This window comes from Mustela nivalis (genome assembly GCF_964662115.1).
Source record: "Mustela nivalis genome assembly, contig: HAP1_SCAFFOLD_122, whole genome shotgun sequence".
Lineage (NCBI taxonomy): Eukaryota > Metazoa > Chordata > Mammalia > Carnivora > Mustelidae > Mustela > Mustela nivalis.
The window spans coordinates 77,034-149,122 of record NW_028136497.1 but is presented as its reverse complement, the minus strand read 5'-3'; positions in this window follow the sequence as shown (position 1 = coordinate 149,122).

Sequence of the window (72,089 nt, the reverse complement as noted above, 5' to 3'; positions counted from 1 at the left end):
TTAAAATATTCTTTTTTTTTTTTTAAAGATTTTCTGTATTTATTTGACAGAGAGAGAAATCACAAGTAGGCGGAGAGTCAGGCAGAGAGAGATAGAAAAGCAGGCTCCTGCTGAGCAAAGAGCCCGATGCGGGGCTCAATCCCAGGACACTGAGATCATGGCCCGAGCCGAAGGCAGAGGCTTAATCCACTGAGCCACCCAGGCGCCCCTGATTAAAATATTCTTCATCATTAGCACCTACTGCTCTCCTCTCTTGGTGGTCTCTCCGGAAGGGGTCTTCTCTAGCTCTTCTAGCAGGAGATGGGCAGTTCCCAAATACCCCTGTTGCCAGACTAACCTTACCTATCCTGCAGGGTCAGGTAGGCCTGGCCCTTTATCTGTTGTTCTCCTCTGAGGGGTTAGTTTTTCATAGATACCGTGCTTTGCTTTTGTCAGGATTTACCCTGGATTATCAAAACCCTTTTCTTCTGCCAGTGAAGCCTAAGAAACTGTCCTAATGAGAAACCAGGAATTCAAACAGATCATATTTATCCTGAATGTTCTGTCCAAAATGAAAAATTCATTTCTGAGGTGCCTCAAGATCTCTGAGAAGGGAAGTTTCACCAACTCTGTCATGTAGGGGCATCAATTCCGATTCTGTGTCAATTTTACTACTTTCCCAGCTAGTAATTCTCTACCTCAGAAAGCCCACTGTCAACCGTTTTCTCTTTCAAAGGCAGTTGCTCTTAGAGTCTGCACATGGCACTTGGAGCCTGCTGGTCGTTGGCTACTGCCCTCTGTACCTTGGGTCTAACAGCTGCAAGGCTTCAAGATGAGCACGTCTCTTGTTCTAGGACTTAATATAGTTTGGGGCACATGGTAAGCAATAATCACTTCTTTAGTTGATCCAAGTGTTGGATCTTTCTTAATTATTCTACTACCACAATTTACTTGTTCTAAGATTTGCCCCCCCCCCATTTTAATATCTCTTAAGGTGGCACTCACCTTGCACTTGATGACATATCCTACTTTAACTGACAGCATTTCTCTTTCTTAGTCGAACATAAACTATAGTGCATCTTACACTTGATGAAAGCTAGGATGCAATGAAATACTCTATTATGGTTACGATTCTGATATTTGAAATCCTCCGGTAGCTCCCTGTGCCCCCACAGTGTAGTACCTCACCTCCTCGCCATAGTATACAAACCTTCTCACCCCCAGTGTTAACCCCGGGGCTCAGCCTCCATCCCCAGGTGATGCTGCCAGATCAGCTGTCGGTTGTCATGAACTTGCTGTAGTTTCCCGAATGCACTGTGCTGCCTCCTGGCACTCTGAAACTTGACACACTCATCCTCATTCTTCGCTTTGCCCTTGTCTATCACCTCCCTTGAAAATCTGTTCCTAAGTGGCTTTTCCCAGCTCCCACCTACCCTTGGCAGTCTATTATCTCCCTGTGGTAAAGCCTGTCACACTGCACCATGGACATGCCCGTTGTCCCCCTGAGAAGAGAAAAGGGACCATGAGGGCCCCCAGCATTTGCAGCTCTAGTGCAGAGCCCCATGCCTGGCTTGCAGGAAATGCCAGATCATGAAGACAAACGGAGATCATCCTCTGGCTAAACCAGCTCTTCTTTGCCTATCGCAGGATCTGGATCAATAAAGAGCAGCCAGTTATTATTGCTGTTTTTCTAGGGATTTTTACCCCATATATTTCCCAGGTCTCTACTCTTTTTGTGGCTTTTTAATTCAGGCTTCAACCACTTCCTAGTCAGATCAGGTGAAATCATTTTCCTTCCCATACCCTCGATGTATTTCACATCTAGTAATTCTTTATTTAAAGATCTTATTTACCCATTTGACAGACAGATCACAAGTAGGTAGAGAGGGAGGCAGAGAGAGAGGGGGGAAGCAGGCTCCCCGCTGAGCAGAGAGCCCGATGTGGGGCTCCATCCCAGGACCCTGAAATCATGACCTGAGCCGAAGGCAGAGGCCTAAACCACTGAGCCACCCAGGAGCCCCCATATCTGGTAATTTTTAACCAACTTGGATTTGCTGCATCAAATAGTTCCTTCTTCTTCAAATATAAATATATAAATAAAGTGATCAAGTCACTCGCATGTCTTAGGAGAATGTCATACCTTTAGTAGCAAACTTGAAATCTTGGCCATTGGTTTTGATTTTTGTTTTGGTTAGATTTGGTTCGGTTTTTGTCATTTTAAAAATCCCTCCAGCCCTTGGCTCTGTTTGACCCGATTGCTTTCAGCTGTTTCTGCAACAAAATTGTCCCGGCAGCGAAAACTCTCATTGTTTACAGTGGCGCCCCCTTCTGAACACTTTGTTAATAAAAAGCTTTTTTTTGTTTGTTTGTTTTTGTTTTTCGGCTACGGAAAATGTGGAACAACCATGAGGTATTTCAAAGAGGTGAACCACAGATAAATTTCTCTAAGGGTGGGTGAAGGTTATTCAAAAAGGAACTTGACAAGGCTTTTAAAGATATCGACAATCATTATAACATAACGTGACTGATTCTTACCATGCAATTAACTGGGGAAACACTTGTTGGCTTCCACGAAAGACTAACATAGTTGAGATTGTTCTAGCGGCCTTCTAGTACAGGGTCTCATGAGGCATGGATTCTAGCCACTGGCTGTGCAAGGCATGAGGCCTGTTAGTGATTCTATTTTTTCCTCTGCCGAATGGGTCTTTCTACATTCCAGGTCCTTTCTACCCCAATAAATAATGCGGCGATTCTCTCAGTGAGTTGTACTATTGGTTTAAACAGCCAACTGTCTCTTTAAAGGACTTTTGTTTAAATTCCTTTAAAGAAAAGTCCTTTCAAAAAAATCTTTTTTTTATTTTTTATTTTTAAATCCCATATGTTTACTCTGATCATGGAACTTTGTCATTTTGACCTTCTCTGCTGATAAAATATTCTTCATCATCAGCACCTACTGCTCTCCTCTCCTGGTGGTCTCTCCGGAAGGGGTCTTCTCTAGCTCTTCTAGCAGGAGATGGGCACTTCCCCTCTACCCCTGTTTCCAGACCAGCCTTACCTATCCTGCAGGGTCAGGTCGGCCTGGCCTGTTATCTGTTGTTCTCTTCTGAGTGGTTAGTTTTCAAAGATACCTTGCTTTGCTTTTGTCAGGACTTATCCTGGATTATCAAAACCCTTTTCTTGTGCCAGTGAAGCTTAAGAAACAGTCCGGATGAGAGAACCAGGAACTCGAACAGATCATATTTATCCTGAATGTTCTGTCCAAAATGAAAAATACATTTCTGAGGAGCCTCAAGATCTCTGAGAAGGGAAGTTTCACCAACTCTGTCATGTAGGGGCATCAATTCCGATTCTATGTCAATTTTACTACTTTCCCAGCTAGTAATTCTCTACCTCAGAAAGCCCACTCTCAACCGTTTCCTCTCTCAAAGGCAGTTGCTCTTAGAGTCTGCACATGGCACTTGGGGCCTGCTGGTCGTTGGCTACAGTCCACTGTACCTTGGGTCTAACAGCTGCGGGGCATCAAGATGAGCACGTCTATTGTTCTAGGACTTAATATAGTTTGGGGCACATGGTAAGCAATAATCACTTCTTTAGTTGATCCAAGTGTTGGACCTTTCTGATTTATTCTACTACCACAATTTACTTCTTCTAAGATTTGTCCCCTACCCCCATTTTAATATCTCTTAAGGTGGCACTCACCTTGCACTTGATGACATATCCTAGTTTAACTGACAGCATTTCTCTTTCTTAGTCGAACATAAACTATAGTGCATCTTACACTTGATGAAAGCTAGGATGCATTAAATACTCTATTATGGTTATGATCCTAATCCAATCCATTACTCTAACACTGACTACTACATAACCCTGTCGTTGATACTAATGTGGACTTTAAACCAATACCTGATCCTGACCGTAAACCTGACCCTGGCTCTAGACTTCACCTGACCTTGACTAAGGCAAACACCAGAAACCTAACCCTAAACCTAAAAGTGACCCTGACCCTGACCCTAACACTAACCCTGACACTGAATGTGAGCCTGACTCTAACTCTAACCCTAAACCTAACCCTCCCTGACACTAACACGGACCCTGACCCGAAACCTAACGCTGAACCTAACCCTAAAACTAACCCCTAACATTATCCCTGACTATGACCCTAACCCGGTCTAACCCTAACCCTCAACCTACCTCTTCCCTAACCCTAACCACACTTTAACAATAATCCCGAACCTCTCCCTGACCATGATCATAACCCTAACTCTGAAATTTGCCTTTGTCAGATCTTAAACTTAAACCTGACCCTGGCCTTGACCTTAACTCTGACCCTAACCCAGACTGTAATCCTAACTCTGACGCAAACCGTGATGCTGAACAGAATCGTAACCCTAAAGCTAACCCTGATCCTGAACCTACTCATAAAACAGAACCTAAACATAAAGCTGACCTTACCATAACCATGAACCTAACCCTGACCCTGACCCTACCGTGACACTAAACCTGTCCTAAACCTAACCCTGAACTGACATGACTTTGCCCCCAAACAAAAACTTGAACCTGACCCTAAATCTGACCATCATCCTGAACCTGACACTAAACCTAATAGTCACCCTAACACTGACCCTGACCCTGACTCTGACCGAAACCCTAACCCTGACCCTACTGTGAGCCTGACCCTAAACCTAACCATGAACCTAACCCTAACCCTGACCCCTACCCTAAGCCTCGCTAACCCTGACCCCAACGAGGTCTAAACCTAAACCTGACCCTAAGTCTTTCTTCTCCCTAACCCTAACACTAACCTGGTCTAAACCCAGCTCTGTTCCCTCCAGTGGGGACAGCAGCTGCACCCAGGCCTCCCAAGTGCTGGGGGAAGGCTGTATGGGGGTCACTGGATGGGCACTGCATTGAGTGGAGTGTGAGCCTTGAGCAGCTTGGGGACCAGCGGCTCAGGGAGCTCTGGTGGAGCAGAAAGTTTGGTAAGGAGCCCCCAGGCAGTGGTGACCTCACTTTCCTGACAACAGAGCCCAACAGAATTGGAACCCACGTATCCAGGCACCCCATAAAGAGAAAACCCTCCTGTTCAGCTCATTTCTAGAAACATCCTAAAGGAAGCGACATGTTCTTCTGCTGTACTGAAGCCGAAAGGATGCAGGGAGAAGAGAGCTCGCCGCTTGACACGTCCCCTCCCTGGCAGGTCATATCAGGTTTCACCAATGCCTCAGGCCCTTTGGCTAATAAAATCAAAAGGTGACACCAGGGGGCTCAGAGTCAGAGAGTCCCACACCTTCTGATCCACTGGTGTAGCCCTAGGTCTCTTCGCAGTCTCTCTCTCACTGTGTGTGTGTGTGTGTTTGTGTGTGTGTGTGTGTGTGCGCCTCTGAGTGTCTGTGTCTTTGTGTGTATAGAGGACCTGGCCATGCCATCATGGGTGGAGATGACCCAAGCAGGATCAGGCTGATGAGGGTTTAGATGTCTGGTGGGCAAGTCATGTTCACACCCCGTTTAAGGCTGGTTAAGTGGGATCGGGTGTAGGGTCTACACCCTTCTGCCCAGGGATTATCCTGAGACCTTGAAGAGATGGGTCCATAGCCAGGAGCGGGGCTAACCCCAACAGTAACCACTAACCCTGACCCTGACACTGACTGTGAGCCTACGCCAAACCCTAACCCAAGCCCTGACCCTGACCCTGTATGTGATCCTGACCTGAACCCTAAACCTAAACCTAAGCCTGACACTCACCCTGATGTGGACCCTGAACTAAACTTAAATCTGACCTTACCGTAACCATGACTCAAACCTAATCATGACACAGACCCTGACCCTAATCCTAACCCTGACGCTGACCTAACCCTGACACTAACCCTAACATAGACCGTGACTGTGAGCCTGACCCTTGCCTAAACCTAAAGGTAACTCTAACCATGACCCTAATACGGACCCGGAACCTAAACCTAACGCTGACCCTGACCCTAACACTAACCCCTACCCTAAACCAAACCCTAACACTGACCTTACGCTGTCTAACCCTAACCCTACCATAACCCTACTTCTAACTCTAACCCTAACCCCAATCCCAAACCCTACCGCCAAAACCTAACTGTGACACTGAACCGAACATTGACCCTAAAACAAAGCCTGACGCTAAACCTGACCCTGTCCCTGACCTTCACCTGACCCAGACCCTGACCCTAATCCTAACCATGACACTAACACTGACCACTACATAATCCTGTCCCTGACCGGAATGTGGACTTTAAACCAATACCTATACCTGACCCTAAACCTGACACTGGCGCTAAACTTCACCCTGACCCTGACCCAGACCATGACCATAAACCTAACCCTGACCCTTACAGTGACCCTGACCCTGACCTGAACAACAAACTGACCCTGACTGTGAGCCTGACCCTAACACTAACCCTAAATGTAATCCTGACCCTGACACTAACACGGGCCTTCCCCAGAATCCTATCGCTGAACCCAACCCTAACACTAACCACTAACCCTACCACAGACCCTGATCCTAACAAGCTCTAACCCTAAACGTCAACCAAACGCTAACCCTAACACTAACCCTAACTTTAACAATAACCCTGACCCTATACCTGATTATGATCATAACCCTAACCCTGAACTTTGCCTATACCAGACCCTGACACTATACGTGACCCTGGCCCTGAGCCTAAACCTAACCATGACCCTAACACTGACCACTACATAACCCTGTCGCTGACCCGAATGTGGACTTTAAACCAATACCTGATCCTGACCGTAACCCTGACACTGGCCCAAGATTTCACCCTGACCCTGACCCAGACCATGACCATAAATCTAACCCTGACCCTAACAGTGACCCGTCCCTGACCTGAACACTGAACCTGACCCTGACTGTGAGCCTGACCCTAACTCTAACCCTAAACGTAACCCTGACCCTGACACTAACACGGGCCCTAACCCGAAACCTAACGCTGAACCTAACCCTAAAACTAACCCCTAACATTATCACTGACCCTGACCCTAACCCGGTCTAAACCTAACCTTCAACCTACCTCTAACCCTACCCCTAACCCCACTTTAACAATAATCCTGACCCTCTCCCTGAACCTGATCATAACCCTAACTCTGAACTTTGCCTATGTCAGCCCTTAACCTTAAACCTGACCCTGGCTTTGACCTTAACACTGACCCTAACCCTGACTGTAAACCTAACTCTCACCCAATCCATGATCCTGACAGAATCATAACACTAAAGCTAACCCTGATCCTGAACCTACACATAAAACAGAACCTAAACTTAAAGCTGACCTTACCATAACCATGAACCTAACCCTGAACCTGAACCTAACCCTGACACTAAACCTGTCCCAAACCTAACACTGACCCTGACATGAACCTTGCCCCCAAACCTAAACTTGAACCTGACCCTAAATCTGACCATGACCCTGAACCTGAACCTAAACCTAACCGTCACTAACACTGACCCTGACCCTGACTCTGACCATAACCTTAACCGTGACCCTACTGTGAGTCTGACCCTAAACCTAACCATGAACCTAACCCTAACCCTGACCCCTACCCTAAGCCTTACGCTAACCCTGACCCCAATGACGTCTAACCCTAACCCTGATCCTAAGTCTTTCTTAACCCTAAACCTAACACTAACCTAGTCTATACCCAGCTCTGTTCTCTCCAGCGAGGACAACAGCTGCACCCAGGTTCCCAGGAGCTTGGGGGAGGCTGTATGGGGGTCACTGGATTGGCACTGCATTAAGTGGAGGGTGAGCCTTGAGCAGCTTGGGGACCGGTGGAACAGGGAGCTCTGGTGAAGCAGAAAGTTTGGTAAGGAGCCCCCAGGCAGTGTTGAACTCACTTACCTGACGACAGAACCCAACGGAATAGGAACCTTTGTATCCAGGCACGCCATTACAGAGAAAACCCCCCATCCAAGCTCATTTCTAGGCACATCCTAAAGGAAGCGACATGTTCTTCTGCTGTACTGAAGCCGGGAGGATGCAGGGAGAAGAGAGCTCGCCTGCCAGACACGTCCCCTCCATGGCAGGTCATATCAGGTTTCCCCAACGCCCAAGGCCCTTTGGCTAAAAAAATCAAAAGGTGACACCAGGGGGCTCAGAGACAGAGAGTCCCACACCTTCTGATCCACGGGTGTAGCCCTAGGTCTCTTCCCCGTTTCTACACCCTTCTGCACAGGGTTTATCCTGAGACCCTGAACGGATGGGTCCATGACCCAGGAGCGGGGATAACCCTAACAGTAACCACTAATCCTGACCCTGACACTGACTGTGAGCCTGCCCCAAACCCTAACCCAAACCTTGACCCTGACCCTGACCCTATCTGTGATCCTGACCGGAACCCTAAACCTAAACCTAAGCCTGACACTGACCCTGATGTGGACCCTGAACCTAAACCTAACATTGATATTACTGTAACCAAGACTCATAACTAACCATGACCCTGACCATGACCCTAATCCTAACCCTGACGCGGACATAACCCTGACCCTAACCCTACCCATGACCGTGACTGTGAGCCTGACACTAACCCTAAACCTAAATGTATCTCTAACCATGACCCTAATACGGACCCTGAACCTAAACCTAACGCTGACCCTGACCCTAACACTAACCCCTACCCTAAACCAAATCCTAACCCTGACCTTACGCTGTCTAACGCTAACCCTAACCATAACCCTACTTCTAACTCTAACTCTAACCCCAATCCCAAATGCTACCGACAAACCTAACTGTGACACTGAACCGAACATTGACCGTATACCAAAGCCTGACCCTAAACCTGACCCTGGCCCTGACCTTCACCTGACCCTGACCCTGACCCTTATCCTAACCATGACACTAACACTAACCACTACACAATCCTGTCCCTGACCCGAATGTGGACTTTAAACCAATACCTATACCTGACCCTAAACCTGACACTGGTGCTAAACTTCACCCTGACCCTCACCCAGACCATGACCATAAATCTAACCCTGACGCTAACAGTGACGCCGACCCTGACCTGAACACTAAACCTGACCCTGACTGTGAGTCTGACCCTAACACTAACCCTAAATGTAACCCTGACCCTGACACTAACACGGGCCCTCCCCCGAATCCTATCGCTGGTCCCAACCCTAACACTAACCACTAACCCTACCACAGACCCTGATCCTAACAAGCTCTAACCCTAAACGTCAACCAAACGCTAACCCTAACACTAACCCTAACTTTAACAATAACCCTGACCCTATACCTGACTATGATCATAACCCTAACCCTGAACTTTGCCTATACCAGACCCGGACCCTATACGTGACCCTGGCCCTGAGCCTAAACCTAACCATGACCCTAACACTGACCACTACATAACCCTGTCGCTGACCTGAATGTGGACTTTAAACCAATACCTGATCCAGACCGTAAACCTGACACTGGCCCAAGACTTCACCCTGACCCTGACCCAGACCATGACCATAAATCTAACCCTGACCCTGGCAGTACCCTGACCCTGACCTGAACACTAAACCTGACCCTGACTGTGAACCTGACCCTAACTCTAACCCTAAATGCAACCCTGACCCTGACAGTAACACGGGTCCTCCCCAGAATCCTATCGCTGAACCAACCCTAGCACTAATCCCTAACCCTACCACGGACCCTGATCCTAACAAGTTCTAACCCGAACCGTCCACCAAACGCTAACCCTAACACTAACCCTAAACTTTAACTTTAACTTTGACCCTATACTTGACTATGATCATAACCCTATCTCTGAACTTTGCCTATACCAGACCCTGACCCTATACCTCATCCTGGCCCTGAGCCGAAACCTAACCATGACCCTAACACTGACAACGATATAACCCTGTCGCTGACCCGAATGTGGACATTAAAACAATACCTGATCCTGACCGTAAACCTGACACTGGCCCTAGACTTCACCCTGACCCTGACCCAGGCAAACACCAGAAACGTAACCCTGACCCTAACAGTGACCCTGACCCTGACCCTAACCATAACCCTGACACTGAATGTGAGCCTGACCCTAACTGTAACCCTAAACGTAATCCTGACCCTGACACTAACACGGGCCCTGACCCGAAACCTAATGCTGAACCTAACCCTAAAACTAACCCCTAACATTATCACTGACACTGACCCTAACCTGGTCTAACCCTAACCCTCAACCTACCTAGCCCTAACCCTAACCCCACTTTAACAATAATCCTGACCCTCTACCTGACCCTGATCATATCATACCCCTATCTCTGAACTTTGCCTATGTCAGACCTTAACCTTAAACCTTACCCTGGCCTTGACCTTAACACTGACCCTAACCCTGAATGTACACCTAACTCTGACCCAATCCAAGATCCTGAACATAATCGTAACAATAAAGCTAACCCTGATTCTTAACCTACTCATAAAACAGATCCTAAACATAAAGCTGACCTTACCATAACCATGAACCTAACCCTGACCCTGACCCTAACCCTGACACTAAACCTGTCCCAAACCTAACCCTAACCCTGACATGAACCTTGCCCCCAAACCAAAACTTGAACCTGACCCTAAATCTGACCATGACCCTGAACCTGCCCCTAAACCTAACCGTCACCCTAACACTGACCCTGACCCTGACTCTGACCGTTACGCTAACCGTGACCCTACTGTGAGCCTGACCCTAAACCTAACCATGAACCTAACCCTAACCCTGACCCCTACCCTAAGCCTTACGCTAACCCTGACCCCAACGAGGTCTAAACCTAACCCTGACCCTAAGTCTTTCTAAACCCTAACCCTAACACTAACCTAGTCTAAACCCAGCTCTGTTGCCTCCAGCGGGGACAACAGCTGCACCCAGGCCTCCCAAGGGCTGGGTGGAGTCTGAATGGGGGTCACTGGATGGGCACTGCATTGAGTGGAGTGTGAGCCTGAGCAGCTTGCGCACCGGTGGCTCAGGGAGCTTTGCTACAGCAGGAAGTTCGGTAAGGAGCCCCCAGGCAGTGGTGGCCTCACTTCCCTGACGACAGAGCCCAACGGAATTGCAACCCATGTATCCAGGCAACCCATTACAGAGAAATAACCCCTGCCCAGCTCATTTCTAGGCACATCCTAAAGGAAGCGACATGTTCTTCTGCTGTACTGAAGCCGGGAGGATGCAGGGAGAAGAGAGCTCACCCGCCAGACACGTCGCCTCCCTTCAGGTCATATCATGTTTCCCCAATGCCTCAGACCCTTTGGCTAATAAAATCAAAAGGTGACACCAGGGGGCTCAGAGTCAGAGAGTCCCACACCTTCTGATCCACGGGTGTAGCCCTAGGTCTCTTCCCCGTTTCTGTGTGTGTGTGTGTGCCTCTGGGTGTCTGTGTGTCTGTGTGTAAAGAGGACCTTGCCATGCCATCGTGGGAGGAGATGCCCCAAGCAGGATCAGGCTGATGAGGGTTTAGATGTCTGGTGGGCAAGTTATGTTCACACACCAGTTTAAGGCTGGTTAAGTGGGATCGGGTGGAGGGTCTACACCCTTCTGCACAGGGTTTATCCTGAGACCCTGAACGGATGGGTCCATGACCCAGGAGCGGGGCTAACCCTAACAGTAACCACTAACCCTGACCCTGACACTGACTGTGAGCCTGCCCCAAACCCTAACCCAAACGCTGACACTGACCCTGACCCTGACACATTATGCCCCGCCCATGCTTAAGTACGAAGAGGGCACAAACACGCATTTTGACCCTCAGCGTGAGTCCTGTCCTCTAGTAAGTCTTCTCAGTGGCTGGACCATTAGACGTCATAATGGGCTTGCCATGCCCCTAGGCCCCAAGTTTTAACCAGCTTTCTGGTTGTCCCCTCGCCCCTCCCCAGGGCTCTGCTCTGGAAACTCTCTTTTGGTGGGACACCTGAGGTAAAAACAAAACAAAACCAACTCCTCCCATCTCAAAGAATAACCCCAAACTCTTCGGATCGGGCCAAATGCCCAGAGAGGAAGACTCGTCCATGGCCCATGAGGCCACCCGGACATTCCACGGCCATCAGTGACACAATATCCAGAGACAAAATCTTGAGCAAGCGTCTCACACTTGCCCCCTTGTTCATATCCTGAAGAGTTCTCCTCACTGTCTGTAGATCAGTCCTGCAATACCTACGACCCGAAACCTAAGCCGAGTTTGTGTTTTCAGACAACTGTCCCCACAGCCCTGGCCCACAAAACCTACAGGCACAGGTTCTTGGAGCCAAACCTGAGGACTGTACCTGGGAATTCTGCCCATTCCATTGGCCACAAACCTAGAAATAGGATGATAAACCTCCAAAGTGCCCGGGGCCATCCCAATAGTGTTGACTGCCCAGGAAAAACAAGGGCGGTCTGACACCAGCTGAGCATCTACCTGCACTTAGACCCGTGGACAGATGTCCCCAGAGGTAAATTGCAGTGAGCAGGCCCCTAGATCTTAATTGGATCCATTGCTTTGTTGTCCAGGCATCTCTCCTCAGAGGCCTGGATTCCAATAGCAGCATATGGCTGTTTCTTGAGGCACCCATCAGAAGAAATCTCGTCTCCACGTGGGAATCTTGCACGTTGGAGCTGAGTCAAAGCCTCTGGTTAGGAGAACCCTTCAGGGACCCTGTGCCACTGCCTCATTCCAAGTTCTCCATGGACACAAACCCACATTAGGACCCATCCACAAGAGAGTCCATTTCAACTCAACCCTCTCAGTTTCTCCCCCAGATCCAGCAGATCTAACCTGTCTTGTCACTAGGACACAAGAGGAATGAGAGTCGGGCTCCCCAGCCATCCATCCTTAGAACCCTACTCGGAATCGATCCGTATGGGAAGTCCTGGAGCCAACCCACAGGTCTCAATCGCCCTGCAGAAGAATCTTTACGGTTTGGAGAATCACACAACTCCCATCGTGGGAAAAATTCCATGGCCTCGTGATCCACCACCTCTTCATGAAGAGGGCCATAAAAGACAAAAAATCCAACCTGAGTGTTTGTCAGATCCTCACCTGATTTCAGATGCACGAGATCTTGTTTCATCTGCAGAGCGTACCTGCCATGTCCTTGCCCAGACCTTAAGGTTGCTTGTGTTCTCAGATTTCTGTCCTCAACTCCTGGCCCACAAGCCCTCCAGTTTGGCAGTTCCAGAACTACAATGCAGCCCTCTGCCTGCCCTCCAGAAGAAAAAACATTGCCCTCTGGGGCTAACAAGAAAACCCCGAAATATATGGGGGAAATATCCCTAGAAAAACAGCTATAATAACTGGCTGCTCTTTATTGATCCAGGTCTTGCGGTAGGCAAAGAAGAGCTGGTTTTAGCCAGAGGATGATCTCCGTTTGTCTTCATGATCTGGCATTTCCTGCAAGCCAGGTATGGGGCTCTGCACTAGAGCTGCAAATGCTGGGGGGCCCTCACTGTTCCTTTTCTCTTCTCAGAGGGACAACGGGCATGTCCATGGTGCAGTGTGACAGGCTTTACCACAGGGAGATAAAAGACTGCCAAGGGTAGGTTGGAGCTAGGAAAAACCACTTAGGAACAGATTTTCAGGGGAGGTGATAGACAAGGGCAAAGTGAAGAACGAGGATGAGTGTGTCAAGTTTCAAAGTGCCAGGAAGCAGCACAGTGCATTCGGGAAACTACAGCAAGTTCATGACAACCGACAGCTGATCTGGCAGCATCACCTGGGGATGGAGGCTGAGCCCCGGGGTTAACACTGGGGGTGAGATGGTTTGTAGACTATGGCGAGGAGGTGAGGTACTACACTGTGGGGGCACAGGGAGCTACCGGAGGATTTCAAATATCAGAATCGTAACCATAATAGTGTATTTAATTGCATCCTAGCTTTCATCAAGTGTAAGATGCACTATAGTTTATGTTCGACTAAGAAAGAGAAATGCTGTCAGTTAAACTAGGATATGTCATCAAGTGCAAGGTGAGTGCCATCTTAAGAGATATTAAAATGGGGGGGTGGAAATATCTTAGAACTATAAATTGTGGTACTAGAATAATTAAGAAAAGTTCGAACACTTGGATCAACTAAAATTGTGATTATTGCTTACCATGTGTCCCAAACTATATTAAGTCTTAGAACAAGAGACGTTCTCATCTTGATGCCGCGCAGCTGTTAGACCCAAAGTACAGAGCGCAGTAGCCAATGACCAGCAGGCCCCAAGTGCCATGTGAAGACTCTAAGAGCAACTGCATTTGAGAGAGGAAACGGTTGAGATTGGGCTTTATGAGGTAGAGAATTATTAGCTGGGAAAGTAGGAAAATTGACACAGAATCGGAATTGATGCCCCTACATGACAGAGTTGGTGAAACTTCTCTTCTCAGAGATCTTGAGGCTCCTCAGAAATGTATTTTTCATTTTGGACAGAACATTCAGGATAAATATGATCTGTTCGAGTTCCTGGTTCTCTCATCCGACTGTTTCTTAAGCTTCACTGGCACAAGAAAAGGGTTTTGATAGTCCAGGGTAAATCCTGACAAAAGCAAAGCACGGTATCTATGAAAAACTAACCACTCAGAAGAGAACAACAGATAAAAGGCCAGAACGACCTGACCCTGCAGGATAGGTAAGGCTGGTCCAGCAACAGGGGTAGAGGGGAAGTGCCCATCTCCGGCTAGAAGAGCTAGAGAAGTCCCCTTCTGTAGAGACCACCAGGAGAGGAGAGCAGTAGGTGCTGATGGTGAATATTTTATTCAGCCGAGAAGGTCATAATGACAAAGTTCCATGATCAGAGTAAACATATGGGATTAAAAAATTAAAAATAAGAAAAAGATTTTTTTTAAAAAGACTTTTTTTTTAAGGAATTTAAACAAAAGTCCTTTTTAAGAGACAGTTGGCTGTTTAAACCAAAAGTACAACTCACTGAGAGAATTGCCGCATTATTTATTGGGGTAGAAAGGACCTGGAATGTAGAAAGACCCATTCTGCAGAGGAAAAAATAGAATCACTAACAGGCCTCATGCCTTGCACAGCCAGTGGCTAGAATCCCTGCCTCATGAGACCCTGTGCTAGAAGGCCGCTAGAACCATCTCAACTATGTTAGTCTTTCTTGGAAGCCAACAAGTGTTTGCCCAGTTAAGAGCACGGTAACAATCAGTCACATTATGTTATAATGATTGTTGATATCTTTAAAAGCCTTGTTAAGTTCCTTTTTGAGTAACCCTCACCCCACCCTTAGAGAAATTTATTTGTGGTTCACCTCTTTGAAATACCTCATTGTTGTTCCACATTTATCATAGCAAAAAAAAAAAAAAAAGCTTTTTATTAACAAAGTGTTCAGAAGGGGGCGCCACTGTAAACAATGAGAGTTTTCGCTGCCTGGACGATTTTGTTGCAGAAACAGCTGAAAGCAATCAGGTCAGACAGAGCCAAGGGCTGGAGGCATTTTTAAAATTACAAAAACTGAACCAAATCAAACCAAAACAAAAATCAAAAATCAAAACCAATGGCCAAGATTTCAAGTTTGCTACTAAAGGCATGACATTCTCCCAAGACATGCGAGTGACTTGATCAATATATTTATATATTTATATTTGAAGAAGAAGGAACTATTTGATGCAGCATATCCACGTTGATTAAAAATTACCAGATATGGGGTCTCCTGCGTGGCTCAGTGGTTTAGGCCTCTGCCTTAGGCTCAGGTCATGATTTCAGGGTCCTGGGATTGAGCCCCACATCGGGCTCTCTGCTCAGCGGGGAGCCTGCTTCCCCCCTCTCTCCCTGCCTCCCTCTCTACCTACTTGTGATCTGTCTGTCAAATGGGAAAATAAGATCTTTAAATAAAGAATTACTTGATGTGAAATACATCGAGGGTATGGGAAGGAAAATGATTTCACCTGATCTGACTAAGAAGTGGTTGAAGCCTGAATTAAAGTGCTATAAAAAGAGTAAAGACCTGGGAAATATATGGGGTAAAAATCCCTAGACAAACAGCAATAATAACTGGTTGCCCTTTATTGATTCAGATCCTGCGGTAGGCAAAGAAGAGCTGGTTTTAGCCAGAGGATGATCTCTGTTTGTCTTCATGATTCGGCATTTCCTGCAAGCCAGGCATGGGGCTCTGCACTAGAGCTGCAAATGCTGGGGGGCCCTCACTGTCCCTTTTCTCTTCTCAGGGGGACAACGGGCATGTCCATGGTGCAGTGTGACAGGCTTTACCACAGGGAGATAAAAGACTGCCAAGGGTATGTTGGAGCTGGGAAAAGCCACTTAGGAACAGATTTTCAGGGGAGGTGATAGAGAAGGGCAAAGCGAAGAATGAGGATGAGTGTGTCAAGTTTCAAAGTGCCAGGAGGCAGCACAGTGCATTCGGGTAACTACAGCAAGTTCATGACAACCGACAGCTGATCTGGCAGCATCACCTGGGGATGGAGGCTGAGCCCCGGGGTTAACACTGGGGGTGAGATGGTTTGTATACTATGGCGAGGAGGTGAGGTACTACACTGTGGGGGCACAGGGAGCTACCGGAGGATTTCAAATAACAGAATCGTAACCATAATAGTGTATTTAATTGCATCCTAGCTTTCATCAAGGGTAAGATGCACTATAGTTTATGTTCGACTAAGAAAGAGAAAGGCTGTCAGTTAAACTAGGATATGTCATCAAGTGCAAGGTGAGTGCCACCTTAAGAGATATTAAAATGGGGGGGTGGAAAAAATCTTAGAAGTATATATTGTGGTACTAGAATAATTAAGAAAAATCATACAAGAACACTTGGTTCAACAAAAAAATTGATTATTGCTTACCATGTGCCCCAAACTATATTAAGTCCCCAAAAATTTTATATCATTTGAGTATACATATATATAAAATTACATTTAAAGTTTTAAAAATATCAGCAAATATTTTCATTTAAATGCAAATTTCAAAGAAAATCTACTTTTCCAAACTCGACTTTTTATCCTATTGTTTTTTAATTTTGTCGACAACTGATAAAAAGTTTAGCGAGACTATAAATGTTTGATCGAAAAAAATGATTAATACATGTAGGTTCAAATTATTATGTTCCATTAAAAATGATTTATTCTTTGATGAACATCTGTTTGGTAATATGTTGTATCCAGATATAGTAAATTAATGACATATATAAAATTATAGGGAAATGACACCTTCCGTTCCATTATGAGTAGAGCTTTTAAAAAGCTATTTGTCACAACCTGTCATCTTGTCATTATGTAGCATTAGGTAGCATTTAAAAAATGTATACTCTTCACTTTGAAGTCTTTTAGAAATCTAAAATATGACTTTCTATGGTTTGTGTTTCCATATTCCTTTATTGCCAGTTTGAACAAATCCACATGCTTTGATTCAAAGGTAATAAATTCCTCTTATTTGGAAAAATGATGTTTATTTTTGTTCTCTCACCCTTAGCAGGTGGTTTCATTTTAGCACACTTCAGAGTTATAATTTCATGCTTATTAAAAACATTTATTATGATCTACGTAGATGAATGAAACTTTTATTTATTAAATTATTTGCCAAAAAAATCTGTCATTTTAAAAAATGTATTTCCTTTGAAGGGTTATTTTAGAGCATTCAGAGAGGATCTAGGGGTGTGGTATTATGCAGTTTTTAAGTAGGTATGAAATGGTTATTTATATGATTGTTTCTTTAAGGCTTATGTATATTGTCCATTATATGCTATAAAATATTTTGAAAGTAAATTTAAGGCATGTTTTACATAGTTTCTTTTTTGGAAAAAAATATTGAAATGACTTATGAAATTCAGTATACTCTCAACATTATTTTTTTCTGAAATTTACAAATTGTCTACTGAACCTATTATATGGCAGATATTTTCCAAAGTGGTGGTATCATGATATATGCCAACAACAGTTTAGATTTTTTGTTGCTTCTCAATCTAGCTCAGACGAAGTACAATTAGCCTTTATAATTTTAGCCATTCTAATAGATATGTAAGCATGTCTCATTATGATTTTAATTTGTATTTCTTTAATGTCTAAATGTTGAGAAATTTGTCATGTGCTTATAAGCCATCCATATCCTTTTGGTGACATGTCTCTGCAATAATTTTCTTCACATGTAAAATTGGATACTCTGTTTGGTTATTAGTAAGGTTTTTTATTTTTATTCATTTTTTAATAATCAGAATAGATGTCCATTATCAGATATATAATTTTCAAATCCCTTCTCCATCTTTACGGTTTCTCAATGGAGCTTTGATAGCTGTGTCTTTCAAGAAATATGCTACTTCTTTCCTGGTACACGGATGTATGACTAGAACATTATCAATGTTGACCTTTGCAAAGAAAATCAAGGCTTAAGATATATGTAGTCTGCGGTTGTTGGGAGTGTTCTGTAATATCAAGCATATCTAGTTAGTTGATAATTTTGTTCAAGTCTTACATATCTTACCAATTTGATGACCATTTGTCTATATAATCTTAAAATAAAAGTGTTGAAATTTTTTTCCATTTCTCTTCTAAGGTAGAAGTTATGATTTTTGTTCTTAGTTTTTCCCTATATATCACCAAATCTGTTATTAAGTATTAAAAGTCAAGAATTATTATACTCCCTGATGAATTCATCCTTTTACTCTTCTGTAATTTTGACTTGATCTTTATGTCTGATAATGAAATTTGCTTTAAAATCACTTTTCATTATCTTGATATAACCACCAAAGTTATAGTGTGATTAGTGTTAATATAGCATATTTTTTCTTTTACTTTTTAAAGCACTTCTATATTTAATCCTGACAAAAAAACAAAACAAAACAAAACAAAACAGCTTTTTAGCTCTGGAAGCACATTTCTAAATTATCTTTTTTTTTTTTTTAAATGAAGCAGTAGCAATTTTTGTTAAGGGACCTAAACTGAAAGTAGGTTTAGAAATTTATTTATTTATTTATTTATTTATTTATTTATTTATGAAAAGATTTTATTTTGTTTATTGACAGCAAGAGAGAGAAAGAGAGAGAGAGAGAGTGGAAGCGCACAAGCGGGGGGAATCACGTGCAAAGGGAGAGGAAGAAGCAAGCTCCTTGGGGTGCAAGTAGTCCCATGCAGGGCTGGAGCCCTGTACACTGGAATCATGACCTCAGCCAAAGGCAAACATCTGCTTAAACAACTGAGTCATCCAGGCACCCCTAGAAATTTAAAAAAAAAAAGACCTTTCAAAAACATTTTGTTTCTTTCTTTTTTTAAAATATTTTATTTATTTGAGAGACAGAGAGATAGGAAGAGGAACTATAAGCAGGGCAGAGGGAAAAGGAGAAGCAGGTTTCCCACTGAGCAGAGAGCCTGATGTGGGGCTCCATCCCAGGACCCTGGGATCATGACCTGAAAAGAAGGGACACTTATGGAGGAAGCCACCCAGACACCTCTTTTCTTTGTTTTTAATATATGGCAACTGATGCTTCCCAGCCACGAGGAGCATATTACCCATTGATTAAATCTTTGATAACAACCTATTTAAAAAGGTGTGTAAATATATACTTACTCAGATTTATACACTTTGTGTTTTCTTCATAGTTTGGGGCTGGACCCCATGGTCACAACACTGCTTTCAGTCTTTGCCTTCCCATCTTTTGATACCAGGTATTTGGTCAGCAAAGCAAATTAGTATCAAAATTAATAAGCCCTTGGCACCATATCTCTGGAGCAGGGGTTGCTCTTAGCCAAGGCCCACAGCAGTTGACCTCCCCTCGCTAGTGCTATAGCACCAAGGACTAGGTCCCTGCCACCAGAACTCAGTCTTACATGTTATGCTAAGCAGACAAAACCAAAACAGGAAAGCTCCAACAGCTTTCACTGGCATGCCTCATCTCCCACTCCCTCGAAGTCCAGGCAGTACCAGATGCCAGGGAGGGGTCTTGGTCCAACATATGGGCGGGAAGGAAGTAGCCACAAGCAAGTACCTGCCTCTCTGTGCCTTTCTTTTATGAGCAGGTTGTAAGGAGGAGGAAGAGGAAGGGGAAGAGAGGTGAACTTCAAGGGGTGAAGGCCTCAGGTAGGCAGCTGGCTCCTGCCAGTAGGAAAGGGACAAAGGAGAAGGCAGTGAGTCTTGCAGGGAGGGTGGGGGGTAAGGGTTACAGATTATGACGTAATCTGGACAGGAGTAATAGGGATACTAGTCATTTGAGTCCACCATTGGCAAGCTGGGCTGGGTGTCAGGGCAGATAGGCCTCCCTGGGCAACGGCACATGAGAGAAGGTGGAATTCTTCTCTGAGGAGCAGGTGGAGCTTCAGGTGTTGGGAAAGCATAGACAGTATTGTTCCAGGGCCAAGGACAGGTACAGGTACTCCTGGTTGGAGGTCACGGCCACAGTATGATCCAGGTCTTCTACCAGCAGCTTGAAGGAACCACATGCCAGCCACCCCTCATTATTGTGTATAACTGGTGCACTTATTGGCTTATCCATCAAATGACTCCTTCAGCAGCTTGAAAGCCACCTCCACAGGCACTCCAGGATATGGGAGGCTTCCAGATTGAATATTTTGCACAGGATCACCCCAAAAGACCAGAAGTCACTCTGGTGGATGTAGCTCTGGTCAAACATGGCCTTAGGGACCATCCACTTCACAGGCAGTCCACTGTTGGTTGTCTTTTTATAGTAACTGATGTGGTGATATCTCTGGCAAGGCTGAAGTCAGAGATCTTCATCATGTTGTCCTTTGTCACCAGCACATCCCTGGTGGCCAGGTCTTGGTGTATGCACTTCTTGGAGGCAAGGTACTCCATGCCTCAGGCTACCTGATAGGCACAGGATACCAGGTCCTTGGAGGAGAGTTGCTCTGCTGCATTGCGGCTGATATTGTAACAGTACTCCAGGTCAGGAGGCCTCTGGGCCTGCAGGTACTCCTGTATGTTGTCTTTGGAGGCATATTCCATGAGAGTGTACGAAGGACCATCCTGTGTGCAGAACCCAGCAGGTTGATGGTGTCCTTGTGCTGTCCAATCATCTTCATCATCTCCATTTCTGAGATTAGATTTAACAGGTCTTTCTCTGTTGCATCTGACTTCAACATCTTCACAGACACTTTAGTCAAATGGTTGGATTTGTCTTTGTCCAGCCCAATGGCCTCCTCCAACACCACCTGCCCAAAGTAGGCCTGTCTTAGGGGTCTGCCTAAACTGCCTACAACCAGCCTGTCTCAAGGCAGTTATGAACTCTAGATTATCCTCAAAAACATTAAACCACAAGCTAAAAATTCTATTCACTAGGTCTCTCTCGCAGTTCTAATTTTCTTATCTTTCATCATTTATCTTTTTCCTAATTCTTATTTTCAGTATAGTTTATTTTGCTTCCAGGTGTTTCCACTGGTTTCTGTATGCTGTTTCATAGGGAAGAATTATCCTGTCATAAAATTATTTCTTGAGCATTCATTACATCTCTCAGTTAAAATGGGTTCTTTTATGGTATTGATTCATTTGAGTTTTCTCAAAATGGGAAGAATTTTCAAAATGGTGTTTTCCTCAAGGTTCAGAGTATGTCTTAGCCTCATCTTTAAGCTTTTTGAAATTCACTTTACAAATTCTTGTCCCTCTTTTTATCTTTTTAAAATAAAATGTTTTATTTTTACTATTTTTTTATTTGAGTATAGTGATAGTCAGTGTTACATTGGTTTCAGGTTTTCAATATCTCCATACATTATTCTATGATTACTATAAATATAGCCACCATCTGTCACCATATAACACTATTATAATATCATTGATTATATTCTCTACACTGTCCCAGATCTCTTTTTAAAATCTCTAATTTTTATGTTTTCTGTTATTCCAATTTTCAACCATCATTTTACATGGTTACTTTAATAAAATATGCCTGATTACACACTCTTTGCTGAAAACCATAGCATTTGTTTTATAGTAGTCTTCTTCTTCCTCTTTTTTTTTAAATTAACATATAATGTATTATTAGCCCCAGGGGTACAGGTCTGTGAATCGCCAGGTTTACACACTTCACAGCACTCACCACAGCACATACCCTCCCCAATGTTCATAACCCCACCACCCTCTCCCTCCCCTCCCCTCCCCCTGGCAACTCTCAGTTTGTTTTGTGAGATTAAGGGTCTCCTATGGTTTGTCTCCCTCCTGATCCCATCTCGTTTCATTTACTCTTTTCCTGTCCCCCAAGCACCCACATTGCACCTCCAGTTCTTCATATCAGAGAGATCATAAGATAGTGTCTTTCTCTTGTTGACTTATTTTGCTAAGCATAATACCCTCTAGTTCCATCCATGTCATCGCAAATGGCAAGATTTCATTTCTTTTGATGGCTGCATAGTATTCCATCATATATATATATATATATATATATATATATATATATATTTATACCATTCATTTGTTGATGGACATCTAGGTTCTTTCCATAGTTTGGCTATTGTGGATATTGCTGCTATAAACATTTGGTGCACGTGCCCCTTTGGATCATATACTAGTCTTCTTTACCTCTATCAGAAGCCCAGGAAGCTTTATTTATTTATTTACTCACACAAACACATGATCCAACACAACGTTTTTTGTTGTTCAAATGTATTATAATGTCTTACCGCTTAACACTATGCTTACTGTTCTCTTTCACTGTCTGACTAAATCCTCATCATCACTATGCCATTTAATGACAAAGAACAATTGAACTCAGAGTTCTCTCCATATCAGGGAATGAAGACTCCACCCTTCTGTTTGTGCAGGTAAAATAAATGTTGATATTGTCTGTCCTGCACATACCCCATCCTGTTCACCGGAATATTCACCATCAAAATATATACAAAATAAAAACCATACCTCACCACTTCTATTACCACCCAGCATGCTAAAAACACCATCATATGTTCCTGAATTATTGACTTGATTGATAGCCCCACTTCCACACATACTGCACTCCTTTCTCCCTGCAAATTTATTTTGGTACAGCAACTTAACCTAAAAATCAAGTCAGATGATTTTATTCTGCTGTTGAAAGTCTTTTGGTATCTTCCCCTTTCATATTAAATAAAAACTGAAGGCATTTCAATGTACTAGAAGGTACAATACGTTCTTCCTCTCTCCACCACTATGAACTCCTCATTGGCCTCCTTGCTTTTCCTCAAAAGTAACAGACAAGCTTTTCACACAAAGTCTATATACTTACTTGCTCTGCCTAGAGCAATCTTTTCCTTTAATATTTGTATAACACCCTCCTTCACTTCCTGGGTCTTTGTGCAAATAACATCTCCTAAATGAGATATAACCACCCGACACAAAATAAAATTAACTTTCATCCCAGCATTCTCCAATGGCTTTTACCTTTCTTGTATTTCTTTGTAACACTTATCGCCATCAACCATCAATCATTATTCTATTACTGGTTTATTTCCTTATTTGAGACAGAGAGAGAGAGAATTGGGAGGGTGCGCAGAGGAAGAAGAAAACACCCCACTGCCTAGAAAGCCTGCTGGGGAGTTACATCCCAGGACCCTGAGATCATGACCCAAGCCAGAGGCAGTCACTCAATGGACTGAGCCACCGAAGCGCCCCTCTATTATTGGTTTATTTCACTATTATATTTCAAAAGAATGTAAGCTCTTTGTGGTCAGCTATTTTATATGTTTTATTAATTGAAGTATTCTCAGAAAGGTAGCTGGCAGATTGTAAGGGATCACTAAACTGTATTTTGTTGTTATTATTGGGCTCCTTTATGGGCTTTACCTCTTACGCTAGAAGTCTATCCTTCAGATGTAAGCAATAAGAATAGAACCCTGCTGCCGGGTTCAAATGAGTAAAAAGCCTGTATTAAGTGGATATTTTAAAAGCTAAATGAATGGCTTAATAGTTGTATATAGGGAGAAAGGGAACATATTTTCCACAGTTTAGAAGTGGAGTTCTTTTATAGAGTTCTTGTACAAGCCTACACTATTGAACGCTAATGGGCAGTTGTACATTACAATTATACAAACACTTTGGTATTTATATCATTTTTTTGTAATTCATGACTGGATCATTTGATTCCTTAGGAGCATTACAGCATTTCAACTTTTCACGTTCAATAAATTTATTGGAGTTGCAACCTTTTTTATTCAAATGGAGAAATAGTCATGATTTAATCTAAATAAAGTGTTATTGATTGTGTTGTTTTCTAGGAATGAGTCGCACATGCTAGTTTAAAAGTTTTGTTAAATTCCCAAGTCTGTCACCGATAAAAGCCTTTTGTAGATTAGTAACTTGATCAAAACAGAAAAGTTATGTAACACTCAATTGTTATACTATCTTTGTTTCCATCTTGCATTGTAATAACGCCCATCTTAACTCTATTTAAGACAAGTCATCGACAGATGGCTTTCTGGCATTGATGGCATGATATGAAATCTAGTATAACTAAAAGTTTTTGGTTTTAGTAGCATATAAATCAATTTAGAAAAATATATGTATTTGAATATAAGATAAAGTTTTAAATTATTTGGCAATAGTAAACTAAACTTTTTTTTGTAAATTTTTATTTTCTAAAAGTTTATTGAGCTCTTTTGCATATTGAAACAAGTTACAAAAAGTTAAGGTTTATTTACCCCAATTCAAAATTATTAGGAATATAATCATAGAGGTTGAAGTATTTAAAATATTGAACCCAAAATATTTTATTAGGTAAATTCATGAATGCTGAGCATTCACTGTTAAAATATACTAATACTATTGATAGACTGGTAGAAGCCTAAAATCAAATATTTATTAAATATTTATATCCATATCTTTTCATGGCTTGGTAATTCATTTCTCTAGCATTAAATAATATTCCATTGTTTGCATGTACTACACTTTATTTGACCTTTCACCTGTGGAATGATATCCTGGTTGCTTCCAAGCTTTTGTCAGTTATGAATAAAACTACTATAGACCTCTTTGTGGGTATAGATTTTATCTTCTTTGGATAAATACCAAGAACTGCTACTGCTGAATCATCTGGCAAGAATATGATTAGTTTTGTAAGAAACTGCCAAGTTGTTTTCCATTCTTTATTCTCAATAGACATGGAAGAACATTCCTGTTGCTCCACATCCTCACCAACATTTCGTGTTCTGTTTTCAGTGTTCTGAATTCTGGGTATGTACGGGTGTCTCTTTTTTGTTTTAATTTGCATTTTCCTGATGACATATGATGTGAAGCATCTTTTTATATGCTTATTTGCCATCTATAATATTTTCTTTTGTGAGGTATCTGCTAAGGTCTTTGGCTCATTTTTAATCAGGTTTTTCCCCCCTTGTTGAGTTTTAAGGGGTCTTTGTGTATTTTTGATTAACAGTCCTTTGCCAGATGTGTATTTTGCAAATTTTTTCTCATAGTCTGTGCTTTGCCTTTTCATTCTCTCGGCATTGTGTTTCACAGAGTAGACATTTTAAAATTCAGTGCTTGTGCTTTTGTAGCTAAAGTTATTGCCAAAACCAAGGTCATTTAAATTTTCTTCTATATTACCTTCTATATGTTTCATGTTTAGGTTTATAATCCAATCTGAGTTAATTTTTGTGAAGAGTGTATGATATCTGCCTGGATTTATTTTATTTTATTATTTTATTTTATTTTTATTTTATATTTTTACATTTAGCTTCACCATTACTCCGGAACCATTTGTTTAAAAGATTGTATTTTGCTCTCTTGTATTGCTTTTGCTTTTATATTAAATATAAAATATAATTGATAATATATATTCGGTTCCTTTAATCTAGTCTTTCTGTGGTATTACAATATCTTGCTTACAATTATCATTATGGTCAACTTTTTTTAAAAGATTTTATTTATTTATTTGACAGAGAGGGATCACAAATAGGCAGAGAGACAGACAGAGAGAGAGATGAGGAGAAGCAGGCTCCCTGCTGAGCAGAGAGCCCAATGCAGGACTCGATCCCAGGCCCCTGGGATCATGACCTGAGCCGAAGGTAGAGGCTTAACCCACTGAGCCACCCAGGCGCCCCATCGTTATGGTAAACTTTGAAGTCAGTCCTCAGTCTTTGTTCTCCTTCAACACTATGTTGACTATTGTGAGTCTTTGCCTCTTCATATAAACTTTAAAGTAAGTTTGTTAATATTAAAAAACAAAGAACTTGCTGGAATGCATTAATTGTATAGATAAACTTGGAAACCAGTGACCTCTTGAGCTTAGCAGGAGATAGACCATGGTCATCAGTTGTCACAGTGGTGCCTCTGGCAGAACCTTTTGCAAATCCCTAGGTAAAACGAGACGTCAAGGATCTGAGAGATGTCTAAGAAGTACTTGATACATCCCTTGGGTATGGTTTATTGAAGTGTCCACCTGTCTGAAAGCTGGGGAATCTAGATAAGGGAGGGAAAATTAGTTATGATAAAACATATCAACAAACATGAATAAATTTTGTAAAACTAATTGTCATGGCTCATATACAGTATGACCAACAGAGGGACAATCAAAAGGAAAGCATCAGTTATGTTTATTGTGAAATTTTTTTTATTCAAAATAAAGCAATGTGAGGGGAACACACTATGAGAAAATTACCATTTTTTAAATGGTAAATATCTTACCAAATGGAATAGGTTTTATATTCTAAGTAGTATATTGAACAGTAAAACATTGGGGTGCCTGGGTGGCTCAGTGGTTTGGGCTGCTGCCTTTGGCTCGGGTCATGATCTCAGGGTCCTGGGATTGAGCCCAGCATCGGGCTCCCTGCTCCGCAGGAAGCCTGCTTCCCTCTCTCTCTCTCTCTGCCTGCCTCTCTGCCTACTTGTGATCTCCGTCTTTCAAATAAATAAATAAAATCTTTTAAAAAAAAGAAAAAAAATTAAAACATTAAAACATAAAATTTTAATTTAAAAAATTATGTAATTTTTAAAAAATGTTAAAAATAGCAGAACCATTTTTCTTATAACTGGAAAATACATTGTATATATAGCTATCAAAAATAACTTGTCATGGGGGCGCCTGGGTGGCCCAGTGGGTTAAAGCCTCTGACTTCGGCTCAGGTCATGATCCCAGGATTCTTGGATCGAGTCCCACATTGAGCTCTCAGCTCAGCAGGGTTCCTGCTTCTTCCTCTCTCTCTGCCTGACTCTGCCTACTTGTGATCTCTGTCAAATAAATAAATAAAATCTTTTATAAAAAAATTTAAAAAAATAACTTGTCATGTCTGGAATCAGGAGCATATGGAAAAAAATAATATCTGAGGACAATACTTCTGCCGTTTTGTGCCTTGTTAATATTTTTAAACAGTCAGGCAACTTTTAGCTTTATTGAAATACCTGCTAAGATACCAGCAGTGCCTTTTGGAGCCCTATGACTATAAAAATTAATTGCAAATATTCAAAATGTTTACTATGGTGTCACTATTTAGGGCCACCACCAAGTATGTTTCAGAAGTAAGCATAACTGTTACTCTTCTGTAAGGCAAAAGGGCATATTTTCAGGAGTTCCATCTGCTGTACCAGGAGGTGAATCAAGTAATGATTTTGTCTATAAAATAATTCACTTTTCAATCTAACATTCCTTATTCTAACATTATAATAATAAAAACCAGGAGGAGACTAAAACAAACAAACAACTACAACTACAACAACCAGCTTTTCCTTCAGTGGAAAAGTAAATAGAACCTTATGAGTAGCCTGAAATTTATTTTTAAATATTTTTAAGATAAACGTTTTTGTTAGAAAACCATATATTTTATATTACTAAGAAGTAACAGGCAAAGTTTTATTAACTTCTAAAAAGTCTAGTTACTTCTATTTATCTATTAACTCATCTCTTTTTGAAGTAGAACATGATCACACCTTTGGTTATTTTATGTTTGCTATTTCCTTGCTTAATTTTTACAATATTTGATACATAATAGTATCTTTAAGTCCATCGATGGTTTCACAGAATTTGTTTGAACTTCATAAAAATGTACCATAATTTGCACTGCCCTTGTTTTACTTCTCTATTAACTTTCCAAGATTTATTCACTTTAGAGTGTGTAGCTATCATTTATTTTTATTCCTCCATAATGCTATGTTTACAAATTTGTATTTATCTGTACTTTTAAAATGATCTTAATTATAAACCATTTCTCATCTCACGTAACACTCATGTTACTTCTACACTTATCAGATATTATGTAACTGAAAACCACAACTCAGCAACAATATAGCACCATTTTTCAAAATTAAATGGCTTACCAGAATTCTTTAATTCTATCCTTTATTTGTATTAGATGACCCTTTATTCTGGTATTTGGCATTTTTCATATGGAGGAAAGCTTATAAGTTGATATTCCATAAATAGAAGGATTTATTATGATTGATTAATTATTTTCATTTAGAATGCATAGAATATGGTTGATTTACTATTTCTTTCTTACTCTCTGCCTGGAACATAGTGCTATCTATGTAATAGCCACTAAAATATTAAGTTAATCACCTAGACTTTAAACTGCATATTAATAGGAATAACATACAGAACTCTTCTCAGATTGGGACACCTGGGTGGCTCAGTCAGTTAAACGCCTGAGCCTTTAGCTCAGGTCATGATCTTAGGGTCCTGGGACTCAGTTCTGCAACAGAATCCCTGCTTAGCCGGGAGTTTGCTTCTCCCTCACCCTGCTGCTCCCTCTGCTTGTGCTCTCTCTCACTCACAAATAAATAAAATTAAAAAAACAAATTCTTCTCAGATAGCTAATATAGAATATCGTCTTTGTATTCATCAAAGGGAAAGTGCCATATAATAATGAAATTCAGACTACTTCAAATTCATTTTTTAACCAGTATGAAAGTACTGGAAACAAGCCAAAAATGTCTTTAATGAATCAAAGAAATAGATTGATTTTCAATATCTTAATGTTTCTAAAATAAATTGCAAGATTTTTATACTAGATATCAGTGTAAATATTCATTATACAAGGATATTCTAAAAACAAACGTGAGAAAACTACTTGTCATATATGATGACAAAAACGAGTTTGACAAAAGTCAGTTTGGGTAAAACTTACAACACCTACCACCTGAAACTCTTGTTCTATAATTTAATTATTTTAATTTACAAAAATACAAAAATAATATATCAGAGTAAGTCTATTGATAGCTTTGAAGGTATGCTCTGGTTGTGCACTGTTTACTATTGAAAGGGGAATCAAATATGTGATGCTTATGGTGTGACTATATTAAAATTCAACAAGTTCAGAAGCATGCGAGGAATAGAATAAAGACAAAAGATGACCCTTACTTATCCTAAAGATAGACAATGGTATATATGTGTTAGTTGGGGAGAGAATCCAGTCAGTAGATGGAGGATGTGGTAGTGGAAAAAAAAAGACACAACGTTTTGGTTGAACGTTTAGCACTATATTTAACAAAGTGAAATTGTGAGTTAATAGCCTTGAATAAAATCCAAAAAATATTTTCAATTCATTGAAGATTATTTAGGAAAAACTTGAAAAATACAACTTGATAAGGATTCCAATAAAAGATTCATAAGCAATACAAGTTTCAGAATTTTTAGTATATTTTCCCTAAAAAGCCATTTGATTTAAATTAAAAAGAATTCTATTTACCTGCCACTTAAATAAGAGGAAATTATTTGGTTTTGTAATACGTCCATAAAATAAATTAACATATCTTTAGAAAACAGATATGCACACTAATTTAAAAATAATAGTGCTTAAGCTGTTCAGCAAACATTTGTAAAATTCCTTGCCATCAGCTAGCTCTGGAGTTCTGCTAGGTGAGTAAGGCCATGTATGTTACTGCTCAGAGTACTGACGCAAAGCAATTGTCCCCTTCACATCCATTTTTTGCTGTTGATAGGTCATGCTATGTTGTTTAGAGATACATAGATGGCCCTACATGAAGGCCTTTTTTTGTGTGTATACGGGTGACTGTGATTTAACTTTCAAATAAGATGGCTCCTGATTTACAATGATTCAACTTACAATATATTTGGCAAAGATGTGAAAGTGAAAGTGATTCAGTAGAAACTGTACTTTGAATTTTGAATTTGGGTCTTTATAAAAAGGGCCAGTGACATGTGGTATGGTGCCGTCTTGTGATGCTGGGCAGGGGCAGTGAGCCACAGCTCCCAGTCAGCTAGAAGATTACAGGGATGAACACCTGATATTCTTACAACCATTCTATATATAACCATTCTTCTTTTTTTTAGTGTAATATTTAATAAATTGCATGTGATATTTGATACCTTGTTATAAAATAGGCTTTGCTTAAGATGATTTTGCCCAAATGCAGGCAAATGTAAGTGTTCTGAGTATGTTTAAATAAGCTTAAGGTAAGCTATGATATTTGATAGTTTAGGGGTATTAAATGCATTTTCAGTTTTTTATGTGTTTCTCTGTACATAGCCCCCTTGTAAGCTGAGGAACATCTCTATATGTATATGTAGCCTTGGTATGGCTTACATATTATTGGCATGAAACATCTAGAACAGTACGTGTGCCATATAATTGTCTACAACATCCAACAAGTTTCTTGAAAACTTGTGCCAAAGGGGTTATGTCTTTAAGGATTCTTATTTCAGAAGGGTTCTCTCAAACGTAAGATTTTTCAGAAGTTAAGTGAAATTCTGACCAAACTAAACATTTTTCCATTTTCCCTACTGAGCAAAGATAGCTAAAATCTATCTGCCATTTTCAACACTGTACTCAACGATTGTAATTCTAATTTAAGAACAGATGATTTATATCAAAACCACATGTTGGCCTAATCTTATACAATATTCATAAATCTCACTCAGAGCCTTGGACATTTTTATTTGTTGAGTCTATATGGTACTACGGACATTCATCTTTTTTGACCTCATAGCTTCATGTATGTCTATACTTTTGAAAATACATACATCATAGTTCCATTGTAAAATGTCTGGGTTATAAAATGTGCTATGTTATCAAAATGGTAATAAGAACATACAAATGACCTGATGTAATGAACTGGACCAGATTGCCAGATATCACATTTCATACCAGAAAGATTCAGTGGTAAGTTTTAAAATGGCCAGCTATACTTCGACTGAATTATAACTCATTTAACTTCTTTCTTTGTGTACAGTATTATACATTAGTCAGTATGATAGTAAATAAGTACTTTGGACAGATGTAAATATGCTGTAATAAAAAATGTTTTTCTTCTTTCTTTTAGTCCTTTTTACTTGTAAGACTAGCCACAAATACCATGCCTCCTCCCAAATAATTTGCAATCTAAATTTATCTCTAAATGAATTTATTGCACAGAAAAAAAAAATATATATATATACACTTACAGTAGACATGTTCAAAAATAGTTACACAACAGCAGGGCCCTAAATGTAAGCAGTATAGTTGTTTTGTTTTGTTTTGTTTTTTTCTTTTAAAAAAGAGGTTATGTGAAATATTGGAATTTTATTTCGAGGCCTAGTATTTCAAGACAGTTAACCACACTTACGATGTCAACAGCCTCTTGTTGGCAGTATGATTTTATTGGCTCCATGGAATAACAGCAAGAATTTACTATTGCTTCTTTCTTTTTATTACACACACAGAAAAAAAATTGACACATTTGCTCAAGACCATCCAGAATCATTTTAACCTATCAAAATTGATGGGAGGCCTTCACTGCCAAAGTCACTGCTGGGTTTTCACAATTCATTGCAGACAATCTGCTACTCCCATTATGATAAAGGAGAGAAGAGTCATAATCAGGGAAGAAAGCTAGATTAATACTTGTAATTATCATTGAATTATTTAGCCTGCTCTAGGATTATTATTATTAGTGTCATTTGATAATTTTCTCTCATTTTATTAAACACAACTGTGAGTAATGACCCTACCTAATATTTCTCTGTATTGGCTGACTAGCTAGCAAACATTTATGAAAATATCCATTAGCCACACATATAAAATGCTGCATTATGATGCTGTTGAATCAGAACATACCACTACCTGATCCTGTAGCTCTTTGAGGATTTGCAAATCAATTAATTATATGTTTCTTTGATTCTTCCCATACAATTAGAAAATTTATAATAGAGTCCATGAACATTATTAGTTTTACCATTTTAAACCAGCAATCACACTTTGATTTTTACAACAAAAGCAGAAATATAAACACACACATTTGGGTCAGTTTTCTGTTAGTCTGTCTGGACTTCAAAATTCTATTCCTCAAGATAATGCACACCAAAGTTCTGGATTAAACAAGAAATTAGATGGCACCTGAACACTTGGTTTCATATTCTCAAAAGGACTATGCAACCTATTTCTTACATTATGACATTGTTTTACAAAGATCCACACTTTTATAATGTACTAACATTATTTTTAATCATGATTAAAAATCAAACATAAAAATTTCTACTTTTTGCTTTTGCCCCCTCCATTTAGAACTTATTTATAGCCTGATAATTCAAAGGTCCCTATGTTTATGAAAATCTGGACAGAAATAGCTCTACAATCCCATTCAGAACTTGATATTAATCTAAGTCTTTTGGCTCCATTTATCCTGAGAGCAAAGAGTAGGACAAAGGATTTGAGTACTGTTAGTTTATCTGGGAGATTATCCAAGGTAGAAAAGAATGGGAAAGTGATACAGTGAAGAAACAACTTTGTCAAAGAGGTACATTGTTGATATAATTGTTGTGGATAGAAAATGAAGGCTTGCATTTACTGAAAGGTCCTGAGAAACTTCTTTAAGTTGTCCTCATGAAGACCTGAAAACTGACAATTTTATCTATGGCTCTTATTTCCACTTCACTGAGAGCTGTCCTCAGAGGACATTAACTCTCCTACACTTTTGGGTTGTGTTGGAGACATTCTAAAATGAGAGAGAGAACATGAGATGCTATCAGTGTTAAGTAACTGCAATTTCCCATGGAACTATCCACCACAGGTTTGGCTATAATCAAGTGTTGGGCCTTGATATCAGAGGGATTTGAGGCAGTATCATTTTAGGTTAATCATTATATCTGAAATTTCCAAAAACTTCAACTGATGAAACTTTGATTATAAATCTATAAATATAACAATAAATCTACAGTATTCAAATTATTATCATAGAAATACACAGACAAAGCATCAATTGATTAATATTTAAATGTTACAAAATACTGAACTGAAAGGATTTGGTCATAGAACAACGTGTAAGAAGTAGAACTTAGGTTTAGGTTAGAACTCAGGATGCATTTGAGACTCAGTTAAGAAATTGAATGGAGGTACGCCTGGGTGGCTCAGTGGGTTAAGCCACTGTCTTTGGTTCAGGTCATGATCCCAGGGTCCTGGGACCGAGCCCCAAGTCGGGCTCTCTACTCAGCAGGGAGCCTGCTTCCTCCTCTCTCTCTGCCTGCCTCTCTGCCTGCTTGTCATCTCTCTCTGTCAAATAAATAAATAAAATCTTAAAAAAAAAGAAATTGAATGGATGTCTGACTATCTTATAGGTTTGCTAAAAATCAGTGACTTTGTGTTCACGTGTGGCTATGCAGGAATTTTTAACTTTCTCTAAGAAGTCATTAGATTTGATTATATAATGGCAGTAAAGGATGGGGAAAAGCAAAGTACAAACCCCATAAAGACAAAGACACTGAGTATGAGAAAAGAGTAATAGATAAGAAGAATCAATGCATTTGAGGAAAATGGGAATTGAAATACACAATGATTGTTGATTTTTTTAGATGGAGAAAACAAAACTAGCTTGCAAGAAGGAAATAACAGAAGACATGTTGTGATGTGAGACAGAATCCCGGACAAGGCAGTAACGTGGAATAAAGGAGTAGGGAGAGCATATCAGGTAATTTGGATAGGAAGGAGTTAGGAGATAATTGCTTGATAAATTTTATATGGCCCACTTAAATGCACAGATTTCTCTTCTTTAATTTATATGGAGAACAGGGTGTCCTTTCTCTTCCCTTTCTGAGCACCAGAGGTGTACTCTTTCAGACTGAAAACCTGAAAAGCTCAGGACTCAGTTGCTTAAGCACAGCTGAGAGGACATATTTCAATTAAGATTTACATTTTGCTGTAGGTAGTAGACTTTCAAAAGTGGTTTAACCATATTTTTTCTTTTAACAAGAAGACTACAAAGAGTGTTTTCTGGTGTTGGTTCAGCGTCTTAAGAAAGTGAAGTGAACTATCTTAGAGGTTTTCATGGCTTTTTATTCACAGTTGCAAAAATTGCTGTTGGAGTTCTCACTATTAAGCCCACATTTCTGGCAGAAAGATAGAGGTAAAGAGAATGATATATTGTACGACTGATACTTTGTCATGTGGTTACAATATAAATAGAAAAGAGACAATAAAATATTTGATGTTGTTTTATGTTTCCTTCTTGTCAATCCCTCAGTGCTTTCTGAGATTCAAGGAAAAAGTAAATGGATATTGACCTGGCAACTATCAACACCTGTCAGTCTCTCTTGGATAACCAATATCTCTATAATCTCTTCTTCCCAGTAAAAAAAAATAAAATATATTCATAACCCACACTGTGCCATATCAAGTTACTGCACCAAGATAAAATTACAATGATTTTCAGTTGTTCCAAATGGACAGAATACCCTTCCTTATGATATCATGTCTTATAAGATAGATAATTGGCTTGCTACCAATATACCCAGATGTGACTGTGGAAGAGACAGGAAAAAAATAATAATATTTATTTATTCCTTGGGTTGACTCTGTTTACACAGATGCATTACTATTAGAAAAGGTTGGTTTCGGACATTGGAATGAATTTACTTAATGGGTCTGATGTAATTGTGTTGGAGGAAATTTTTAATTTCTACAAAAATTATTAGAATTCTATCTTATTATCTTTTGTTAATTTTCACATGTTAACAAAGCCAATGTTTTTTCTAGAAGACAAGATCTTAAATCCTAACAAAACTCAATTTTTTCCTTTTTTTTTTTTAAGTTTGAGAGCCTCATGTTCTCTCATGCTGCTTTAAATACAACTCAAAAAAAAAAAGGAGCTAAATGGGGCAGTAAGACCAGACTTTTTATTTTATTTTATTTATCTTATTTTTAATTAAAAAATTAAAGATTGTATTTATTTATTTATTTGAGAGAGAGAGAGAGCATGAGTGGGGCAGGGGGAGGTAGCTGCAGAGAGAGACTGAGAAGTATACTTCCTAATGAGCAAAAAGCCCGATATGGAGCTCGATCCCAGGATCCTGACTGAGATCATGACCAGAGACAAAGGCAGATACATGCGCAAAATCCCTTTTTTTCTGGGAAACAATACTTTACAAGAGATGTTTGAAAAAGTACTGGGAAATCCACTTTAATAGGAGATACAAAAATTTTATTGACTTTTGTAAAGCTACAGGGATCCAAATGATGGAAATCCCAGCCCGTTTAGGTTGTGGACCACAGAGTATTCCTCTCTGTAATATTTTATTTTCTTCCATGTCTACTAACTCCAGTCCAAGTTCACTGATCTCTTTTTAGATAGTGCAAAACATGGCAAAGAATACCAAACGAGTGCCCAATATTCTACATTTCTTATATCATTTCTAACATATAGAAGTGTGTTATCAAGGCTGGTTCTGTGAACGAACATAGTTACGTTAAAGTGTGTTTTGTTCTCCAAGAAATTAAATGCATGATTATCACACAATTATAAAATACTTGTGTCAAGAATTTTTATTCAAAAATTAATAAGAAGCAGATATTAAAACTAGTTCACATGGTTATTTGGGATATAAGCAGAGTTGTGCAGCAGAAGTGCTCTGGGCCCATCATTTGGGTTATAGAATTTATGTTTTCTAATGAAATATCACTAACTTGCATTATTGTTAACAAGAATCTTGTGCATTACCATCAGTTTTCTACATTATAACCTCTTGCTCTACAGTTTGTAAATAACTTTGTCAATAGCAAGCTAGTAAACAGGGTGACTCCAATGGATTGAGATAATCTCCAGAGTTTCTGCTACATAATGCCCAGGACTCCATTGAAAGGACACCTAAGAATTTATTTTGCCCAAAAATTTGATCATTTTTTTCACTGTCCTTACCTATTTTCCAAACCTAGTCCTTTTGCTTCACCTTTCAGTCTACGGACAACCCTGTATCTGACTGACTTGTTAATTCTGGGAATGTCTTGCAGATTAGTTTGCTTGCCAGAGGTGGTTCCTCTAATTGATGTCTAAGAACCTTAATTAGTTAAGAAAACTTTTTTTAAATTTTCATTGCTATTTATTATCATTATTATTATTATTATTATTATTATTGCTAATATCTCTATTATAAATAATTCACAAGGGCATCTTTCTGACAAAAGACAAAGAGCTGGCTACTAGTAGAAAAAGTACTTTTGACTCTGTCAGTGAAAGTGGTAAAGGGATTTGAGAAAATAAGGCAAAGTACTGGAATTATGTGTTAAAACTTTAAATATTATAGACACATTTACTTAATTTCTAATACTGTTGTTGCTTATAATTAAATAAGATGTTTTCCATGAACCACGCATACAGCAAATATATTGTTTATACAGATTAAATTTTCATCAAAAGGGACACCTGGGCGGCTCAGTTGGTTAAGCAGCTGCCTTTGGCTCAGGTCATGATCCCAGCATCCTGAGATCGAGTCCCACATTGGGCTCCTTGCTCGGCCGGGAGCCTGCTTCTCCCTCTGCCTCTGCCTGCCATTCTGTCTGCCTGTGCTTGCTCTCTCGCCCACTCTCTCTGATAAATAAATAAAATCTTAAAATAAATAAATAAATTTTCATCAAAAAATTGTAAGTGTATTTTATTGTAGGATCATGATCAGCATTTTGCAGATGAGAAAAGTGAAATTTAGAAAAGTATGTCTCTTCAAATCCCTCATACAATATCTGGCCTAGATAGAAGGATATACTATCACAATAGAGGAAGATAATTGAGATTACTTAAAATGATAAACTTTATAGGGTTTTTAAAAGTTTGCCACAGATTCAGATTCTTTTAAAATATATATCTATTTTGTGTAAAGAGAATGCACTGAGAAGTAAAAAGAAAGTGATATATCAGTGCTACCAACTAATGGCTATATATCATCACTTTATTTATGAACAATGAAACAGTGTGCAATATTTAAATAAATTTAAATAAATTCCTATTTATTTTATATATTTATAAATTTAAATAAATTCCTATTTATTTATTATGAAAGAATTTCCTCTAACAAACAGTATGTTTTGAAGGTTGCTAGCAGGAAAGTGTTGTACTTCATGGAAGTAATCAGAAAATATGATCTAAATTTCTGCTTTCAAGGGCGCCTGGGTGGCTCAGTGGGTTAAAATTCTGCTTTCAAGAAGCTATAACAGTAAGTACTGAGCATTAGCTATTATATGCTATGGATGAATAACTGAAATCTACATTTGAAACTAATGGTACACTATATGATAACTAATTGAATTTTAAAAAGTTAATAAAAAACCACTATTTTATAAAACAATATTCCCAACAGGCTCTTTTGCTTTAAAATACTCACTCTGTAATGAGAGTCATTACTTTTGTCCAGCAAATTCTTACATCACTGTTTATCCCTTCCCTGCTTTATCCCTTCCCAGTATCAATAAAGGCTCACTTGGATTACCTAGAAGCCATGAGAAAGCTTGTAATAGATCTGGCTGGTTTTCACCAGCAATTTGACCACCATGTGCACAGGGAAGTCTATTGATAAAGGCTTTATTGCAATAAATTGCAAATACATGGATGATTTTGAATTCTCTTTCTTGAGGTCTTGTTTCATGATAATAAATGTAGGGTGGCTTATTGGAATGGATGTTATTAACATATCTTCATAGTTCTAAGTACATGGAATTGTAAAATAGATAAATGAATGTGGCATTACTGACAACCGTCCTCATTTTGAAATCAAATTACAGTGTACTGAGCTGAGGAGGCAAAGCAGATTTGGGATTATGAGTGAAATAATTTTAAAAAGTCTTAGGGGTATGATCAGACTATTGGGTAATTCAGTAGAAAAATATCAACTGATTGAGATTCTGTGTTCCCTGATTTCAGAGAGACGTTAAGATAAATAAGTAACACGAGGAGACTAGGAAGCCAAACATAAGTGATACTTTTGTGCCAGGGTGTGTATACATCTGTTTATCTTCTTGCTTTAACCACTAAGGTTGCTCCTAGAGGAGAGTTTAAATATGTGTTGGAGCTAATCTCTGTGGATTACACAAGAAACCACATCCTACAGCTCTCCCTGAAACACCGCTTATGATTTCAATGTAATTTTGTTTTTGCATTTTTAGAAATAACAAAATACTTTGCAAACTCATCTACTTTATTACCACCACAAGTGAGTCAGCTGACTCCCCATTTTAACACAGTGACAGTCACAGAGGAATGGAGGAGTGAGTAGAGTTATCAATATAGGTGCTTTAAAGAAGTATGACAGGGTAGCAGCTATTTCCAGGAACCAAAACATGGGTCAGCAGCTGTGCAGGAAAAGTGATGGAATAAATGACTCATTTCAGAGGAGTTCTATAACATATTAGTTCTATAATGGATCTTCAGCACCCAATTACCCGCTTTGATCTAAAGATAAGGATTTACAGTTAAGATCCCATTTATGATTTGTCTGGTAGGGTCTGAATCATGTTTACTATTGTTTTGACTATTACTTGAAACCTATAGTAGTACTTGGGATATGTGTTGTGTATTCTGTGAACATGTGCTATTTTTAGATTAGATAATTCCTGTCTCAAACCCCTGTTAATTTGTTTGCTTTTGTTTATTTGATAGTGCTTTCAGTAAATGGATATATCTTAAAAATTGCAAAGCCACTATTAAAATAAGTTATTATGATATATAGCATGGAATTGCACATTCCTCCTTTGAATCCGACAGAGCTTCACCATATCCTTGACAATTTGGGAAAAACACGCTATTATTTTTCTTCATAAAATTTCTCCTGTTAGGCTGTGATGGTTGTCATCAGCAGTAACTCCTCTGAAGGCTTTGTCAAAAGAGTTGAAAAAATTGGAAAGGTGTGAATGAAGCTGTTTGCTGAATATAAAGAAAAGAGCATTGAAGTACAATTCACACTCTTACTTCTCCTTCTATGCTTTCAGATGTTTGACATTTGAAAATTTTGCTTCTAGAAGAGATGCCCTATATAATTCTTACTTAAAGGAGCAAGTTGCTTTAATAATTTTTTTTATTATTCTACCATTCAAGTATTTCCATTTAAATTAAATTCAATACCATTTAAAAAAAAATCAAAAGTGCTGCTAGTATTCAATTCCTGGGCTAAATAATTTTAGAAAGCTTTGTGTTATTGAACCTACGGGGTTTTTCTGTAGTTTTAACTCTTTCTTTCTGTGATTTTTCCCTTTAGTCACATAAGTGACTGCATATTAACAGACATTGAGGATAAAGGACTGAATAGAACAATCCTTGGCCTCATGAAGTTGAGAATCTAGCAAGGGAGTCAAACAATTCAATCATTCAGAGACAATTTATTGAGTGTCTGGCCTAAGATGAGCACAACAAAACCCCAGCCCAGAGGAATCTTTTTTTTTTAAGATTTTATTTATTGATTTGACAGACAGAGATCACAAGTAGGCAGAGAAGCAGGCAGAGAGAGAGGAGGAAGCAGGCTCCCCGCTGAGCAGAGAGCCTGATGTGGGGCTCAATCCCAGGACCCTGAGATCATGACCTGAGACGAAGGCAGCGGCTTAACCCACTGAGCCACCCAGGCGCCCTAGAGGAATCATTTTAATGGGAGAGATAGATAATAGGTAAGCCAACTTTAAAAAGAAAAAAATCGTACTGGTTTTTCTTTAATAGTGATGCATATTTGAACTAAATGAGCACATTTTAATAAGAGCAGTGATTGAGAAGAGGTTTTGTAACTGAGTGGTCCGAAAGGGCCTCCCTGAAAAAGTCTGTTTTGAACAGATTTCTGAATAATATCAGCCAGGAAGCTGCGTAAAAATCTCAGGGATGGGTGATTTTTCCAGTCAAAAAACTGTAAAGGCTCCAAAGTCACAATACAGCTGTAAGTTTCTCTAATAAAGTAACTTCTGACAAAGAATGAGAAGAAATAACTAACCCAGGTTTGAAAGAAAAGGGACAGACTTTCTATGGAATTCATATTTAATTAAAGCTCTAAAGGACAAAAATACAATAGAGCAAAATTCTGGTCCCACTGATATACCTAATGAAAGTTCATAAACAAGGTGTGGGTAGCAAAGAGTGTGTGGGAATGTTGGTAAGGACAGTGGGGAAGAGTCATCCCTGAACATTTTCTTTAATGAAGCAATTCTTGTGTTGTTTTAAAGGGTAACTTGGAGTTTGCCTAAGTGATTAGAGAAGGATGCCTCGGCTTATGGAAGTTCAAAGCCATAAAGATGTGATAAACTACTGCAGATATTTTCATGTATATTTGTTGTTGCTTCTAATAATGGTGATCTAAAAACTCCTATTTAAGACAACTTAAAAATCCAGACAAAATAGCTTTTAAAGTTAAAAATATCAGAATGATTATAAAAATAAGTGAGGGATTACTGGGCCAATACGAAACACAATGAGAGCCTAGAGATATATGCCCTGAAGCCATTTTAGCTACGAGAGCATTAGAAACTGCTAAAACACACTGAGCTGTGTTTTTAATAGACACTTGATACTAGAGAAAAAAAATTCAAAATCCAGCAGCAATCAAATTTGAGGACTTTGGTACAACCCAAATTTAAGTTGAGATCCCCAAAGCACAAGGAGAAGCAGAAATAAGACTAGAGCCTACCTTGCCTTCTGTGTAAACTGAGAACGTCAACCACTGAATTTGGAGTATGATTGTCTTGTAAAGTCTCAGATATAAGAGAAAATCCTGCCAAGGAGGACCATACCATTATTATAGCTCTTAATTATTCCTACTCAATAAGAGTTTCAAATATAATGTCTTGAACATAACAAAATGTAACAAAGCACACAAAGAAAAACCATTAACAAGATTTGATAGACAAAATGGGATTAAGTATGATATTAAAATGATCAATAAAGATTGTAAAATGGCTTGAGTACTCTGCTCAAAGAAATGAGAGGGGAAGCAAATTGAACAAAACACTGAAACTAAAAAATGATATTGAGAAAGATTTTATAAGTGAACCAAATGGATACTCTAGAACTTTAAAGATATGACAGCCAATTTAAGATACCACAGGGGTGCCTGGGTGGCTCACTTAATTAAACCTCCAATTCTTTTTCCTTTTTTTAACACCTTAATTTTATTTTATTTCTTTCATTTTGGCACAGGTCATGATGTCAGGCTTGTGAAATAGAGCCCAGAGTTGGGCTCTGTGCTGAGCCTGGAGCCTGCTTAAGATTCTTTTCCCTTCTTTTTCTATCCCTCCCTGCACTCTCACTCGCTCGCTCTCTCTTGCTTGCAAATAAATAAATAAATAGACAGATAATAGACAAAGCAAAATAAAAGCAGATTATGAAAATAAATATAAAGTTTTTGAAATGAAAACAAGTTCAAAATAAAATAGAGAAGACCTACACAGCTAAAAGTTCATTCAGGAAATCTATTCTTAAAGAAGTCAGTATGACACAATGTTAAGATATTAAAAGACTGGAGCATGTACTTTACAGAAAGGGTAATCCAAATGGCCACTCATAGGTAAAAACTGTTTATCTTTATTATGAATCTGGAATTAAATTAAATTAAATTAAAAATAAATTAAAACCTAGAATGGCATACTATTACACACTTACCATATTGGGAAACAGTAAAAATGTCTTGCAAGAATGTGAAAGAATGACAGTGCCTATAATAAAAACATTTGAGGTAGGTTGGACAATATTTAGAAAACTTAAAAATTAAAAAAAAATTATGTCCATTCCTGGAAATACAACATTGAATTAAATGAATATTTTCACCAGGATATGAAAACAGATGATTATAGTTATTTCATTCATAACGGCAGATCAGCAGTGGTCTATTTGCACGATGTTACATTAAATAAGAGAGAATATTAACAAACTGGGAGAAGGGGCTAGGTTGTTATCATAAACAGATCTTCTATGGTGCTGATTATGTTCTATTTCTCAAAATCTTTAAGTTAAAAAATTTTCAAATTTATATCTAAATAGATAGATAGATAGATAGATAGATGATAGATTGACAGATATCCCAGAAGCTGCAATGCTAGGCTAAGACCAGGCTTTAAAGGGCTTTTCTATATTCTACTAAATACTTTAAACCATTCATTATATTATAGCTCAGAGTTCGAATCTCCACTTGTTTCCTCTATTTTCTAATATTTATCTTAAGGTGACCTGATGCAGACTTTTGATGACCTTTGTCTAAATATTTCTATTTTAACAAAGTCCTTTTTAATACTCAGAGACTAAAACTTAGAAAAACACTCTGATTTTTATCTCACTAGAGTGGAAAATATATGGTTACCCATTAACTAATGATATCCATGTCTACATTAGCTCCATGACATTTTTCATTCTTGGGAGCTTTTGGTTAAATGAATTTTTTTAAGCTTCCTTTAAATGAAGCTTTAAGCCATCACCACATGAATAAAATTAAAGAACTAAATGAAAACAAGCCAAGTAATAGAGTAATAGAATGTGCAGTGGAAAGAGTACAATTCTGAAATCATAAAGCCTAAATTAGTGTGATGCATCTTTACTAGCCATGTAATCATAAACCAGTTATCTAAATGTGTTAGCCTCAGATTTTTCACCCATGAAATAGTGATGATAATACTTATTATGCAGAGTTGTTGTGTGGATGTGATGAAGCATGGAGCATGAGAGTCTCATATTCCATGCTAAAATGATAGCTATTTTTTACTTATAATAATTCTAATAATAGTAATTAAATTGTTCAAAATGATAATATTCATTTATATTGAGGCATTGTATTGACTATTCATAGACACATTTACCAAAATAAATTTCATTTTACTTTACCCCCTCTGAGGCTATATATTCCTTAATTCAATATGAATCTTATTATGAATAATAATTATCATGATAAATATGCTGATTTTTCTTCTATTTATTTTTAGGAAAGTATCCTTTACTGTTGAACATAAAGAAACTTAAGCAAGTCTGTCTTATTCAAAATTTGCATGCTGCTTTCTTATGAAACTAGATTAGAGTTGTATGAAATAAATTCATGCAGTTAAGACATTTATGTTTGGAAAACTGGGTGGTCAGTTTAGTATTTCAAAAGAAGATTTTAAATTTAAACCTTAAAACTGAGCTCTTTCAGCCTTATTTATAGACCATCCTTCATGCTTCATAAGTATTCCTTCATTGTAAACTAACTAATAGTGTTTGTCACAGTGTGTATATAACTAAAATGGATTTTGTATTCTATTATTTCAGAGTTAGTTGCAGTATCTACTTCCTTACTTCCTCTTTTGAAAAATAGATTAATTCTACAAAAGGTTATTTCCAGCTTTATTGAAAAATAATTGACATATTATAATTTGTAAATTTAAGAAATGATTTCTTATAACACTGCAAACTTTTAACATTGTGTAAATTTTGTACCATTTGATAAATTGGTATACATCTGCATTGCAATATAATCTACATAAAAATGTTAATACATCTACTATCTCATATAGTTGCCTCTGTTTTTATGCATGTATTGTAAGGAATTTTAAGATCTACTCTCTTAGCAACTTTTATGTATATAGTACAGTAGAGATAAACTTCAGAGGTCTTGTGGGTTTTGTTCCAGACCGCCTCAATAAAGTGATTATTTCAATAAACTAAGTCAAATCGTTATTAATATTTTTTGGTTTCCCAGTGCAAATAAAAAATTATGTTTCCCAGTGCATATAAAAAATAAACACTATACTGTACTGTTCAAAAGCATTATGTCTTTAAAGAAAAACAATGTATATACCTTAAGTAAACTAGTTCTGAGTTTTCAGTGGGTCATAAATACTGATCACAGATCACCATAACAAATACAATAATAATGAAAAAACTTGAAATATTGCAAGAATTACCAACATGTGACAGAGAGACACAAAATGAACAAATGGTGTTAGAAAAATGGTGGCAGCAGATCTATTTTATACAAGATTGCTATAAACTTTCAACTTGTAAGAATGTGATATATGCAAAATTTAATAAAGGGAAGCACAATTAAAAAAGTATGTATATATTATTAACTATGACCATCATGCTGTACATTAGATCCCCAGAACTTTTTCCTATTATAGTTGCAAGTTTGTACCCTTTGACCACCTTATTCCACCCCAGGTTCACCCCTTGTCAACTCAACTCTAAGTTTCCATTAGTTTGCTTTTTCTTCAGATTCTGTATGTAAGGGATATCGTAATACATAAATTAAAAAATATATAAAATCTTTGAAATATTTCACTTAGTATAATACCTTCAAGATCCATCCATGGTATTGTAAATGGCAGTATTTCTTAATTTTTCATGGTTAAGTAGTATTCCATAGTATATATTTACCATACTTATTTTATTCATTCATCCATTAATGGATACTGAAGTTATTTCCATCTCTTGCTTAGAGTTAATAATTTTATAATGAACATAAGAGTGCAGAGATGTCTTCGAATAGTGACTTCGTTTCCTTTAGCTATATCCCTAGAAGTGGGATTACTGAATCATATGGAAATTTTACTTTTAATAATATGAATAGTCTCCATACTGTTTTCCATACAAATTTATATCCCTATCACAGTGCATAAGTTCCCCATTTTCCCCAATATTTACCAAAATTTGTTAGTTTTAATTTTTTGGTAGTATTATATTCTAATAGGTAGTAATATCTTGCTGTGTTTTTCAGAGGTAAACAAAAACAACAACATAATGACTTTGCCCTGAGTTTTTTACGTTGAGCACTTTTTAATGCTCCTGTTGGTCATTTATATAACTTTTTTGAAAAAAAGTCTATTGAGATCCTTTTGCTTTTTTTTAATTATATATTTTTTTCTTTTTGTATCTGTTAGTTATTAACCTCTTTTCAGATATAAGTTTTGTAAGTATTTTCTTCCATTCTGTGGATTGTGTTTTCATTCCCTCTTTTTTTTGGCAATGCAGAAATTTTAGTTTGATGTAATACCATTTATTTATTTTTGCTTGTGTTTTTGGTCTGGTATCCAAAAAACTAATGGCAAGACCAATGTCAAGGAGAATTTTTCCTATGTTTTCCTTTAAGAAATTTAGTTTCATGCATCACATTTAAGTCTTTAATCTATTTCAAGTTAAGATTTATGAGTGATATAAGGTTCCAGTTTCATACTGTTTATGTGACTATTCAGTTTTAAATATCATTTACTGAACAGACTATCTTTACCCATTACATATGTTGGCCCCTGTCAAATATTAGGTGACTGTATGAAAGGATTTATTTCTGGACTCTCAATTCTGTTCTACTTGTTTATTGGTCTGTTTTTATGCCAGTATACTTTATTGTTTTGAGCATGAGGGCTTTGTAGTATAGTTTCAAATCAAGAGTGTAATTTCGCTTCTTCATTCTTTCTCAGAACTGCTTTGATTATTTGTTGTCTTTTATGGTCTCATATAAATTTTAGGATTCTTTACTTACTTCTGTAAAAACACAATATTGGATTTTTTTAAAGATTATTTATTAATTTATTTGAGAGAGAGAGATGACAAGCAGGCAGAGAGGCAGGCAGAGAGAGAAGAGGTAGCAGCTTCCTGCTGAGCAGAGAGGCTGATGCGGGGCTCGATCCCAGGACCCTGGGATCATGACCTGAGCCGTAGGCAGCAGCTTAACCCACTGAGCCACCCAGGTGCCCCTAACATTGGATTTATGATAGGAATTGAATTTACAGATGGTTTTCGGTAGTATGGACATTTTAACAATGTTAATTCTTACCATTCATAAATATGAGCTATCTTTCCATTTGTGTCTCCTTCAATTTCTTTATCAATGTCATAGATTATGGGGTACAGATCTTTCATAGTCTTAGTTAAATCTTATCCTAAGTATTATATTAGTTTTGATGCTAGTGTGAATTAGATTGTTTTCTTTATTTTTTCAGATAGTTCATCATTAGAGTGTTAAAATGCTCCTGTCTTGTGCTTACTTTGTCAGCACATATACTAAAATTGGAATGATGCAGAGAAGACTAGCGTGATCACTGAGCAAGGATGACATGAAAAACTATTAAAAAAACGAAAAAAAACAAAATTCTTGTCTTCTATATATTGATCTTGTATTTGGCAGCTTTACTAAATTTGTTTATTCAAAAATTTTTATGAAGTTTTTAGGATTTTTTTACATGTAAGTTCATGTTATCCAAAAAAAGAAAATTTTACTTCTTCCTTTTTTTTTTTTATTTGGAGTCTCTTATTTCTTTGTGTTCCTTGTTTCTCTGGCTAGGACATCCAGTACTATGTCAAATGAGAGTAGTGAAAGTGGACACACTTGTCTTTTTTCTGATCTTTAAGGGGAAAACTTTCAAACTTTTTTGATTGAATATGAGATTAGCTCTGGGCTTGCAATATGTGGTTTTTCTTTAATGGATTTTTTAAATTATTTTTTTAAAATTTTTTATAAACATATAATGTGTTTTTATCCCTAGGGGTACAGGTCTGTGAATCACCAGGTTTACACATTTCACAGCACTCACCATCACTCACCATAGCACCTGCCCTCCCCAATGTCCATATCCCCACCATCCTCTCCCAACACACCTCCCCCCAGCAACCCTCAGTCTGTTTTGTGAGATTCAGTCTTTTATGGTTTGTCTCCCTCCCAATCCCATCTTCTTTTATTTTTCTTTTCGTACTCCTGAAACCGCCTATGTTGCATCTCTACTTCATCATATCAGGGGAGATCATAGGATAGTTGTCTTTCTCAGATTGATTTATTTCGCCAAGCATAATACCCTCTAGTTCCATCCACGTCATCACAAATAGCCGGATTTCATTTCTTTTGATGGCTGCATAGTATCCCATTGTACATATATACCACATCTTATTTATTGATTCATCTGTTGAAGGACATTTAGGTTCTTTCCATAGTTTAACTATTGTGGACATTGCTGCTATAAACATTTGGGTGCATGTGCCCCTTCAGAATGCCACGTTTGTATCTTTAGGGTATATACCCAGTACTGCAATCACTGGGTCATAAACTAGTTCTATTTTCAGCTTTTTGAGGCACCTCCACGCTGTTTTGGGGTGAACCGCACTTCACTGCTGCTTCCTCAGCAAGGGTTCGTTTGCTTCAGGGATGAAGAGCTGCGGGAGTGCTGGCGCCTCTTGGGCCTTGCTTTCTTGAGCTCCAAGATCGCACCCGGGGTTCACCTCCTAAGCCGAACTAAGCAGACACAGTCACAGCCCTGCAGCAGCTTGCGTGGCCTAGCATGGCACTCTATGCCTATTACCATCTCCTGGTGTAGGTAAGGCTTTGCCTTTTGCTCCGGCGCTCAGGCAGACTCGGGGGCTAGGCCAGTGCCTTCAGCACAGGAGAGAGGAGGCGATAGGATCCCTGCACACGGCCCGTGCACTTGGATGGGGAACTGTGGGGGACAGTCTCCACTCCTTCCCCGGCACACCCCTTGCCACCCACATCGCTGCCACATCTTGGTGGAAGACGGCATCTGACTGCCCGTTTCTCCATGGGGTTGTTTCTGCGAGTTTCGGTTATCTCACCTGGTGGCAAGCCCAAGTCTGCCCTTGGGACAGATGCCAAGGAGATGCTGTCCCCTTGGGTCCAGAGGCACAAGACAGGCCTGCCTTCTGCCCAGTCTCCTTCCTCAGAGTGGAGCTCATGCCTCTGCCCTAGTCGTCCCCTCATGTCTCCTTAGCATCCAGGCTTCCATCTCTCCGCACAGGAAGCGGGTGAAACTTGTCTTGCCACCGGCCTGCTGTTCGTGCCATGGCAGGCTATCCTGCTTCCCGAGCATTTGCCGACCCCAAGGCCAAGGGCTCCTTCTCTTCTCCGGGGGCTTCATGCTGCGCCTTCACCACACTTGATCCTGGGGAGCGCGGTGACAGATATGTGCAACCACACTTCTCTCTCAGGCAGAAGGGATGCTAGGGCAAAGAGTATTTTGCTCCATTCAGGTATCTTCCCCTGTGCTGCGGAGACTAGCTCAGGCATTCAGCTGCTGCATCCCACACATTCGATTCTGATTTCCCAACGAATGCTGTGCTTCCCAGAGGAGGTGCCCGGACAAAGAGGCTAACGCTGTATGCGGGTTTCTCCCACCGAGTGACTGGGCACAGGCAAGCAGCAGAAGAGCCCGCAGAACCGACTACTGATTTCTCAGCCAATGCTGTGCTTTCACAGAGGCTTTGGCTTGAAGCGAACAGCACTTCACCGCTGCTTCCTCAGCAAGGCTTCAGTCGCATCAGGGAAGAAGTGCTGCCGGAGAGCTGGTGCCTCTTGGGGCCTTGCTATCCCGGGCTCCAAGTTCACAACCTGGGTTCATTCTTCCAAGCTGAAATAAGCAGACACAACCTCGACCCTGAGCAGCGTGGGTGGCCTAGGATGGCACTCTGCTCACAATGCCATCTCTCAGCATAGGCACGGCCGTCCCTTTTGCTCTGGCGTTCAGGTGGACAGGGGACTAGGCCAGTGCCTTCTCCATCCTTGAGGAGACGTGAGAGGATCACTGCACACCACCCATGCCCTGGAATGGGGTGTAATCGGTAACTGTCCCTGTTTCCCCGGGGCACCCCCTGCCTCCGCCAATGCTGCCACATCCTGGAGGAAGACGGCATCTGATTGCCCGTTCCTCCAGGAGGTGTTTCTGCGAGTTCACGGCCGGAAGCTTGGTGGCAAGCCCACGTCTGCCCTCTGGACAGGTGGCCAAGGAGATGCTTTCCACTTGGGACCAGAGGCACAGGAAAGGCCTTCCTTCTGCCCAGACTCCTTCCTCAGATTGGAGCACGTTCCCCGGCCCAATCGCCCCCTCAAGTCTCCTTAGCAGCCAGGCTTCACCTCTCTGCACAGGGAGTGGGTGACACTTGCCTTGCCACCGGCCCGCTGTTCCTGCCAGGGCCAGCTCTCTAGCTTTGCGACCATTTCCCGACCACAAGGCCAACGGCTCCTTCTCTTCTCCTGTGCAGCTTGCTGCACTTTCCCCAGACAGGCTCCTGGGGAGCCCAGTGACAGACATGTCCCCTTCCTTAAGGCTCTTTCCACAGGCGCAACCACGGTTCTCTCTCAGGCAGTGGGGATGCCCAGGCAAAGAGGATTTCGCTCCATGCGGGTTTATTACACCGTGCTGTTGGGTCTTGCTCAGGCAAGCAGCAGCAGCATCCCACAGACCCGACTCTCATTTCCCAAAGAATGCTGTGCTTTCCCAGAGGAGATGCCCAGGCAAAGACCCTTTCGCTGTATGAGGGTTTCTCCCGCCGTGCTGCGAATACTAGGCTAAGGCAAGCAGCAACAGCAGCCCACAAAAACTCTGATTTCCCAGCGACTGCTATGCTTTCACAGAGGTTTTCAGCTTGGCACGAACGGCACTTCGCTGCTGCTTCCTCAGCAAGGCTTTGGGTGTTCGCTCTGTCGCATCAGGGAAGAAGAGCTGCGGGAGAGCTGGTCCCTCTTGGGCCTTGCTTTCCCGGGCTCTATGTTGGCACCCTGGGTTCACCCTGCCAGTCCGAACTAAGCAGACACAGCCACAACGCTGCAGCAGCGTGCGTGGCCTAGGATGGCACTCAATGCACACTACATTCTCCCAGTGTAGGCAACACTTGGCCTTTTGCACAGGCCCTCAGGCGGACTCGCGGTTAAGGCCAGTGCCTTCCCCACAGGAGAGGAGAGGCGACAGGATCCCTGAACACCGCCCGTTCACTGGAATGGGGAGCTTTGGGAGATTGTCCCCACTCCTTCCCCGGCAAACCCCCTGCCACCGAAAACGCTGTCACATCTTTGAGGAAGATGGCATCTGACTGCTGTTTCTCGAGGGAGCTATTTCTGCGACTTCCGGGTATGGCGCCTGGTAGCTAGCCCAAGTCGGCCCTACAGACAGGTAGTCAAGGAGATGCTGTCCCCTTGGGACCAGAGGCACAGGACTGGCCTGCCTTCTGCCCAGACTCCTTCCTCAGAGTGGAGCATGCATCTCTGCCCTAGTCATCCCCTCATGTCTCCTTAGGAACCAGGCTTTGTCTCTCTGCACAGGGAGCGGGTGACACTTGTCTTGCCACCGGCCTGCTGTTCCTGCCATGGCAGGCTATTCTGCTTCCCGACCTTTCCCGACCACAAGGCCAACGTATCCTTCTCTTCTCCTGGGGTGGCGTGCTGCACCTTCCCCAGACGTGCTCTTGGGGAGCGCAGTGACACACGTGTGCAACCACGCTTCTCTCTCAGATCTCAAATACCCAACATAACCCTACACCTAAAGGAGATGGAGAAAGAACAACAAAGAAAGCCTAACCCAGCAGAAGAGGAATAATAAAGATCAGAGCAGAAATCAATGAAATAGAAACAAATAAACAAACAAATAAAAACCACAAAAAACCAACAACAACAACAAAAAACAATAGAACAAATCAACGAAACTAGGAGCTGGTTCTTTGAAAGAATTAATAAGATTGATAAAACCCTTTCCAGACTTATCAAAAAGAAAAGAGAAAGAACCCAAATAAATAAATTAATGAATGAAAGAGGAGAGATCACAACCAACACCAAAGAAATACTAACAATTATAAGAACATACTATGAGCAACTCTACGCCAACAAATTCAACAATCTGGAAGAAATGGATACATTCCTAGAGACATATAAACTACCACAACTGAACCAGGAAGAAATAGGAAACCTGAACAGACCCATAACCAGTACGGAGATTGATACAGTCATCAAAAATCTCCAAACAAACAACAGCCCCGGGCCAGATGGCTTCCCAGGGAAATTCTATCAAACATTTAAAGAAGAATTAATTCTTATTCTCATGATACTGTTTCAAAAAATAGAAATGGAAGGAAAACTTCCAAACTCATTTTATGAGGCCAGCATCACCTTGATCCCAAAACCAGACAAGGATCCCATCAAAAAAGAGAACAGCAAACCAATATCCTTGATGAACACAGATGCGAAAATTCTCACCAAAATACTAGCCAATAGGATTCAACAGTGCATTAAAAGGATTATTCACCACGACCAAGTGGGATTTATTCCAGGGCTACAAGGTTGGTTCAACATATGCAAATCAATCAATGTGATACAACGCATTAATAAAAGAAAGAACAAGAACCACATGATACTCTCCATAGATGCTGAAAAAGCATTTGGCAAAGTGCAGTGTCCCTTCCTGATTAAAACTCTTCAAAGTGTAGGGATAGAGGGCACATATTATCAATATTATCAAAGCCATCTATGAAAAACCCACTGCAAATATCATTCTCAATGGAGAAAAATGGAATACTTTTCCGCTGAGGTCAGGAACACGGCAGGGATGTCCGTTATCACCACTGCTATTCAACATCGTACTAGAAGTCCTAGCCTCAGCAATCAGACAACAAAAAGAAATTAAGGGCATCCAAATTTTGCCAAATTGGCAAAAGAGAAGTCAAACTATCCCTGCTTGCAGAGGATATGACACTGTATGTGGAAAACTTAAAGGACTCCACTCCAAATCTGCTATAACTTGTATAGGAATTCTATAAAGTGTCAGAATATAAAATCAATGCACAGAAATTGGTTGCATTTTTTTAAAACCAACAAGACTGAAGAAATAGAAATTAAGGAGTGAATCCCATTTAAAATTGCACTCAAAACCCTAAGATACCTAGGAATAAACCTAACCAAAGAGACAAAGAATCTATACTCAGAAAACTCCAAAGTGAGTACTCATGAAAGAAATTGAAGAAGACACAAAGAAATGGAAAAATGTTCCATGCTCCCGTATTGGAAGAACAAATATTGTGAAAATGTCTATGCTACCTAAAGCAATCTACACATTTAATGCAAACCCTATCAAAATCTCGTCCATTTTTTTCAAAGAAATGGGACAAATCATCCTAAAATATATATGGAACCAGAAAATACCTCGAATAGCCAGAGGAATATTGAAAGAGAAAGCCAAAGTTGTTGGCATCACAATTCCAGACTTCAAGCTCTATTACAAAGTTGTCATCATCAAGATGGTAGGGAACTGTCCCCAAAACAGACATAGATCAATGGAACAGAATAGAGAGCCCAGAAATAGACCCTCCACTCTATGGTCAACTAATCGTCAACAAAGCAGGAAGGAATGTCCTATGGAAAAGACACAGCCTCTTCAACAAATGGTGTTGGAAAAATTGAACAGCCACATGCAGAAAAATGAAGTTGGACCATTTCCTTACACCATACATGAAAATAGACTGTAAATGGATGAAAAAGCATAATGTGAGAAAGGAATCCATCAAAATCCTTGAGGAGAGAACAGGCAGCAAACTCTTTGACCTCACCAGCAGCAACTTCTTCACAGGAACATCACCAAAGGCAAGGGAAGCAAAGGCAAGAATGAACTCTTGGGATTTCATCAGATCAAAAAGCTTTTGCCCAGCAAAGGAAACAGTTAACAAAGCCAAAAGATGACTGTCAGAAGTTATCTGGGAGAAGATATTTGCAAATGACATACCAGATAAAGGGCCAGTATCTATCCAAAATCTATAAAGAGCTTATCAAACTCAACACCCTAAGAACAAATAATCGAAGGAAGAAATGGACAGAGGACATGTATTCTTTCTGCAAAGAATACATCCAAATGGCCAACAGACACATGAAAAAATGCTCCACATCACTCGGCATCAGGGAAATACAAATCAAAACCAGAATGAGATACCACCTCACACCTTTCAGAATGGCTAAAATGAACAAGACAGTCAATGACAGATGCTGGCGAGGATGTGGAGAAAGGGCAACCCTCCTACACTGTACGTGGGAATGCAAGCTGGTGCAACCACTCTGGAAAACAGCGTGGAGGTGCCTCAAAAAGCTGAAAATAGAACTAGTTTATGACCCAGTGATTGCAGTACTGAGTATATACCCTAAAGATACAAACGTGGCATTCTGAAGGGGCACATGCACCCAAATGTTTATAGCAGCAATGTCCACAATAGTTAAACTATGGAAAGAACCTAAATGTCCTTCAATAGATGAATTAATAATATGTACAATCGGATACTATGCAGCCATCAAAAGAAATGAAATCCTGCTATTTGTGATGACGTGGATGGAACTAGAGGGTATTATGCTTGGCGAAATAAATCAATCTGAGAAAGACAGCTATCCTATGATCTCCCTGATATGATGAAGTGGAGATTCAACATAGGCGGTTTCGGGCATACGAAAAGAAAAATAAAAGAAGATGGGATTGGGAGGGAGACAAACCATAAAAGACTGAATCTCACAAAACAGACTGAGGGTTGCTGGGGGGAGGTGTGTTGGGAGAGGATGGTGGGGGTATGGACATTGGAGAGGGCAGGTGCTATGGTGAGTGATGGTGAGTGCTGTGAAATGTGTAAACCTGGTGATTCACAGACCTATACCCCTAGGGATAAAAACACATTATATGTTTATAAAAAAATTTTAAAAAAATAATTTTAAAAATCCATTAAAGAAAAAACACATATTGCAAGCCCAGAGCTAATCTCATATTCAATCAAAAAAGTTTGAAAGTTTTCCCATTAAAATCAGAAAAAAGACAAGTGTGTCCACTTTCACTACTCTCATTTGACATAATACTGGATGTCCTAGCCAGAGAAACAAGGAACACAAAGAAATAAGAGAATCCAAATTAAAAAAAAAGGAAGAAGTAAAATTTTCTTTTTTTGGATAACATGAACTTACATGTAAAAAAATCCTAAAAACTTCATAAAAATTTTTGAATAAACAAATTTAGTAAAGCTGCCAAATACAAGATCAATATATAGAAGACAAGAATTTTGTTTTGTTTCGTTTTTTTAATAGTTTTTCATGTCATCCTTGCTCAGTGATCACGCTAATCTTCTCTGCATCATTCCAATATTAGTATATGTGCTGACAAAGTAAGCACAAGACAGGAGCATTTCAACACTCTAATGATGAACTATCTGAAAAAATAAAGAAAACAATCTAATTCACACCAGCATCAAAACTAATATAATACTTAGGATAAGATTTAACTAAGACTATGAAAGATCTGTACCCCATAATCTATGACATTGATAAAGGAGACACAAATGGAAAGATAGCTCATATTTATGAATGATAAGAATTAACATTGTTAAAATGTCCATACTACCGAAAACCATCTGTAAATTCAATTCCTATCATAAATCCAATGTTAGGGGCACCTGGGTGGCTCAGTGGGTTAAGCTGCTGCCTACGGCTCAGGTCATGATCCCAGGGTCCTGGGATCGAGCCCCGCATCAGCCTCTCTGCTCAGCAGGAAGCTGCTACCTCTTCTCTCTCTGCCTGCCTCTCTGCCTGCTTGTCATCTCTCTCTCTCAAATAAATTAATAAATAATCTTTAAAAAAATCCAATATTGTGTTTTTACAGAAGTAAGTAAAGAATCCTAAAATTTATATGAGACCATAAAAGACAACAAATAATCAAAGCAGTTCTGAGAAAGAATGAAGAAGCGAAATTACACTCTTGATTTGAAACTATACTACAAAGCCCTCATGCTCAAAACAATAAAGTATACTGGCATAAAAACAGACCAATAAACAAGTAGAACAGAATTGAGAGTCCAGAAATAAATCCTTTCATACAGTCACCTAATATTTGACAGGGGCCAACATATGTAATGGGTAAAGATAGTCTGTTCAGTAAATGATATTTAAAACTGAATAGTCACATAAACAGTATGAAACTGGAACCTTATATCACTCATAAATCTTAACTTGAAATAGATTAAAGACTTAAATGTGATGCATGAAACTAAATTTCCTAAAGGAAAACATAGGAAAAATTCTCCGTGACATTGGTCTTGCCAATAGTTTTTTGGATACCAGACCAAAAACACAAGCAAAAATAAATAAATGCTATTACATCAAACAAAATTTTCTGCATTGCCAAAAAAAAGAGGGAATGAAAACACAATCCACAGAATGGAAGAAAATACTTACAAAACTTATATCTGAAAAGAGGTTAATAACTAACAGATACAAAAAGAAAAAAATATATAATTAAAAAAATAGCAAAAGGATCTCAAAATTTTTTTTTCAAAAAAGTTATATAAATGACCAACAGGAGCATTAAAAAGTGCTCAACGTAAAAAACTCAGGGCAAAGTCATTATGTTGTTGTTTTTGTTTACCTCTGAAAAACACAGCAAGATATTACTACCTATTAGAATATAATACTACCAAAAAATTAAAACTAACAAATTTTGGTAAATATTTGGGAAAATGGGGAACTTATGCACTGTGATAGGGATATAAATTTGTATGGAAAACAGTATGGAGACTATTCATATTATTAAAAGTAAAATTACCATATGATTCAGTAATCCCACTTCTAGGGATATAGCTAAAGGAAACGAAGTCACTATTCGAAGACATCTCTGCACTCTTATGTTCATTATAAAATTATTAACTCTAAGCAAGAGATGGAAATAACTTCAGTATCCATTAATGGATGAATGAATAAAATAAGTATGGTAAATATATACTATGGAATACTACTTAACCATGAAAAATTAAGAAATACTGCCATTTACAATACCATGGATGGATCTTGAAGGTATTATACTAAGTGAAATATTTCAAAGATTTTATATATTTTTTAATTTATGTATTACGATATCCCTTACATACAGAACCTGAAGAAAAAGCAAACTAATGGAAACTTAGAGTTGAGTTGACAAGGGGTGAACCTGGGGTGGAATAAGGTGGTCAAAGGGTACAAACTTGCAACTATAATAGGAAAAAGTTCTGGGGATCTAATGTACAGCATGATGGTCATAGTTAATAATATATACATACTTTTTTAATTGTGCTTCCCTTTATTAAATTTTGCATATATCACATTCTTACAAGTTGAAAGTTTATAGCAATCTTGTATAAAATAGGTCTGCTGCCACCATTTTTCTAACACCATTTGTTCATTTTGTGTCTCTCTGTCACATGTTGGTAATTCTTGCAATATTTCAAGTTTTTTCATTATTATTGTATTTGTTATGGTGATCTGTGATCAGTATTTATGACCCACTGAAAACTCAGAACTAGTTTACTTAAGGTATATACATTGTTTTTCTTAAAGACATAATGCTTTTGAACAGTACAGTATAGTGTTTATTTTTTATATGCACTGGGAAACATAATTTTTTATTTGCACTGGGAAACCAAAAAATAATAATAATGATTTGACTTAGTTTATTGAAATAATCACTTTATTGAGGCGGTCTGGAACAAAACCCACAAGACCTCTGAAGTTTATCTCTACTGTACTATATACATAAAAGTTGCTAAGAGAGTAGATATTAAAATTCCTTACAATACATGCATAAAAACAGAGGCAACTATATGAGATAGTGGATGTATTAACATTTTTATGTAGATTATATTGCAATGCAGATGTATACCAATTTATCAAATGGTACAAAATTTATACAATGTTAAAAGTTTGCAGTGTTATAAGAAATCATTTCTTAAATTTACGAATTATAATATGTCAATTATTTTTCAATAAAGCTGGAAATAACCTTTTGTAGAATTAATCTATTTTTCAAAAGAGGAAGTAAGGAAGTAGAAACTGCAACTAACTCTGAAATAATAGAATACAAAATCCATTTTAGTTATATACACTGTGACAAACACTATTAGTTAGTTTACAATGAAGGAATACTTATGAAGCATGAAGGATGGTCTATAAATAAGGCTGAAAGAGCTCAGTTTTAAGGTTTAAATTTAAAATCTTCTTTTGAAATACTAAACTGACCACCCAGTTTTCCAAACATAAATGTCTTAACTGCATGAATTTATTTCATACAACTCTAATCTAGTTTCATAAGAAAGCAGCATGCAAATTTTGAATAAGACAGACTTGCTTAAGTTTCTTTATGTTCAACAGTAAAGGATACTTTCCTAAAAATAAATAGAAGAAAAATCAGCATATTTATCATGATAATTATTATTCATAATAAGATTCATATTGAATTAAGGAATATATAGCCTCAGAGGGGGTAAAGTAAAATGAAATTTATTTTGGTAAATGTGTCTATGAATAGTCAATACAATGCCTCAATATAAATGAATATTATCATTTTGAACAATTTAATTACTATTATTAGAATTATTATAAGTAAAAAATAGCTATTATTTTAGCATGGAATATGAGACTCTCATGCTCCATGCTTCATTACATCCACACAACAATTCTGCATAATAAGTATTATCATCACCATTTCATGGGTGAAAAATCTGAGGCTAACACATTTAGATAACTGGTTTATGATTACATGGCTAGTAAAGATGCATCACACTAATTTAGGCTTTATGATTTCAGAATTGTACTCTTTCCACTGCACATTCTATTACTCTATTACTTGGCTTGTTTTCATTTAGTTCTTTAATTTTATTCATGTGGTGATGGCTTAAAGCTTCATTTAAAGGAAGCTTAAAAAAATTCATTTAACCAAAAGCTCCCAAGAATGAAAAATGTCATGGAGCTAATGTAGACATGGATATCATTAGTTAATGGGTAACCATATATTTTCCACTCTAGTGAGATAAAAATCAGAGTGTTTTTCTAAGTTTTAGTCTCTGAGTATTAAAAAGGACTTTGTTAAAATAGAAATATTTAGACAAAGGTCATCAAAAGTCTGCATCAGGTCACCTTAAGATAAATATTAGAAAACAGAGGAAACAAATGGAGATTCGAACTCTGAGCTATAATATAATGAATGGTTTAAAGTATTTAGTAGAATATAGAAAAGCCCTTTAAAGCCTGGTCTTAGCCTAGCATTGCAGCTTCTGGGATATCTGTCAATCTATCATCTATCTATCTATCTATTTAGATATAAATTTGAAAATTTTTTAACTTAAAGATTTTGAGAAATAGAACATAATCAGCATCGTAGAAGATCTGTTTATGATAACAACCTAGCCCCTTCTCCCAGTTTGTTAATATTCTCTCTTATTTAATGTAACATTGTGCAAATAGACCACTGATGATCTGCCGTTATGAATGAAATAACTATAATCATCTGTTTTCATATCCTGGTGAAAATATTCATTTAATTCAATGTTGTATTTCCAGGAATGGACCAAATTTTTTTTTTAATTTTTAAGTTTTCTAAATATTGTCCAACCTACCTCAAATGTTTTTATTATAGGCACTGTCATTCTTTCACATTCTTGCAAGACATTTTTACTGTTTCCCAATATGGTAAGTGTGTAATAGTATGCCATTCTAGGTTTTAATTTATTTTTAATTTAATTTAATTTAATTCCAGATTCATAATAAAGATAAACAGTTTTTACCTATGAGTGGCCATTTGGATTACCCTTTCTGTAAAGTACATGCTCCAATCTTTTGATATCTTAACATTGTGTCATACTGACTTCTTTAATAATAGATTTCCTGAATAAACTTTTAGCTGTGTAGGTCTTCTCTATTTTATTTTTAACTTGTTTTCATTTCAAAAACTTTATATTTATTTTCATAATCTGCTTTTATTTTGCTTTGTCTATTATCTATCTATTTATTTATTTATTTGCAAGCAAGAGAGAGCGAGCGAGTGAGAGCGCAGGGAGGGATAGAAAAAGAAGGGAAAAGAATCTTAAGCAGGCTCCAGGCTCAGCACAGAGCCCAACTCTGGGCTCTATTTCACAAGCCTGACATCATGACCTGAGCCAAAATGAAAGAAATAAAATAAAATTAAGGTGTTAAAAAAAGGAAAAAGAATTGGAGTTTTAATTAAGTGAGCCACCCAGGCACCCCTGTGGTATCTTAAATTGGCTGTCATATCTTTAAAGTTCTAGAGTATCCATTTGGTTCACTTATAAAATCTTTCTCAATATCATTTTTTAGTTTCAGTTTTTTGTTCAATTTGCTTCCCCTCTCATTTCTTTGAGCAGAGTAATCAAGCCATTTTACAATCTTTATTGATCATTTTAATATCATACTTAATCCCATTTTGTCTATCAAATCTTGTTAATGGTTTTTCTTTGTGTGCTTTGTTACATTTTGGTATGTTCAAGACATTATATTTGAAACTCTTATTGAGTAGGAATAATTAAGAGCTATAATAATGGTATGGTCCTCCTTGGCAGGATTTTCTCTTATATCTGAGACTTTACAAGACAATCATACTCCAAATTCAGTGGTTGACTTTCTCAGTTTACACAGAAGGCAAGGAGGGCTCTAGTCTTATTTCTGCTTCTCCTTGTGCTTTGGGGATCTCAACTTAAATTTGGGTTGTACCAAAGTCCTCAAATTTGATTGCTGCTGGATTTTGAATTTTTTTTCTCTAGTATCAAGTGTCTATTAAAAACACAGCTCAGTGTGTTTTAGCAGTTTCTAATGCTCTCATAGCTAAAATGGCTTCATGGCATATATCTCTAGGCTCTCATTGTGTTTCGTATTGGCCCAGTAATCCCTCACTTATTTTTATAATCATTCTGATATTTTTAACTTTAAAAGCTATTTTGTCTGGATTTTTAAGTTGTCTTAAGTAGGAGTTTTTAGATCACCATTACTAGAAGCAACAACAAATATACATGAAAATATCTGCAGTAGTTTATCACATCTTTATGGCTTTGAACTTCCATAAGCTGAGGCATCCTTCTCTAATCACTTAGGCAAACTCCAAATTACCCTTTAAAACAACACAAGAATTGCTTCATTTAAGAACATGTTCAGGGATGACACTTCCCCACTGTCCTTACCAACATTCCCACACACTCTTTGCTACCCACACCTTGTTTATGAACTTTCATTAGGTATATCAGCGGGACCAGAAATTTGCTCTATTGTATTTTTGTCCTTTAGAGCTTTAATTAAATATGAATTCCATAGAAAGTCTGTCCCTTTTCTTTCAAACCTGGGTTAGTTATTTCTTCTCATTCTTTGTCAGAAGTTACTTTATTAGAGAAATGTATGGCTCTATTGTGACTTTGGAGCCTTTACAGTTTTTTGACTGGAAAAATCACCCATCCCTGAGATTTTTATGCAGCTTCCTGGCTGATATTATTCGGAAATCTGTTCAAAACAGACTTTTTCAGGGAGGCACTTTCGGACCACTCAGTTACAAAACCTCTTCTCAATCACTGCTCTTATTAAAATGTGCTTATTTAGTTCAAATATGCATCACTATTAAAGAAAAACCAGTACGATTTTTTTCTTTTTAAAGTTGGGTTACCTATTATCTATCTCTCCCATTAAAATGATTCCTCTGGGCTGGGGTTTTGTTGTGCTCATCTTGGGCCAGACTCAATAAATTGTCTCTGAATGATTGAATTGTTTGACTCCCTTGCTAGATTCTCAACTTCATGAGGCCAAGGATTGTTCTATTCAGTCCTTTATCTGTTATATTGCAGTCACTTATGTGACTAATGGGAAAAATCACAGAAAGAAAGAGTTAAAACTACAGAAAAACCCCGTAGGTTCAATAACACAAAGCTTTCTAAAATTATTTAGCCCAGGAATTGAATACTGGCAGCACTTTTGATTTTTTTTAAATGGTATTGAATTTAATTTAAATGGAAATACTTGAATGGTAGAATAATAAAAAAAATTATTAAAGCAACTTGCTCCTTTAAGTAAGAATTATATAGGGCATCTCTTCTAGAAGCAAAATTTTCAAATGTCAAACATCTGAAAGCATAGAAGGAGAAGTAAGAGTGTGTATTGTACTTCAATGCTCTTTTCTTTATATTCAGCAAACAGCTTCATTCACACCTTTCCAATTTTTTCAACTCTTTTGACAAAGCCTTCAGAGGAGTTACTGCTGATGACAACCATCACAGCCTAACAGGAGAAATTTTATGAAGAAAAATAATAGCGTGTTTTTCCCAAATTGTCAAGGATATGGTGAAGCTCTGTCGGATTCAAAGGAGGAATGTGCAATTCCATGCTATATATCATAATAACTTATTTTAATAGTGGCTTTGCAATTTTTAAGATATATCCATTTACTGAAAGCACTATCAAATAAACAAAAGCAAACAAATTAACAGGGGTTCGAGACAGGAATTATCTAATCTAAAAATAGCACATGTTCACAGAATACACAACACATATCCCAAGTACTACTATAGGTTTCAAGTAATAGTCAAAACAATAGTAAACATGATTCAGACCCTACCAGACAAATCATAAATGGGATCTTAACTGTAAATCCTTATCTTTAGATCAAAGCTGGTAATTGGGTGCTGAAGATCCATTATAGAACTAATATGTTATAGAACTCCTCTGAAATGAGTCATTTATTCCATCACTTTTCCTGCACAGCTGCTGACCCATGTTTTGGTTCCTGGAAATAGCTGCTACCCTGTCATACTTCTTTAAAGCACCTATATTGATAACTCTACTCACTCCTCCATTCCTCTGTGACTGTCACTGTGTTAAAATGGGGAGTCAGCTGACTCACTTGTGGTGGTAATAAAGTAGATGAGTTTGCAAAGTATTTTGTTATTTCTAAAAATGCAAAAACCAAATTACATTGAAATCATAAGCGGTGTTTCAGGGAGAGCTGTAGGATGTGGTTTCTTGTGTAATCCACAGAGATTAGCTCCAACACATATTTAAACTCTCCTCTAGGAGCAACCTTAGTGGTAAAGCAAGAAGATAAACAGATGTATACACACCCTGGCACAAAAGTATCACTTATGTTTGGCTTCCTAGTCTCCTCGTGTTACTTATTTATCTTAACGTCTCTCTGAAATCAGGGAACACAGAATCTCAATCAGTTGATATTTTTCTACTGAATTACCCAATAGTCTGATCATACCCCTAAGACTTTTTAAAATTATTTCACTCATAATCCCAAATCTGCTTTGCCTCCTCAGCTCAGTACACTGTAATTTGATTTCAAAATGAGGACGGTTGTCAGTAATGCCACTTTCATTAATCTATTTTACAATTCCATGTACTTAGAACTATGAAGATATGTTAATAACATCCATTCCAAAAAGCCACCCTACATTTATTATCATGAAACAAGACCTCAAGAAAGAGAATTCAAAATCATCCATGTATTTGCAATTTATTGCAATAAAGCCTTTATCAATAGACTTCCCTGTGCACATGGTGGTCAAATTGCTGGTGAAAACCAGCCAGATCTATTACAAGCTTTCTCATGGCTTCTAGGTAACCCAAGTGAGCCTTTATTGATACTGGGAAGGGATAAAGCAGGGAAGGGATAAACAGTGATGTAAGAATTTGCTGGACAAAAGTAATGACTCTCATTACAGAGTGAGTATTTTAAAGCAAAAGAGCCTGTTGGGAATATTGTTTTATAAAATAGTGGTTTTTTATTAACTTTTTAAAATTCAATTAGTTATCATATAGTGTACCATTAGTTTCAAATGTAGATTTCAGTTATTCATCCATAGCATATAATAGCTAATGCTCAGTACTTACTGTTATAGCTTCTTGAAAGCAGAATTTTAACCCACTGAGCCACCCAGGCGCCCTTGAAAGCAGAAATTTAGATCATATTTTCTGATTACTTCCATGAAGTACAACACTTTCCTGCTAGCAACCTTCAAAACATACTGTTTGTTAGAGGAAATTCTTTCATAATAAATAAATAGGAATTTATTTAAATTTATAAATATATAAAATAAATAGGAATTTATTTAAATTTATTTAAATATTGCACACTGTTTCATTGTTCATAAATAAGGTGATGATATATAGCCATTAGTTGGTAGCACTGATATATCACTTTCTTTTTACTTCTCAGTGCATTCTCTTTACACAAAATAGATATATATTTTAAAAGAATCTGAATCTGTGGCAAACTTTTAAAAACCCTATAAAGTTTATCATTTTAAGTAATCTCAATTATCTTCCTCTATTGTGATAGTATATCCTTCTATCTAGGCCAGATATTGTATGAGGGATTTGAAGAGACATACTTTTCTAAATTTCACTTTTCTCATCTGCAAAATGCTGATCATGATCCTACAATAAAATACACTTACAATTTTTTGATGAAAATTTATTTATTTATTTTAAGATTTTATTTATTTATCAGAGAGAGTGGGCGAGAGAGCAAGCACAGGCAGACAGAATGGCAGGCAGAGGCAGAGGGAGAAGCAGGCTCCCGGCCGAGCAAGGAGCCCAATGTGGGACTCGATCTCAGGATGCTGGGATCATGACCTGAGCCAAAGGCAGCTGCTTAACCAACTGAGCCGCCCAGGTGTCCCTTTTGATGAAAATTTAATCTGTATAAACAATATATTTGCTGTATGCGTGGTTCATGGAAAACATCTTATTTAATTATAAGCAACAACAGTATTAGAAATTAAGTAAATGTGTCTATAATATTTAAAGTTTTAACACATAATTCCAGTACTTTGCCTTATTTTCTCAAATCCCTTTACCACTTTCACTGACAGAGTCAAAAGTACTTTTTCTACTAGTAGCCAGCTCTTTGTCTTTTGTCAGAAAGATGCCCTTGTGAATTATTTATAATAGAGATATTAGCAATAATAATAATAATAATAATAATGATAATAAATAGCAATGAAAATTTAAAAAAAGTTTTCTTAACTAATTAAGGTTCTTAGACATCAATTAGAGGAACCACCTCTGGCAAGCAAACTAATCTGCAAGACATTCCCAGAATTAACAAGTCAGTCAGATACAGGGTTGTCCGTAGACTGAAAGGTGAAGCAAAAGGACTAGGTTTGGAAAATAGGTAAGGACAGTGAAAAAAATGATCAAATTTTTGGGCAAAATAAATTCTTAGGTGTCCTTTCAATGGAGTCCTGGGCATTATGTAGCAGAAACTCTGGAGATTATCTCAATCCATTGGAGTCACCCTGTTTACTAGCTTGCTATTGACAAAGTTATTTACAAACTGTAGAGCAAGAGGTTATAATGTAGAAAACTGATGGTAATGCACAAGATTCTTGTTAACAATAATGCAAGTTAGTGATATTTCATTAGAAAACATAAATTCTATAACCCAAATGATGGGCCCAGAGCACTTCTGCTGCACAACTCTGCTTATATCCCAAATAACCATGTGAACTAGTTTTAATATCTGCTTCTTATTAATTTTTGAATAAAAATTCTTGACACAAGTATTTTATAATTGTGTGATAATCATGCATTTAATTTCTTGGAGAACAAAACACACTTTAACGTAACTATGTTCGTTCACAGAACCAGCCTTGATAACACACTTCTATATGTTAGAAATGATATAAGAAATGTAGAATATTGGGCACTCGTTTGGTATTCTTTGCCATGTTTTGCACTATCTAAAAAGAGATCAGTGAACTTGGACTGGAGTTAGTAGACATGGAAGAAAATAAAATATTACAGAGAGGAATACTCTGTGGTCCACAACCTAAACGGGCTGGGATTTCCATCATTTGGATCCCTGTAGCTTTACAAAAGTCAATAAAATTTTTGTATCTCCTATTAAAGTGGATTTCCCAGTACTTTTTCAAACATCTCTTGTAAAGTATTGTTTCCCAGAAAAAAAGGGATTTTGCACATGTATCTGCCTTTGTCTCTGGTCATGATCTCAGTCAGGATCCTGGGATCGAGCTCCATATCGGGCTTTTTGCTCATTAGGAAGTATACTTCTCAGTCTCTCTCTGCAGCTACCTCCCCCTGCCCCACTCATGCTCTCTCTCTCTCTCAAATAAATAAATAAATACAATCTTTAATTTTTTAATTAAAAATAAGATAAATAAAATAAAATAAAAAGTCTGGTCTTACTGCCCCATTTAGCTCCTTTTTTTTTTTTGAGTTGTATTTAAAGCAGCATGAGAGAACATGAGGCTCTCAAACTTAAAAAAAAAAAAGGAAAAAATTGAGTTTTGTTAGGATTTAAGATCTTGTCTTCTAGAAAAAACATTGGCTTTGTTAACATGTGAAAATTAACAAAAGATAATAAGATAGAATTCTAATAATTTTTGTAGAAATTAAAAATTTCCTCCAACACAATTACATCAGACCCATTAAGTAAATTCATTCCAATGTCCGAAACCAACCTTTTCTAATAGTAATGCATCTGTGTAAACAGAGTCAACCCAAGGAATAAATAAATATTATTTTTTTCCTGTCTCTTCCACAGTCACATCTGGGTATATTGGTAGCAAGCCAATTATCTATCTTATAAGACATGATATCATAAGGAAGGGTATTCTGTCCATTTGGAACAACTGAAAATCATTGTAATTTTATCTTGGTGCAGTAACTTGATATGGCACAGTGTGGGTTATGAATATATTTTATTTTTTTTTACTGGGAAGAAGAGATTATAGAGATATTGGTTATCCAAGAGAGACTGACAGGTGTTGATAGTTGCCAGGTCAATATCCATTTACTTTTTCCTTGAATCTCAGAAAGCACTGAGGGATTGACAAGAAGGAAACATAAAACAACATCAAATATTTTATTGTCTCTTTTCTATTTATATTGTAACCACATGACAAAGTATCAGTCGTACAATATATCATTCTCTTTACCTCTATCTTTCTGCCAGAAATGTGGGCTTAATAGTGAGAACTCCAACAGCAATTTTTGCAACTGTGAATAAAAAGCCATGAAAACCTCTAAGATAGTTCACTTCACTTTCTTAAGACGCTGAACCAACACCAGAAAACACTCTCTGTAGTCTTCTTGTTAAATGAAAAAATATGGTTAAACCACTTTTGAAAGTCTACTACATACAGCAAAATGTATATCTTAATTGAAATATGTCCTCTCAGCTGTGCTTAAGCAACTGAGTCCTGAGCTTTTCAGGTTTTCAGTCTGAAAGAGTACACCTCTGGTGCTCAGAAAGGGAAGAGAAAGGACACCCTGTTCTCCATATAAATTAAAGAAGAGAAATCTGTGCATTTAAGTGGGCCATATAAAATTTATCAAGCAATTATCTCCTAACTCCTTCCTATCCAAATTACCTGATATGCTCTCCCTACTCCTTTATTCCACGTTACTGCCTTGTCCGGGATTCTGTCTCACATCACAACATGTCTTCTGTTATTTCCTTCTTGCAAGCTAGTTTTGTTTTCTCCATCTAAAAAAATCAACAATCATTGTGTATTTCAATTCCCATTTTCCTCAAATGCATTGATTCTTCTTATCTATTACTCTTTTCTCATACTCAGTGTCTTTGTCTTTATGGGGTTTGTACTTTGCTTTTCCCCATCCTTTACTGCCATTATATAATCAAATCTAATGACTTCTTAGAGAAAGTTAAAAATTCCTGCATAGCCACACGTGAACACAAAGTCACTGATTTTTAGCAAACCTATAAGATAGTCAGACATCCATTCAATTTCTTTTTTTTTAAGATTTTATTTATTTATTTGACAGAGAGAGATGACAAGCAGGCAGAGAGGCAGGCAGAGAGAGAGGAGGAAGCAGGCTCCCTGCTGAGTAGAGAGCCCGACTTGGGGCTCGGTCCCAGGAACCTGGGATCATGACCTGAACCGAAGACAGTGGCTTAACCCACTGAGCCACCCAGGCGTACCTCCATTCAATTTCTTAACTGAGTCTCAAATGCATCCTGAGTTCTAACCTAAACCTAAGTTCTACTTCTTACACGTTGTTCTATGACCAAATCCTTTCAGTTCAGTATTTTGTAACATTTAAATATTAATCAATTGATGCTTTGTCTGTGTATTTCTATGATAATAATTTGAATACTGTAGATTTATTGTTATATTTATAGATTTATAATCAAAGTTTCATCAGTTGAAGTTTTTGGAAATTTCAGATATAATGATTAACCTAAAATGATACTGCCTCAAATCCCTCTGATATCAAGGCCCAACACTTGATTATAGCCAAACCTGTGGTGGATAGTTCCATGGGAAATTGCAGTTACTTAACACTGATAGCATCTCATGTTCTCTCTCTCATTTTAGAATGTCTCCAACACAACCCAAAAGTGTAGGAGAGTTAATGTCCTCTGAGGACAGCTCTCAGTGAAGTGGAAATAAGAGCCATAGATAAAATTGTCAGTTTTCAGGTCTTCATGAGGACAACTTAAAGAAGTTTCTCAGGACCTTTCAGTAAATGCAAGCCTTCATTTTCTATCCACAACAATTATATCAACAATGTACCTCTTTGACAAAGTTGTTTCTTCACTGTATCACTTTCCCATTCTTTTCTACCTTGGATAATCTCCCAGATAAACTAACAGTACTCAAATCCTTTGTCCTACTCTTTGCTCTCAGGATAAATGGAGCCAAAAGACTTAGATTAATATCAAGTTCTGAATGGGATTGTAGAGCTATTTCTGTCCAGATTTTCATAAACATAGGGACCTTTGAATTATCAGGCTATAAATAAGTTCTAAATGGAGGGGGCAAAAGCAAAAAGTAGAAATTTTTATGTTTGATTTTTAATCATGATTAAAAATAATGTTAGTACATTATAAAAGTGTGGATCTTTGTAAAACAATGTCATAATGTAAGAAATAGGTTGCATAGTCCTTTTGAGAATATGAAACCAAGTGTTCAGGTGCCATCTAATTTCTTGTTTAATCCAGAACTTTGGTGTGCATTATCTTGAGGAATAGAATTTTGAAGTCCAGACAGACTAACAGAAAACTGACCCAAATGTGTGTGTTTATATTTCTGCTTTTGTTGTAAAAATCAAAGTGTGATTGCTGGTTTAAAATGGTAAAACTAATAATGTTCATGGACTCTATTATAAATTTTCTAATTGTATGGGAAGAATCAAAGAAACATATAATTAATTGATTTGCAAATCCTCAAAGAGCTACAGGATCAGGTAGTGGTATGTTCTGATTCAACAGCATCATAATGCAGCATTTTATATGTGTGGCTAATGGATATTTTCATAAATGTTTGCTAGCTAGTCAGCCAATACAGAGAAATATTAGGTAGGGTCATTACTCACAGTTGTGTTTAATAAAATGAGAGAAAATTATCAAATGACACTAATAATAATAATCCTATAGCAGGCTAAATAATTCAATGATAATTACAAGTATTAATCTAGCTTTCTTCCCTGATTATGACTCTTCTCTCCTTTATCATAATGGGAGTAGCAGATTGTCTGCAATGAATTGTGAAAACCCAGCAGTGACTTTGGCAGTGAAGGCCTCCCATCAATTTTGATAGGTTAAAATGATTCTGGATGGTCTTGGGCAAATGTGTCAATTTTTTTTCTGTGTGTGTAATAAAAAGAAAGAAGCAATAGTAAATTCTTGCTGTTATTCCATGGAGCCAATAAAATCATACTGCCAACAAGAGGCTGTTGACATCGTAAGTGTGGTTAACTGTCTTGAAATACTAGGCCTCGAAATAAAATTCCAATATTTCACATAACCTCTTTTTTAAAAGAAAAAACAAAACAAAACAAAACAACTATACTGCTTACATTTAGGGCCCTGCTGTTGTGTAACTATTTTTGAACATGTCTACTGTAAGTGTATATATATATATTTTTTTTTTCTGTGCAATAAATTCATTTAGAGATAAATTTAGATTGCAAATTATTTGGGAGGAGGCATGGTATTTGTGGCTAGTCTTACAAGTAAAAAGGACTAAAAGAAAGAAGAAAAACATTTTTTATTACAGCATATTTACATCTGTCCAAAGTACTTATTTACTATCATACTGACTAATGTATAATACTGTACACAAAGAAAGAAGTTAAATGAGTTATAATTCAGTCGAAGTATAGCTGGCCATTTTAAAACTTACCACTGAATCTTTCTGGTATGAAATGTGATATCTGGCAATCTGGTCCAGTTCATTACATCAGGTCATTTGTATGTTCTTATTACCATTTTGATAGCATAGCACATTTTATAACCCAGACATTTTACAATGGAACTATGATGTATGTATTTTCAAAAGTATAGACATACATGAAGCTATGAGGTCAAAAAAGATGAATGTCCGTAGTACCATATAGACTCAACAAATAAAAATGTCCAAGGCTCTGAGTGAGATTTATAAATATTGTATAAGATTAGGCCAACATGTGGTTTTGATATAAATCATCTGTTCTTAAATTAGAATTACAATCGTTGAGTACAGTGTTGAAAATGGCAGATAGATTTTAGCTATCTTTGCTCAGTAGGGAAAATGGAAAAATGTTTAGTTTGGTCAGAATTTCACTTAACTTCTGAAAAATCTTACGTTTGAGAGAACCCTTCTGAAATAAGAATCCTTAAAGACATAACCCCTTTGGCACAAGTTTTCAAGAAACTTGTTGGATGTTGTAGACAATTATATGGCACACGTACTGTTCTAGATGTTTCATGCCAATAATATGTAAGCCATACCAAGGCTACATATACATATAGAGATGTTCCTCAGCTTACAAGGGGGCTATGTACAGAGAAACACATAAAAAACTGAAAATGCATTTAATACCCCTAAACTATCAAATATCATAGCTTACCTTAAGCTTATTTCAACATACTCAGAACACTTACATTTGCCTGCATTTGGGCAAAATCATCTTAAGCAAAGCCTATTTTATAACAAGGTATCAAATATCACATGCAATTTATTAAATATTACACTAAAAAAAAGAAGAATGGTTATATATAGAATGGTTGTAAGAATATCAGGTGTTCATCCCTGTAATCTTCTAGCTGACTGGGAGCTGTGGCTCACTGCCCCTGCCCAGCATCACAAGACGGCACCATACCACATGTCACTGGCCCTTTTTATAAAGACCCAAATTCAAAATTCAAAGTACAGTTTCTACTGAATCACTTTCACTTTCACATCTTTGCCAAATATATTGTAAGTTGAATCATTGTAAATCAGGAGCCATCTTATTTGAAAGTTAAATCACAGTCACCCGTATACACACAAAAAAAGGCCTTCATGTAGGGCCATCTATGTATCTCTAAACAACATAGCATGACCTATCAACAGCAAAAAATGGATGTGAAGGGGACAATTGCTTTGCGTCAGTACTCTGAGCAGTAACATACATGGCCTTACTCACCTAGCAGAACTCCAGAGCTAGCTGATGGCAAGGAATTTTACAAATGTTTGCTGAACAGCTTAAGCACTATTATTTTTAAATTAGTGTGCATATCTGTTTTCTAAAGATATGTTAATTTATTTTATGGACTTATTACAAAACCAAATAATTTCCTCTTATTTAAGTGGCAGGTAAATAGAATTCTTTTTAATTTAAATCAAATGGCTTTTTAGGGAAAATATACTAAAAATTCTGAAACTTGTATTGCTTATGAATCTTTTATTGGATTCCTTATCAAGTTGTATATTTCAAGTTTTTCCTAAATAATCTTCAATGAATTGAAAATATTTTTTGGATTTTATTCAAGGCTATTAACTCACAATTTCACTTTGTTAAATATAGTGCTAAACGTTCAACCAAAACGTTGTCTTTTTTTTTCCACTACCACATCCTCCATCTACTGACTGGATTCTCTCCCCAACTAACACATATATACCATTGTCTATCTTTAGGATAAGTAAGGGTCATCTTTTGTCTTTATTCTATTCCTCGCATGCTTCTGAAATTGTTGAATTTTAATATAGTCACACCATAAGCATCACATATTTGATTCCCCTTTCAATAGTAAACAGTGCACAACCAGAGCATACCTTCAAAGCTATCAATAGACTTACTCTGATATATTATTTTTGTATTTTTGTAAATTAAAATAATTAAATTATAGAACAAGAGTTTCAGGTGGTAGGTGTTGTAAGTTTTACCCAAACTGACTTTTGTCAAACTCGTTTTTGTCATCATATATGACAAGTAGTTTTCTCACGTTTGTTTTTAGAATATCCTTGTATAATGAATATTTACACTGATATCTAGTATAAAAATCTTGCAATTTATTTTAGAAACATTAAGATATTGAAAATCAATCTATTTCTTTGATTCATTAAAGACATTTTTGGCTTGTTTCCAGTACTTTCTTACTGGTTAAAAAATGAATTTGAAGTAGTCTGAATTTCATTATTATATGGCACTTTCCCTTTGATGAATACAAAGACGATATTCTATATTAGCTATCTGAGAAGAATTTGTTTTTTTAATTTTATTTATTTGTGAGTGAGAGAGAGCACAAGCAGGGGGAGCAGCAGGGTGAGGGAGAAGCAAACTCCCGGCTAAGCAGGGATTCTGTTGCAGAACTGAGTCCCAGGACCCTAAGATCATGACCTGAGCTAAAGGCTCAGGCGTTTAACTGACTGAGCCACCCAGGTGTCCCAATCTGAGAAGAGTTCTGTATGTTATTCCTATTAATATGCAGTTTAAAGTCTAGGTGATTAACTTAATATTTTAGTGGCTATTACATAGATAGCACTATGTTCCAGGCAGAGAGTAAGAAAGAAATAGTAAATCAACCATATTCTATGCATTCTAAATGAAAATAATTAATCAATCATAATAAATCCTTCTATTTATGGAATATCAACTTATAAGCTTTCCTCCATATGAACAATGCCAAATACCAGAATAAAGGGTCATCTAATACAAATAAAGGATAGAATTAAAGAATTCTGGTAAGCCATTTAATTTTGAAAAATGGTGCTATATTGTTGCTGAGTTGTGGTTTTCAGTTACATAATATCTGATAAGTGTAGAAGTAACATGAGTGTTACGTGAGATGAGAAATGGTTTATAATTAAGATAATTTTAAAAGTACAGATAAATACAAATTTGTAAACATAGCATTATGGAGGAATAAAAATAAATGATAGCTACACACTCTAAAGTGAATAAATCTTGGAAAGTTAATAGAGAAGTAAAACAAGGGCAGTGCAAAAAGTATGGTACATTTTTATGAAGTTCAAACAAATTCTGTGAAACCATAGATGGACTTAAAGATACTATTATGTATCAAATATTGTAAAAATTAAGCAAGGAAATAGCAAACATAAAATAACCAAAGCATACAAACTTGGGTAGATACAATAGTTGTGATCATGTTCTACTTCAAAAAGAGATGAGTTAATAGATAAATAGAAGTAACTAGACTTTTTAGAAGTTAATAAAACTTTGCCTGTTATTTCTTAGTAATATAAAATATATGGTTTTCTAAAAAAAAGGTTTATCTTAAAAATATTTAAAAATAAATTTCAGGCTACTCATAAGGTTCTA